The sequence below is a fragment of the Zingiber officinale genome, chromosome 4B (assembly GCF_018446385.1).
Source record: "Zingiber officinale cultivar Zhangliang chromosome 4B, Zo_v1.1, whole genome shotgun sequence".
NCBI classification, from domain to species: Eukaryota; Viridiplantae; Streptophyta; class Magnoliopsida; order Zingiberales; family Zingiberaceae; genus Zingiber; species Zingiber officinale.
Genome location: NC_055993.1, coordinates 4,134,021 through 4,205,351, shown reverse-complemented (window position 1 = coordinate 4,205,351; position 71,331 = coordinate 4,134,021). Strand labels below are relative to the sequence as shown.

Genomic DNA, 71,331 nt, shown 5'->3' with positions numbered 1-71,331 from the left:
TAACGCCAGATCAGGTTACTCCTTTACTCAAATTTCAGAATCAAGCTACCAGATTTTTACAGTTTAAAGAAAAGATAACTTCCATATTCCCTTTTTGGCTCCCCTTATCGTTTACCAGCAACTTTGGAGAGAGCTATGCTCTTCTTTTAAGAAATAATGATTTCGATTCTCATGTGATCATGCCACCAACTTTGGGAGGACAGAGCCTGTTGGTTTGTCTTGTTTTGGTAGAGTAAAAAGTTCGTTTTGTTCGTATCCAAATCTGGGCGTTAGATCATTGAATGCATAATTGGCGGCAGATCAACGTAGTTGCAGTAAATTTTTCGTTGGGTTTACTAGTGGTAAGATGTAATAAGAAGATAATTATAGACCAACTTCTCATTGTTTTACTCCATTTGCTCTGTCGCTGAATATTTGATTTGGATGCGGGAATGATCGGCTTCCTTTCTCCAACAAAGGTAAATTTATTGGAACGTAGCTTCGAGGAGGAGAACAAGTTGGAGCCGGAGCGAAAGAGCGAACTGGCTCGAAAGCTAGGCATGCAACCGAGGCAAGTTGCAGTGTGGTTCCAGAACCGGCGTGCAAGGTGGAAGAACAAGCAACTCGAGCAGGATTTTGATCGGCTCAAGTCCTCATATGAGTCACTCCTTGCTGATCATGCTGCCCTCTTCAAGGACAACGAGGGATTGCGGTTGGAGGTAATTCCCCTCTTTCTCCTCAGATCCATAGAGTCCCTCCCAATTTTGCAAGTTGGACTATGAGTACCTTATTTGTTAATTTGCTACAGCTTTATTTCTAAGTTATTGTTTATAGTGTTTGCCATTTTTCATCAACACTAACTAGGTGAAATATTCTGGGGTGATGAAGACTCTTCGAATCTTCATTTCCTTCTGAAACTCATAGTTTTAAGCATCTTACATTTCCATTAACTTCCATAAATGGTCATCCAAATGACTGTAATACGCTCACATTTCTAAGTCGGCTGTATTTTTGATTCCACTAAGTTAAAATTCACCATCAATGCAATTGGTGTAGGTATATGGAAACAATCTGACACAATATAATAATAATAATGTGAGCAATTTTGATGAACAGTTGTGCACACTGTGAATCCAACTGTTGTTTGATTCCAATACCGAACTAAACTTTCTTGTCAACAGTTGTCCTTTTACTCACATGTCTTGCTGCTGAGTACTGTATAAGGAGATTGGATGAAATGGTACATAAGGTGATTAATGAACTTTTTCATAACCCAACAAGAGTGGTTGTGCAAAGAGAGCTGGAATGTCTCAAAATGGGACAACTAAATTAACCTCTTCTTTAGATAAACGAGCCATTATTTTCACTGCTTGTTCAAGATGTAAATTTATGTAGTCAACTATGTTGCAGGTGAAATCACTGCTTGAAAAGCTAGAAGCAAAGCAGGGTGCTCCTCTGATCGCTAGTCTGAAGTTGGATGGCCAGGTAACATCAACTGCTGATCTAATGTCTCAGAAAATCCCTCAGAAGTTGGAGGATATGCGGAGCCCTGGAAGTGGTGGGAGCACAGTGGTTGAGATGGAGGGTGCAAACCATCTGGTGGAGAGCAGTCGAGAATCTTTTCTTGTGGAGGGCTACCACTGTGAAGGACTGGTTCATGGCGAGATGCATTCTGAGGAGGAGGACTTGAGTGATGAGGGCTGTAGCTACTATCCTGATGGCATGTTCATTGAGCACCACAATCAGGAGTGGCTCTGGAACTGAAGTCCTTGTGGAAATAAGTTGCAGCCTTGGATAGTTGGATACTGCATTCTGCTGCATCTTCCTTTCTAGCTTGTCTAAATGTTTGATAGCGTTGTAGAATATGTACTTATTGTTCGAGTTTGGTGAAACGCATGAGATCATATCTAATGGTTTGAATAAATGCTTAGTGGAGAAAGATTGCCTGTTTGACTTAATTATCCTAGTAAACAAAACAAAGCCCGCATGCTGTTAGATAGCTGATTCAAATTATGATTCCGGCTCCGCTCAAATAATCAGACGATGCAATATCAATCACTCCATAAGAATGTGTTCTCCTTTTCATTACTTGATGGTTTCCTAGTTTAATAATTGTATAACTTCTTTCTTTGTTCATTTAGGTGCCCCAGTACTTGGATCACTCCAGCAGTATCAACTACAGGTAAAAGGTCATACATGTAATATGATAGTCTTCATCTACAAACAACAGATGTTTACATGTGTGAAAAAGTAAAGATGCGTACATTTTTACTTATTTTATTCTGTGTGGAGAACTATTGTCTCATCTCAAGCATGAGCATTAAAATTCCTTTTTAGATCCATTTGTTGCAGGCTGACTCGGGAAGCCATTACCACTCAACTCCCATCTTGCAGCTCTGCTCAAGGAACAGCACATGGGTTTGGTCCCTTACAGCTCAGGTATGGACCACTTTTCCACTGCCTTGCTTTCCTCTTTGATTCTTCCCTTTATTGACGTAGACACTCACCATCATTCACCATGGTTACTTGATCCTCTTCACTTGTAGTTGTGCCATTCCAGGGGTTCCTGGTCAGGAGCCCCAATCTGTGTGTTCAGTGAAACGATGCATGATTTGTTCCCCACATGGCTCTTTGCTGATACGTTGCTGTTAGCTTGTTTATGAATTTTAACAGGAAGGAAGGAGACGGAGACCACCAGTGGTGCCAGTGGAGGTGGGGCTACTGTGGCTGAGACAGTGACTCAGCTTCTAAAGCAAACAAGATGCTTCTGTCCACTCTTCTTGCCGCAATCAACCCATCACTTCTCGTTTCCCCCCCAGGAAGATGCTCGAGGCAGTTGGATCACTGTTCTTACTGGAAAGAAAAACAGTTATTTTTTTTTTCTTTCTGAAACTGAACTCGACCGGTCAGGTTAACCAGTTAATTCAGAACTGAAGATCTATCCAATCTAGTTCAAATGGAAGGAAGGATCTCATCTAAACTATTGACTCTTTTAATTGGTTGTACAAAAATGTAAAAAAGTCTGGTTCTTAAAATTTGCTTCCTCTTCTGTGGTCCATATATAACTGTGGTATTGTTATCTACTCATGTGGTTTTAGATAATTTTACTTGTTCTTACCTTTAATTTGATCTTTCGTTTCTACTAACCAGATTTGATTGTGGTTGTTATTATTATTGTTGTTGTTGTTGTTGTTAAGAAGAGGTTAACTGTGTTTTGTGGGTCAGATCCTTTGTGGCTCAGTTTGACACGACATGGACCATGTTGGTTCAGCTCGACCCCATCAACTTCAATTTGTAGCCCATAGGCTGGTCATAGCATGCATGGTGACCAGTCATGCTCGACTGGTCAGAACACTTGACATCGCATGGATTGAGCTCGACTCATCACTTCGACTAGAACCTCATTTGATTTTATTTTTTAAACTTAAAGTTTATTATTAATATTAAATATAGCTGATAAAATAATATTTTATTTTATCTTTGAAATTATTTATTCTAATAAGTCTTTAAAAACAATGATCTTGACTCTTTATTGCATTGGGCCACATGAATTACCCCAACATAGGTCACCCAAAATGGGCTTTTACCAGTGATATTACAAATGGTAAATTCATTAAGGTTTTTTTTTCTCCATAAATTATCAAATTAGATAATTGAGAACAATCATGAAAATCAACTAGTTACAATAATTAATATGCTTTAGAATCTTTTTTTTGATGTGTTTATTATTATGGTAGCATAAACTATGTTAAAAGAACTACCTCTCTATCCTTGATGTCTATCCCACGTGTGCCAAAAGATGACTCGCTCATCTTCAAATGCAGTTCACAATCAACCCCACAGCAAGGTGATTGATGTCTATCCCACATGATAATCTTGTTGAATCCTAAGTGGTGAGCCATGGTTGTTTTGATTGTTTTGATGTGTTATCAAATAAGAAAAAAATTAGGGCTTGTTATGTCCCTAATGTGTTTACCTAAATGTGCCCAGATGGAGTACAGTGAAGAGTGGAATGTGACACTCGAGGGCCCGGATAGGATAAGGAGCATCAGACACAATGAGTTTTGGTAGAAGATGTAGCGAGTGAGAAAGATAATATAGAAAGGGAGCCGACGGACTCGGTGTATATAAAAAATGATGAAATGTGGAAGAGTACTCTGAAGTGAGAAGGATAACCTGAGGAGTGAGCATCTGAAGAGCCGAAGGAAATTGCTCGAGGAGATAGATCTAGTTGATCGAACTACCGAGAACGATCGACGAAATACAAGGATTAATCGACCGAACCTACAGATCAATCAACTGAACATCACATCAGTAGAGAGAAACGATAATTGAGTGGATAAGAACGTTGGTCACATCAGAAAATGGTCAAGAAGTTGAGTGTAGATTATGTATGTTTTTAAGTATAATGTATTATATATCTTATTATATTTCATGAGCATAATTTATATTCGCACATCCTATTCCTTTGAATTTCATTACCTTTACTCTTTTAGTATGGAGAACTGCTCTTTGCTTATTTTCATTGGTAGGATATGAATTTGGAGTTAAAATGGAGCATTGAACATCAAGCCTCATTATCAATCTGAGCAAACGAAGCACCCACGAAGAAAAAGGATTCAAAAGACCATCAAAATAAATTTAATCAAGGAGTTCGCTTCAGCAATGTCCTATGACACAAACGGGCTCATACAGAAGAAATCAGGAATAAAACAATCCCAAAACACCTTCCAACAGAGCCCACCATGGGCACCATGTTGGGCACGACCCGTGCCCAAATTGGGCATTTTCCCGAACGCGGGTGCCCTTGTCGGGCACCACGGGTTGTGCTCGATTTGGTCTACACTACAGGTCAAAAGTAAAACGACCATAACTTTTAGTTCAATTCGAGTTATGGGTCGAACCACCTATGGAAATGTAAATAATTTTAAGATTCACAACTTTGATTCAGGGCCAACCAGAGAAAACCCGGCCTAAGGCTCAAAAAACTCATTTTGGTGAAGACATATAAACCTGTAGATCTGCATAGCTTAGGAGAGGTATAAAAGAGTGAAGCAAACCCTTGTTTGAGGCATCTTGGACTAGAGGACTTTGTCCTCCTCCTAGGGATAGGGTTTTTTCCTCTAGGGGAAACCCTAGAGCAATTACCTTCTTCCACTTCGACGATCCGTCCACCTCCAGCGCAAGGAACCACTCCGAAGATACCGAGAATCTTCTCCCTAAATATTTCTTATCTCTATTTTCTAATTTGAATTATATAAATACTTTTATTAGTGTCTTTAGTTTGTAATTCTTTTATTATAGAGTAATTCTCTTGATTCTAGGATATAGGAAATAGCCCTTTTGATATGTAAATACTATTCTATTTAATTTATAGAGTTTGCATGTTTATTATTCGATGAAATATGTGTTTATGGTTCGAATCTACTATGTTAACATGATCTCGATGCCAAAAGCACGAGATTTGTATCCCATGAGGTTTGGGGATGAACCAAAAGGAGAACTCGACCCTTTGACTCATAGACAACAGAGACACAGAGAGTCGAATATGAAAGTGCAACCCGGTATGATGCAACGAAACCTAGGTTGTTATAGAGTTTAATAGATCAACCCTAATTCGTTATCATGTAATAGGAAAATGGGTTAATTAGAGGTCGTGAGATCTTGTGACAAGGTCCCCTCTATATGCGATCACTAGTTGCGATCATTCTGAAAGTAGATAATGATTAGAGTTAGTACACCATTATAGTACCAAAAGTTCACATCGAATACCATAGGATGGTCTACCTACATAAATACCCATTGAGATTAGGAAACCAAACATAGATTAGATGTTTACAATCATATGGATGAAACAAAAAAATCCTAAAATCAATTCCCCATTCACTCACTTCTCTGGCTCAGCTCTCTTCTCTGCCTTTCCCTCAAACCTCTCTCAACTCTCCAAACTCTCTCAACTCTCATTCTCTTAAGTTTTCTTGTGACCACGCACACCCGTGATTATCTAGATAACATATTTTGTCATTCCGACTAGTACTTGATTCACAGTCCTTGTGGATTCAATCTTTTATTACTTGACGATATTGTTGTACACTTGCGATTTGGACACATCAATCATTACAGCAAATAATGCTAATTCACCACATCAACAAACAGTCAAGCAAGCGATTGTTGCGTGGATAAAAGCTTATCTGTCATGTTAGAGTTTTAGGTTGACCGAACAACTCAATAGGTCGATCGAACATGCCTTAATGACACTTTGAACAGTGTATATAAATAGACATGAGGAGTTCAGTTGTGAAATACACACACTCAAATTACATCCATGTTTAACTACTTTTCAATTGTACACTCGTGTTCTATTATTGTAAGCGGTTTCTTCGCCTTCGGGATATTTTCGAAGAGGAAAAGATAGTGAATCTTTAATAGTTCTTGGATTAGCAATCGGTTAGTTGTAAACCAAGTAAAAGTACCTAGCCTCATTTTTTTATGTATTTCATTTTGTTTACTTAATGCACGTGTGTTCTTGCTAATCGTAAGCAAGAGAAATTGATATTTTATTTGCAAGGCAATATCCCCTCTAGTGATCTGAACTGCATCTGCTGTACTAATAATTGGTATCAGAGTCAGACAACTCAGAAAATTAACTGTTGATTAACAACTAGATCAGGAGGAATGATTTAATTAAGCATCCATCCATCAAAATTTAAAGGAGAATTCACTGCATAGAAAATAAAAATGAAGATATTTTTCAAAATAGATTTTGATATTATATGTTATATATTAAATTCAGTTTTGAAATGCCCAAGAACGAAGATAAAGAAATTGAGGAATACAAATGAACCAAAAAAGTAGTGAGAGAAGTTCATCGTCAATAGTATGGCTGAGTTTCACTTCTAAGCGTACTACTAGTGCATGAATTCAACCTAATTGGCTCCTATAACTCGGCCAAAGATCTTTAAAAAAAATTCTTGGAACTCCATGAAGGCACCTTAGAGGTAAAGCTAGTAAGATAAGATCTGCTCAGAAATCAACTCAGCAACCTTTAGCTAGAAAACAATGAAAAGGTTGTGCAATTACATACCAAATTGAAAGAGATCTTCATCGATCTTAGCAACCTCAGAGAAATAATCATAAATCGAGACATCCTCATATATGCACTCAATGCTTTTCTACTAACACAAAAATGAGTATCGGTAGTAGACTCCTACTACATTTCAAAAAATCTCAAGGTAAATAGTTTAGAAGATTTCTTTTCTACTAGGAAATTACATGAAACTAGATGTTCAAGTATGAAAGAAACACAAAAGACGAACCACAACATCTCTCTACAAGAAAAGGTGAGCAAGTCAAAGTTGAACACATCCTTGGACGGAGATGAAGAAACCTATCTAGTAAAAAAGAAGAATTGAACACATCCTTGGACGAAGATGAAGAAACCTATCTAGTAAAAAAGATGAAGAATTTTTTTAAATCTAAAAAGTTTGATAAGACACAGGCCTCAAGATTACTAAGAAGAAAGAAGCAAAGGAAAGTAAAGTGTTTTAATTGTGATGAGAAAGGTCACATCAAAAATAATTGTCCCAAGCTCAAGAAAAAGAACAAAAAAAGGAGTAAGGACAAGAAGCTTACACAAGACAAACAGAAGAATATAAAAATAACTTAGGATGACTCTTTAGAAGATTTAGAGTCAGAACAAATAACAGGACTTACAATAATGACAATTCATTAAGAAGAAAATTACTATTCATCAATCATAGAAAGTAATAGGGTAGGGGAGTTTCAATCAATGAATCCGTAAGTGAGATAAACTTCTACCCTTAGATCAACTTTATGATATTATTAAAATGTTTCTACTTTATTGTGTAAATTAAGAACTAAGCACATAGAATTGAAGAAAATTAAAATTGAATTAGAAAATAAGTTAGCTACTTCATAAGAAGATTTTGAAATCTTAAAGATGAGAATGCAAAATTAAGGGAACAAGTAGAAATCCTTAAAGTAGATTTAGAAAATATTCTAATGGTTCGAATTATTTAAACTGGTTGCCAAAGAACAAAAGAACAAAATTTAGTAGACAAGGTTTAGGGTTTGACAAACTAAAACATTATTTAAGAAATCCTAGAGGTCAAATTAGAAAACTACCAAAACTTTTGATATCTGAATAATATTTGATAAATCTATAGTAAGCATAAATTTATTTTAAGTGCTTAGATCAGTGTTGAATATTTAACAAAATTCGAGGATAGTCAACCAAAGAAAAATATATTTTTTTAGGTTGACTCGATATGCTTGAAGAATTTTTTTTTTCAGAACATTCAGTATGCAATTTTTTTTTAAAAAAAATATTTTTTTCAAAGAAAATATGCAAAGGGTACTATCGTTAGGTAAAATTTCAGCATTTTTGGATGTTCTAGTAATTTTTAATAATTATTTAAATAAAATAATTAGAAAAATTAGAAAATTAGGTGAAAATTAATTTTCTATGATAGAAAATACTGTACTTCATATTCTTTAATTATTTTAGATTATTCTGCTAATTGGATAATTTTTATCATATTTTTTCCTTTCAAACCTTAATTTTTGATGTTGCCGAAAGGGATAGAAATGGAAAATTTGAAGTTAAATGTAGGGGAGAATAGGATAGCTCATTATCTAGCCCAATGGTTGAATTTGATTCATTTGATTACTTTATTTTTAAATCCCATTTTTTGCTTATTTTGATAAATATATAAAAGGGAAGATTGTCGAACTCTGAGTGGTGAGCCACGATTATTTTGATGTGTTGTCAAATAAGAAAAAATTATGATCTGTTATGTTTCTAATATGTTTACCTTAAGTATGCTCAAGATCTAATGGAGTACGGTGAAGGGTGGAATGAGACACTCGAGGGATTGGAAAGGATAAGGAGCATCGGACACGACGAACCTTAGTAGAAGACTCAACGAGTGAGAATGATAACACAGGAAGAGAGCCAACGGATTTGGTGCATCTGAGAGATGAGTAGCTGCGGAAGAGTACTCCAGAGCGAAAAAGATGACACGAGTAGTGAGCATCTGAGGAGCCGGAGGAAGCTACGCAAGGAGCTAGATCTAGTCAACCAAATGCAAGGCTTGATCGACCGAACTTACAAATCGGTCAATTGAGCTCCACCTTATTGGTGCAGCAGGTCGACAAGAGAGAAGGGGTGAATTGCTTGAAACAAAAAAAAAATACTCTCCTCGTTCTTTCAACTCTTAAGGTGCAACAATAATAAATAAAAATAAAAGAATAGAATTAAAGAAGAGACTCAGGGATTGACTTGGTTACAACCTAGGTGGTTGTTAATCCAAGGCGGTTGAAAAGCTCAGTCAGAATCTCCTTCTCTGAAGGAGGAAAAGTCTTTTACACACAATGGAAGCTTAAGTAGTTGCTAGGAAATTAGTACAAGAGTTGATGATTAATTTCCTAGCTCCAGGACCCTTTTTATAGGGTCTGGAAACTCTATATTCGGCTTGAGGGCGCCTCCCATAAGCATGGAGGGCGCCTCCAGCGTGACATTTGGATAACGTTTTATCCAAATGCGAAACAGTCACTTTGACTAGGTTGAGGGTGCCCTCAATGCCATGGAGAGCGCCCTCAATGTGGAGGGCGTCCTCAATACTACAGCGTATAAATAGATCCAGCTTCTTTTCACTCCTTTTCTTCTTCCAAAGCTCTGATCGCTTGGGTGATTGCAGCCAATCGAAATAGGGTTCACCCGAACTCAATTTCTGACCTTCTCCTCGAGTAGACTTTCGCTCCGGCTTTTCGTCCCTCGAACGTCACGTACGTTCTTCTTGTCCATCGGTATACTCTTCCGCAGCTCTTTTGTCCCTCGGATGCACCGAGCCCGTCGACTCCTTTCCCATGTTGTCCTTCTCACCAGTTGCATCTTCCGCTCGACTTCCTGCATTCCTAAGCTCTTGCACACTTAGATACAGAGATTAAAATAAAACAGGACCCAACCTAACTTGGTTGATCACATCAAAACAATCACGGGATCCAACAATCTCCCCCTTTTTGTTGTGCACCAACCCAAGTTCAAATTAGGGTAAAACAAACAAGTAATAATTTAAAGAAATTACCATACTAATAATTTAAGCATAAAAATTGTAATAAAAGAAATTGCAACATTTAAATTAAAAATTTTCTAAGCTAAAATAAAAATATTCTCCGAAGTTATAATAATTTTCTCCCCCTAAACTTGTACCTATTTCTCCCCCTTTGATCACATCAAAAAAATCAATGTACAAATTTTTTAAAAATTCTAAATAAAAATTTTCAAGTTACAAATTTTCAAGTTAAACAAAATTTGAAACAATTTCCAAGTTAGAAATTTCCAAAAAGAATTTGAAATGTTTAAATAGTTGACAAGAATTTAAAAGCATTATCTTAATTGCTTATCAGTTTATCAATTAAACATTTAATTCGATAATCGGCTTTCAAGCTGTGGCGAGGCACTAGGCCCTCTTGGTTATTGGATCATCAACCACTTCTAGACAAAGCCTTTTAAGGAATTTAAACATTTTTATTTCTTCTGAAAGCCTTGATTAACAGAAGGTTTAATCTAGATATGATTTTGGAACCCAATAGAGGTTCCTTCCTACTGGGTTAGTTAGATATTTGGGGGGTACATATCTTTTAGGTATTTTTCTAAGTTGTCCTTAATGTTTTCTAATGTACCAGTTTAATTTTCCATAAATCTTAAGTTTTGTCTTTTGAAAATTGTTTGATTTTTGACAACATGTATCTGATTTCAAATTTTCAATTTGTAATTTAAATTTTTCATTCCCTGATTTCAGGTTATCTAATATTTTGTTTAACTCAGCAATCTATTTTTCTGATTTCACTAAATCTCTTGTAAGGACTTTGATAAAACGAAAAGACTGTTTGGGGGTTAGAGTATGTATCTCACGAGAAAATTACATTTTCAGTCCGGTAACTTGCATCTTTTTCAATTTTAGTCCTGTTATGAGTTAATTTACGTTCTTAGTCCTGTAACTTGTAATATTTTCCAATTTTAGTCCTTTTCCTCCAAAATTGAAATTTTTCAACAGAAAATGTCTAGTTTGTGGTTGGAATATAAAAAGCACATGGGTCATAAAAAATCAAAATCCCTAAATTCAATTTACAACTCATCATTTTCCATTGAAAATTTTCAATTTTAGAGGAAAAAGGACTAAAATTGGAAAATATTACAAATTGATGGATTAAAAATGTAAATTGACTCATAACAGGACTAAAATTGAAAAAAGTGTAAGTTATAGGACTAAAAACGTAATTTTCTCCGTACCTCACTTACCTCAATTTCTGATGCTCCCTCATCATCGCAACTTTCTTCTTCTGATCCTCCTCCTTCATCTATGTTCATCTCTGAGCTGGTCTAATCTTCTTCTTGATGGTTAACCATTAGCGCTAGTCCCGAGAAGGCTGCTACCTTGGAATCAAAGGATGAAGAATTATCCCAAGTGATGTTCATGGTCTTGTATTTGGAGGAAGTTGGTTTTTGTGTTTGTCCTTTTCCTTCAATTTTGGGCAGTCATCCTTGATGTGCCCTTCTTCGTTGCAGTTGTAGCATCGGACAGTTCTTTTGTTTCGATGATGCCTTCTTGACTACGATTTAAACTTATTAGACTTAAGAAATTTATTGAACCTTTTTACCAGTAGAGTTGTTTCGCCTTCATCGATGAATGTCTCAAACTCTTGATCTTCCGTCCTTGCCTTTAGGGCAACGTTGAGGTTTGTCTTTTCTATACCTTTTGAATATGTAATTAGAGATTCATAAAGTTCGAAGGTAGAAAATAGATTTTCTAGCGTACTTACCTCAAAGTCTTTAGAGATGTAGTATGCATCTACTAAGAACGCACATTCTGAAGTTCTTAGGAAGGCGTTGAGCGCATACCGGATCGAATCTCGGTTTGTTATCGATTCTCTGAGATTATTTAGTTGAGTTATCAGCTCCTTGATTCGTGCTTGGAGTTGCACTACCTTTTCTCCATTGTTCATCCGGAGATTTGTTAGCTGAGTTTGGAGGATGTCCCGCCTTGCTAACTTCGCTTCTGAAGTACCTTCGTGGAGCTCCAGGAACTTCTTCCAGAGATCTTTGGCGGAGACGTAGCTGCCGATTCGGTTGACCTCCTGTGGTGGAAGGACGCTGAGCAGATGGAATTCTACTTTTCCGTTCGCCACGAAATCGGCTTGCTCTTTCTTCATCCACTGATATTCTTCTTTCTTGGCTCCTTTTTAATCCGTAGGTGATACAAAATCATATTTCATTGTTAATAGAATATCGAAATCTGTTTTAAAAAATACCTCCATTCGGCGTTTCCATGTAGCGAAGTCTCCATCGAATTTTGGGAGGTGAATACTTGCACATGCCATCATCTTGATCTTTGTTGTTTCAGACGACGGTTAGTCCTTCTGAGGCTGTTGAGCTCTAATACCACTTGTTGGTGCAGCGGGCCGACAAGAGAGGAGGGGTGAATTGCCTAAAACAAAAAAAAAAATACCCTCCTCGTTCTTTCAACTCTTAAGGTGCAACAATAATAAATAAAAATAAAAGAATAGAATTAAAGAAGAGACTCATGGATTGACTTCTCGCCATCTGCGTCTTTCGCTCGACTTCCTCCGTTCCTAAGCTCCTACACAGTTAGACACAGGGATTAAAATAAAACAGGACCCAACTTAACTTAGTTGATCACATCAAAATAACCACGGGGTCCAACACACATCAGCAGAGAGAAATGGCCATTGATGAAAGCATCAGCCACGTCAACATGACACATCAGTAAACGATCGTCTACCACGTCAGCAAATGGTTTTTGCTATGTCAGCAAACAGTTGAGAAGTTAGTTATTACAGCGGAAAACACTGATCCACCGCATCAACAAACAGATGAGCAAGCGACCATTGCTTGGATACAAGCTTATCTACCACGTTAGTTTTTTCAATCGACCAAACAGCTCAATTGGTCGATTAAATGTGCCTTAACGACACTTTGAACAGTGTAAAAGAAATTGAGATTTTATTTACTGACATGAACCGCATCTGCTCCACCAACAAATCTATTTATCAAAGGGCGCACTTGAAAATCTGAATTTATCAAAAGGCATATACTACTTTAGTATTTACCAAAGAACGTATTTTTTTAAAAGCATTTCCTATTTTACCCTCATGATAATTTGACTTTTTCTATTATTTTTTTTCTTCATTATATTTCTCTCACTTCTCTCTCTCCTCTGTCGGCAGAATATAGGAATAACATTAGTCAATCTTTAATCTCCTCTGCCGACAGAGGAGAGAGAAAAGTGAGAGAAATATAATGAAGAAAAAAAAACAATAGAAAAAGTCAAATTATCATGAGGATAAAATAGGAAATGCTTTTAAAAAAGTACGTTCTTTGGTAAATACCAAAGTAGTGTACACCTTTTGATAAATTCAGATTTTCAAGTGCGCCCTTGGTAAATTGCCGAATCTATTTTGTTGTTTAAAGATTGAATTGACCGATTTTCACAAAGTGGATCCATTAAATCAGTGATCTGATTCGACTTTTATGACTATGGTTTACTAGACGTATTGGTAAACTGAATCTAGTCTCAAATTAAGTATTTAGATTTAAGTTTTGTCCATTGAGCATTTAGTTGGAACAAGGACTAATCAACTATAATGATTTTTTCCACTGATTGGTCCTGCGTTTCTTCCTCTGCATTCATTTGGCACACCGATTTGGACTGCCATTTGGCACTCATTTGTTAATCATTTTGTCAATCGAATAACAGTAGGATCTTTGATCTTACAGGTAACGTCTGATAGCCACTAAAAAAAGATCTAGCAATAATAATTTAATGCACCATGATTAATTTAGAGCCAACTGAAAATTCAGCCTCACAACTCCCCGCTTTCTCCGCCGGCCCATCCGGCGTACACGCGAATCGTTCATTAGATTTGACGGCGACCAGACATGGAACATGTCCCCGCAATCGCTAGGATGTCTTCACGTGAGAATCTACGTAATGTCGGAAAGTGATTCAATCGCACTCATCTTTCCAGCTTACTCTGCTAATCCGCAGCCTTGTCAATTCAAGATAAATTATTTAAATTGTAGATTTGTAAAAGATAATTTAAAAATAATTTTTAAATTTATGAAAATCAATCAAATTTATGTAATTAGATGAGTTTCATTTTCATTATCATTTTTATTCACTTTACTATCAAATTCATACCTATAATCATGCATTCTCATCATTTAATCAAATGTCACCTTAATGTAATAATCAAGACAAAGAGAAGACGTGTTGTAATCATGTAAATAATGATAAACTCGTTAGCCATAAGAAGTGACTGATCTAGTTCTATAGAATTTTTTCACCGGCCACCAGAATAAATCGGGAAGCGCTCACGGCGGACGGCTAAGAAGCCCAGTATCTTTTAGTTGTGCGCCCCATTTGGAGAAAAAATTCCTGCAAATTTATCATAATTGGGGATCGAAATGTAAGTGTCTGGGTGATAACTTGAATGCCCTGTCACTGCACCATAATCACTGCACCATAGCCCCGAAGGCTTATAATCCTTTAAATAAAAATGATAATCTCAGTTAGCTTCATTGACTATCCCTGGGGTGGCTGACCCCGCATCACGGAAGTTTTCCACTAGCCATCAGGGTAAATCGGGAAGCGCACACGGTAACCAGCCCAGAGACCCAGCATCCTTTTGGTTGCGCCCCTCATTTAGAGGAAAAATTTCAACAAATACGCTATAGTTGGGGATCGAACCGCGGGTACCTAGATGTCCTACCATTGTGGCATAGCCACGAGGACCCTGTAAACAAGAATAATGTTGTAGCAAGTAATTACCCACCTCAAATGTTGTTTACAATCCTTCCTAAACTATCCAAAAGAAGATAAATTATAAGGTTAGTTTATAGTCAACCGTCAAATGATAAAGTGTGAGGAGAATTTTTTAAGACATGCACTCACTTAGTGATATTGTATCTTATGAGCGGATTCAAATGTGACGTGACAGTCAAAGTTAAGGTTAAGTGATGGTCAAAGCCAAGATGAGGTGACACTGTCAACAGGGCTTAGCTCCTTACTTAGCACTAAGGCTTTCAATATGAGAACAACCGCTTTAAGAGTCGGTTGGACTTGAGAGATATAGCGCTCCACTTGTGTTCAAATATCCAATTTATATCCAGTCGGCCCAATTTAACATTCCGTTTGCTCTCTCTGGTGTGCACAGAAAGGATTGTCGAGTTTCATCCTCTTCTCTAGTTTGAAGTCTTCTCTCAATCAAAAGCATAGTCACGCACCCAGCGCGCTATCTCCTCCAGTTTCAAACAGGATCGCTGAGAATTAATTCTTATCACATTATAGTAAATTTATCACCTTCTAACCAACTAGACATCCTGTGGGAACCCTGTAAACAAGAAAACATTATAGTAAAAGATGTTTGCGCTCATCCCATGTGTCACTCATAGTCCATTCCTAGAATATGTAAAAGGAGGTTGATTCTACCTGTGAACGTCAACGTATGATTCACCAATGAGTTGACTCCGTTGTCAACTTAATTGTCAATCACTGAGTAACAATGAGGATGATGAAATTGTTGGAACCCCAAGGTTGTTTTGATGTGATCAACAAGTTAAGATAGGTCCTGTGTGTTTTTAACCTTGCGTCTAAGTGTGCAGGAGCTTAGGAGAACAGGTAGTCGAGCGGAAGACGCAACTAGCGAGAAGGAGGACACGCGGTGCATCTGAGGGACGAAAACTGAGGATGAGTACGCTGGCGGACGAGAAGGAAGCGTGCGGTGGTTCCGAGGGACGAGAAGCCGGAGCGGAAGACTGCTCGGGGAGCAAGAGACGCAGCTAGAGAGAAGGTCGACACGGGGTGCGACCGAGGGACAAAGACTGCGGATGAGTACGTTGGCGAACGAGAAGGAAGCACGCAACGATTCCGAGGGGACGAGAAGCCGGAACGGAAGCCTGCTCGAGAAGACCGGAAGTTGGATTCGGGTGAGCCCTATTCCGGATGGCTAAATCATTTAAGCAAGCGGAGCTGGAGCGGAAGACCCAGACCGAAGCAAGCAACACCGGAGCAGAGGGCCCGGACTAGAAAGTCAACTTGGTTGGCTTAGTGGTTCGGGCGCCCGGATCCATTCCGAGCGCCCGGACCGTCCAAGCGCCCGGAACCATTCCCAGCGCCCGGAGTTGGACTTTATCTAGATCGCGGTCAAACTGCAATCCATGCGTAGGGGATAAAATTTTATCTCCCCAGAGCGCCTAGAACCCTTCGGGGCGCCCCGACCAAGGCTATAAATACAACATTGGTCCAGAAGCTTTCAATTAATTCCAAGCAATTCATTTTCCAACACTTGTACGCTTCAGTTTAGTTAGCTACTCTTTTTTTTTTTTGCGCTTCATCATTGTAAGAGGCTTATCCGCCTGAAGGAGATACTAGTGCGACATCTTCCTTGGATTAACATCCTCCCCGGTTGTAACCAAGTAAAACCCTGTGTGTCTCTTTTTTGTTCTATTTTTATTTGCTTACTTTATTTATGCAAGTGTTTATTTGAAAAGTCGAGAAGGGTTTTCGTTTTATTTTTTTTCAGGCTATTCAACCCCCCTTCTAGTCGGCCGCCGCAATCCAACAAGTGGTATCAGAGTGAGGACGTGTCAGGAGGACTAACTGCCGAACGAAGCACCGAACTAATGGCTAGACCAAGCATTTACACGTCGAAGTTCGAAGGGGAATTCACTAGCTGGAAAAAGCGAATGCAGGTATTTTTTAAGACTGATTTCGATTTAATGTTAATTATGGAATTCGGTTTTACAGCACCGGAAGGTAAGGAGAAATACCACTGGACGAAAAAGGAGCAGGCCGACTACATGACAAACGGTAAAGCAGAGTATCATCTACTAACCATTCTTCCGCCACAAGAAGTCAACCGAATCGGCAACTACGACTCTGCGAAGGAACTTTGGGAGAAGTTCCTTGAGCTGCACGAAGGAACGTCTGAAGCCAAGCTCGTAAAACGAAATTTACTACACAACCAGCTCACCAGCCTACGACTTGGGGAAGACGAGATAGTTGCGCATCTGCACTCAAGAATAAAGGAAATCATCACCGAACTTTCGAATCTCGGAGAGATGGTAAGTAACCGAGATTCGCTAAGGTAGGCACTAAATTCTTTTCCTAGAAATTCAAAATGGGCGTCACTAGTAGATGTCTTTTATATTTCTAAAGATTTAGAAAAAATTACTTTGGAAGAATTATTCTCGACATTTCAAGTGCACGAATCAAGATGTGCAGGTACGAAGGAGCCCAAGAACAACGTCACCCTCAAAGCATCGAGAGATAAACCTGAGTCGGAGTCTTCTCTCGACGACGAGGAAATGGTAAAGATGGCAAGACGATTCAAGAATCTTTGTAAGTCTAGAAAAACTAACCATCCGTAGGGTAGAAAGAAAAGGACCATCTGCTGCTACCACTATGACGAAGAAGGGCGCGTCAAGGACAACTACCCCAAGCTAAAGAACAAGGACAAGTATAAAGGTAAGAAGCATGTTCAAAAATGCAAGGCATTAAAAGCAACGTGGGACGACACGTTGTCCGAATCGGAAGTCGAAGCCTTCTCCGGACTTGCACTAATTACAAGTCATCAAGACGACGACTGCGAGTCAAGCTCTTCCGAAATGAGCATCGAGAGCATCAATGAAGGGGGAGCCACGTCGAAAGATAGCAGCAGTTCAGGGGAAGAAATGAACAATAAGATCGATAAGGTAAATCAGGTACGATCTCTTCCTCCCGATAAACTATTTAAGTTTATTAAATTGTTAACTAAGGATTGCTGTAAATTAGAAAAAGAAATTAAGAATTTAAAAATAATATTAGCTAAATCTTGCCCAATAGAAGAATTCGACAAAATTAAATTAGAAAATGAAAAATTAAAAGTAGAAAATGATAATTTAAAAGTATAAGTAAATAATTTGAAAAACCATGCATGCTCATCTAATACCAATATTAGAAAATTTAACAATTTAAATTGGTATTTTAGATATCATAAGGGACAAATTAGAAATATTTCAAAGAAATATGTTTCTAAGAATTTTTAGTTAATCCAATTGACTAGAACCTATATTGGGTTCCTAAGTCTTGCTTAATCTAAATTTTAATTGGATTTAGCGCTTTCAGTGAGAAAATTAAACAGTGAGTTTCTTTATGAGGCTTTGTCTAAGGAAGTAGTTGTTGCTCCAATAACCAAGAAGACCTAGTGCCTCGCCACGACTTGAAAGCCAAAATATTGAAATAAAATATTTAATTAACTTTCTGATAAAACATTAAGGTTGAAATTTAATAATGCTTTAAAAAGTCTTTTAAATATTTGTTTTACTTAGATTTTTTTTTTTGCGTAAAACTTTTACTTAGAAAAATAAGTTAAAAGTTCTTCTGAAATTAGAAATTTTTGCTTAAATTTTTACTTAGAAAATTTTTTCAAAAATATTGTTCCAAAATTTCCTAAGTCATAATTTTTTGAAAATACTCTTACTTAAAGCTTTACTTAGAAAATTTTCTTACTTAAAGTTTTACTTAGAAATCTTTTAACTTAGAATATTTTTTTTTTCATTGAAAATTATTGCAAAATTTTTCAAAGTTATGAATTTTTTCCCTTAGAGTTTTTCTTTGAACCCCATTTTTTTTATGTGATAAAAGGGGAAGAAGAAAAAGTATAAGTCTAGGGGGAGGTAGACCAAAATTTAAATTTTCTATCTTTTTGTACTTTATTTGCAAAATTAGTTAGTTTACTTTTTATGTCTATTTACCCTAACTTAACATGGGTTGCTCACATCAAAAAGGGGGAGATTGTTGGAACCCCAAGGTTGTTTTGGTGTGATCAACAAGTTAAGGTAGGTCCTGTGTGTTTTTAACCTTGTGTCTATGTGTGCAGGAGCTTAGGAGAACAGGTAATCGAGCGGAAGATGCAGCTAGCGAGAAGAACGACATGCGGTGTGTCCGAGGGATGAAGAATGCGGATGAGTACGCTGGCAGACGAGAAGGAAACATGCGGTGGTTCCGAGGGACGAAAAGCCGGAGCGGAAAACTACTCGAGGATCAAGAGACGCAACTAGCGAGAAGGTCGGCACGGGGTGCGACCGAGGGACGAAGACTGCGGATGAATACGCTGGCGGACGAGAAGGAAGCACGCGACGATTCCGAGGGACGAGAAGCCGGAGCGAAAGCCTGTTCGAGAAGACCGGAAGTTCGGTTCGGATGAGCCCTATTCCGGATGGTTGAAATAACCCAATCAAGCGGAGCCGGAGCGGAAGACCCGGATTGAAGCAAGCGGAGCCGGAGCGGAGGGCCCGGACCAGAAAGTCAACTTGGTTGACATAGTGGTTCGAGCGCCTGGATCCATTCCGGGCACCTGGACCGTCCGGGCGCTCGAACCATTCCGGGCGCCAGGAGTTGGACTTTATCCAGATCGCAGTCAAACCACGATCCGTGCATAGGAGATAAAATTTTATCCTCCCAGGGCGCCTGGAACCCTTCAGGACGCCCTGACCAAGACTATAAATACAATCTTGGTCCAGAAGTTTTCAATCAATACAAGCAATTTATTTTCCAACACTTGTACGCTTCAGTTTAATTAGCTAGTTTCTTTTTGCGCTTTATCGTTGTAAGAGACTTCTTCGCCTGAAGAAGATACTAGTGCAACATCTTGCTTGGATTAATAACTTCTCAGACTGTAACTAAGTAAAACCCTGTGTGTATTTTTCTTTTCTATTTTTATTTGTTTACTTCATTTATACAAGTGTGCCTTCAAAAAGTCGAGAAGGATTTTCGTTTTATTTTTTTTTCAAGCTATTCAACCCCCTTCTAATCGGTCGCCACGATCCAATAGAAATGATGAAGAATCAAATGACGATAAATAAAAAAGAAAAGGATTAAAATAATGACTAGAGATTCCTCTTGGCGCTCAAGTTAAATGAGGAAGAAGATGATTATTAGGCTCTGTCCTATGTCATAAAGAGGCTGAGAAGCCAAAAGGGACAGTAACCCAATAATCAATAGTTGGGAGCTAGAAGACCTGAGAAGTTAAAAGAAACCTGAGAAGTTAAAAGAAAGTAGAAAGATTAAGGAGCCAAGAGACCCTAAACTTTTTTGGTTGGAACAATTGTAATAATTTTCACTAATCTTTACTTATCCGCGTGACACTTATTAACCATTTCTCATATGTAAATCACGGGTTTCGGTTACACAGATCCATATACTCAGATGAAAAATTCTTCAATTAGATTACAAAATTATACGAGATCTGTGTGTTTTTTTTTAAAGAAAATAAAAGTAAAAACAAAAAAAAAGGAAGAAGTTCATGAGTTCAATGGCTCCCTTTCTTCCATCTTCTGATCACCTGCAACAGCATCTCGTTCCATGAATCGATCGGCCCAGGTAAGCACCAGTGCACGCAGTCGTTCTGTACTCTGTCTCTGACCTCGCCGCCGGCGAAGGGATGAGGATGCATGTATGGGCCTGGGTGGCCGTCCGGCCGCAGCAATGCCATCTCCGTGACGTCCAAGGCCTCCATCTTTACCTTCCCTCCTCCTCTGCTATCCGCCGCCGCTGCTGACGCCGCCACCTCCTCCACCGCAATCCTCCTCATCAGTGCGTCCGTGTACCCCATCTCCTTCTCCCCTTCCCTGTACGGCTCCTTCTTCGAGCATGCCCCCGCCTTGTCCCACTCCCCTTCGAAGTGCGCCGGCGAGAAGGTCGTCACCAGCACCAGCTTCTCGCCGGAGCTGTTCTGCCTCCGGCTGACCTCTCCGAGAGCCGTCCGCACCGCCTTGCGGAACACGTCGAAGAAGCCGATCTCGGTGAGGTTGAAGTCGGGGCAGGCGTGGCAGCCGAGCACGACGCCGTGCTCGTGGTAGATCGCCGGGAGGAGGTACCAGTGACCCGCCGAGAACAGCACGACGTCGATCCCCTCCAGATCCGCCGCCCACCGCTCGTCGGCAGTCTCCAGGAACAGAGTGTTGTGCTTCCGCCCCGCCGGCTCGTCCTTCTCCACTCCCTTCACGAGGAAGGGCGACCAGAAGATGGAGACGGTGGCGTTCCGCCTCCGGAACACCCACCGCCGGAACTTGTTCTCCTCGCCGTCGCGGTAGACGAGATCGGGCTCTTCCGCGACGGCGAGGAGGCAGAGGAGCGACTCGAGCTGGTTGCGGGCCATGGAGTCACCGACGAAGGCTAGGTGCTTGCCGGCGATGAGATCGAGGAATGCGGCCGGGTCGAAGGGCGGCAGCGAGCAGCGCCGCGGCTGCCACCGCCAGTGGAGGTAGCCGGCGTCCGGGCGGCCGTGCTCCATGCAATTTTGGCCCTTTTTGATGGTCTTGCACGCGGTCCCGCTGTAGAGCGGGCCGCCGGAGTGTGGAACCCACTGACCGTCGGAGAAGTTGCAGGACGTCCAGCTCGGATGCTGCTCAGCTACCGTTTGTGAGTCAGAGGAAGAAGAAGAGACAGAGACGGAGGTGGAAGCGGTGTCATTTGGTGAAGTAGCGGGGGAAGAGAGGGTGGAGAGATACAAATGCAGGATCGCCAAAGGGAGGAGGATGTAGAGAAGCCACGGAATGAGCTTCTTGATGTGGAAATGGTTGGGTTTCATAGTGGAGTAGTGGTGGTGGTGGTGGTGGTGGTGAGCATCAAGGAAGGAAGAAGAAAAGGGCGAGAGGAAGAGCAGTGTGAAGAAGACTGAGTCACCGACAAATAATTAAATAAATATTTCTAAAGTTTCTCTGCTCCTGCAGAGTACAAGTGTTCGACGCACTCTTCACGCAGGCAGCGTGGGCCTGCATAATTGTTTTCCATCTCCTTTATGGATTCAGTCTCCTGATTTTACATCTAAATAAACAAGCTCTTAGCTTGTCGTCTCTTGCTGTTGCTATGGGAGTAACGGGAGAGTAGTTTGGGTTAGTGCCGCCGAAACGTTCGGATCATGTGGCAGAAAGAGAGGGGTAACGACATATAAATTTAAAAATAATTTTCTCTTATGAGGACACATATTAAAAATAAAATAAACATATATAAAAAAAGTCATGTTGTCAGTTAAGAACGCTGAAAACACAATTATCTTCTCCTCTTCGAGAGTGATCCGGAGATCGAGAAATTTTTTACAATAGTTAAGCATGAAAAGAATAAAAATAAATGAACAGAAATGAATACGAGTGTATTGTTTTTATTCTTTGAGCTTCAGTTTTATTTATAACTTTTGATGCGGTGATAAAGATGGGAAAAGTTATCAACGTGAAGGTCAAAATTAAGATGGTCAAAAAAATCATTCCATCATCAAAGTTGGCAAAGCAGATGACAATGAGTCGATTAGGTATGAAATTAGTACCTACTCAATAACATGAGAGCCCAGGATCAAGGTATCGCTTAGAGGCTCGTCCGACCAGCTCGCTCATCCGGCTAGACGAGAGACAACATCCCATCAGCCGGACGAATAAAGGAAGGAGAATAGATGTGCGCAACTGTGACAACCAAATGAAGGATAGTACGACCGGACCGCCTATCCGGCCGATCAAGGAACGCCCTACTGAGTCGAGTAACCATGGAGAAGAACAACCTTGAGTGACCGGGCGAGGAATCCTAGCCGAGTGGCTCCCCCGTTCGGCCAAATAGAGGGACCCCTTGCTTAGCTCATCATATCCTTCTGGGAGTTAGTGTCACTGACAACATGGTATGGTTTGTCGTCAAATTGTACGGTGGAAGCTTCCACTATCATGACAGAGATTTGCACGTCCTGTTAAGGAAAAATGTGACACTTTTCTAACTTGTCATTTCATAGGAGAATTGGAAAAACGTGCACACGAATTGAGCAACGTGCACACCCACAGAGGTATGCTTTATTTGTATTCACGTTCTTATTGTTGCTATAGTTCTTTATCGTCTTTTTACTATTCCAGTGACTGATTTAAGCGTCGAAGGGTCAATGCCAGAACCCCTTCCCTGACCCGACAATGATGTTCTTGGTTTTCCAGAGTGGAGTCTTCACACTGTCAATCACGGAGTCACATCCAGTTATCTTCATCGCTTTCGGATAGGATCAACCTTCATCTCAATCTAACTGTTGTGTTGACGGTTGTGTTGACCGTTTCCTCTCCTGTCACTTGGACGATGTTGACGTGTCCTTAAGCTTTATCTACTTCGACAATAGCTATAGATAATTCAGTACCCTCTGGTCGACCATATCCTCTCTAGTTGCCTAGAGGCTTGTTGACATGGTTGTTTCGACAATGATCTTAGATGAATCATCAGCTGGCTCCCGGTTACCTATAAATGCTCAACCTTAGACTTGGCAATTTGCTAACTTCTCCTGCTCTCGGTTGCCTGAATGATTCCTGATCACCTGGACATGTAGTTGTCAGAACTTCATCTCGGTCGCTTTACACGGTCTTCTTTCTGGTTTCTCATTCCTTAAATGCATCAAGCCCTTTCGGCTCACTCCCGTACTTCCTTCTCACTCCACCGCGGTATCCTTCCATAGCTCCTCGTACGTCAAATGTAGATAGCTCATCAGCTCCTTTCCCTTGTCATCCTTCTTGCTCACTCGTGTCTCACGCTAAGATTTATTATCTTCGATGTTCCTTAGCCATCATATACGCGTGTATTTTCCCAAGTCCTTGTATACTTAGATATACATATTAAAATACCATAAGAATCTAACTTAAACTTATTTGACAACACATCAAAATATCACTAGTGTTTCAATATTTTTACCCTTTTTGATGTACATTAAACTAAATTTAAATTAGGATAAATGAAAATAAAATAAGCATAATATCAATAATTCTAACATTACAAATAATTCTAGCTCCCTGCATTTATGCCTAATTTTCAAGAAAAAAATAAAAAAAATTCTCCACTTATTTTGAAATTCAGTAAACATATTACAAATTTAAAGAAAATTCTCAAATATTTATCAAGTATAAAATGCAATATTTTCTACTACAGAAAATTGATTTTAATCAAAAATTCTTTTTCATTTTTTTTTAATATCAATAAACATATTTTTCTAAAATAATTTTAGAAAGATTTCTATGTTCCAAAAATGATAAAATTTTACCTACTGATTGAAAACATTATCTATTCTTAAAAAATATTTTGCATAAAATTTGGATAAGAGTATTCAGAGAATAAATTTTTGATTTCATATATGCATATCGTATCAACTCTTTATTAAACAAATTTTGTTAATAGTTAACTGTTCTAAAATCTTTGTACGTAGTCATAACATATTTATGTACCCAAAATAAATTCATGCGATTTATTAAATATTTTTGAGGAATAAAATATCTTGGTATTTTTCTAATTTAGTCTCTAGGGTATCTAAAATTATATTTTGGTCATCCATACTCTAATCCTTTTGGCTAAATTTTATTCTTGGATTCTTTAACATCATATTCAGATTATTTAAACCAATAAAAAGAACTTTAATGAAAATTTATGAGTGTCTACCTTATTTTCTTAATTTTGCATTTTCATCCTTAATCTTTTCAAATTCTTCAATTGAACTAGAGATAGCTAATTTATTTTCTAGTTCTTTAATTCCATGCATTTATTTCTAATCTTGTGTGGCATTTATTTCTATCTTGCTCAAAGAGCTAGATAACATTTTAAAAGCTTCCTATAATTGATATGAGGGAAGATATTTTACCTCACTTATCGTATCAAACATGTAAATTAAGGCTCCCCCTATATTGTTGTTGTCTTCTCTTGATGATGACCTATCCGGCTCTTCTTCTTGGTGAATTTCCATCCGTGCAAGATCATATATGTGCTCATTATCTGAATCCTCTAAAGATGAGGTGTGATTCCATATTGCTTTCAAAATTGTTTCTTTGGATTTTATCTAGTCTTTGCCTTTCTCTTTAGACTTTCTCTTGAGCTTAGGACACTTATCTTTGATGTAACCCTCTTCATCATAATTGAAATATCTTACCTTTCTTTGCTTTTTTTTCTAGCAATTTGGTTGTTTTTCTTCTTTTCTTAAAATATTTCTTCATTTTCCTTACCAAGAATGCTTATTCATCTTCATCCATTGAAGATTCTAAAGATTCTAAATTTGATTTGATTTGCTTTGCATTTTAGACTTATGTTGTAATTCATCTTTTATGTTTCTTTTATATCTGCATATCTAGATTTGTATAAGGGTGTAAACGAGTCAAGCCGCTCACGAGCTATTCGGGTCTTAGTTCGAAAAAAAGTTCGTTCGAGTTCATTCGATTAAGTTAACGAGCCAAGCTCGAGCTCGATTTCGAGCTCGAAAATATTATCGAGCCGAGCTCGAGCTTAATAGTATTTGGTTAGTGAGTTCATGAATATGTTCGTTAAGAGGCTCGCGAACATGTTCGTTAAGAGATTCGCGAACATGTTCGTTAAGAGGCTCGTTTATATATATACAGTGATGTGTAATAAATTATGTGATAAAAAAATTAGGCTCATTTATCCTATTAATCTATTATATAATTATGTTAATATAATATCAATGATGTGTTAATATACTATATACTTCTTTGAAAAAAAACACACAAAAAGAAAATTTAAAAGGCAGTTCTTAAAGTCCAAAGACAAAAATAAATTGTCCCTGATCCAAAGGCTGAGATAGTGCTGATCAAATGAAAAAAAGGCCAAAAGACATCCTTCATTCCTTCTGAGTCTCTCGTAAACCCTATCCCTAGTTCCTTACCCCTTCGTCTCGCCACTTCACTCGCCGTCGCCGCCTACCTCACGAGTTTCATGCGGTGACCTGAGACCGAGAGACTATCTGTCTAGCAACTCCTGATTAGTGATCTCCAAGCTCAAATCCCACCAGTTTGGCTGCCCTTGATCTCCATTCTCTAAGCTTCTGTTTAAGGTTTGATTTTTTTGATTCGTTTCCTTCTATTACGGGTTTAAAGTGGAGTTTGTTTACTTCAAGTAATTCCTTTCTTGTAAACACAAGCCAAAGCTAAGGCAAGATAAGAAAATCCCCCGGTTCATGACTTCTTTTCTACAAGACCCTAAATCCCCAAAATAAAACCCCAAATTATCCTAATTCTAACACACTATTTAGAAAATTCATGATAAATAGGACAGATGAAGAAGAAAGTTCGGATTTGCTTCCTCAGTTCCTCTCTTGTATTTCTCTTCTTTTTTATATGTTTGTGGTTTGCACTTGTAGAATTTTACCTTCCCTTATATTTTCCTACTTTTGTCTTTTGTCTTATACTCTTATTTAATTGATTGTCTGAAATTGTTGATATTTTAAGTGGTTTGTCTAATTTTTTTTATATAGGCAGTAGGATTTTGTATTCATATAAACCATGCAGATTAGACGGTATATTTTGAAATGTCAATTAGTGATGTAGCTATTAGATTGAAATTGTTGGTATCTTGGCTCTATTCACTAATGTTGTAATATTAGTGATGTAGTTGTATTTTAATGTCTAGTGGCCTAAAAAAAAGGAACAATCCAATGTCAACTCCACACTTATCAACTGAAGATTCGGCTGCAAGTCCTATTTTGTTAGAAATTGAACCTTCAGCAAATAATATCAATGAAGCAACTCAAAACAATAATGAGCAGCAACCTGACACCATTGATGAAGAGGATGAAAGTCCTTATGCTCCAAAGAAAAGAAAACGGGCATCCAAAGTGTAGGTTGACTTTGAAGAGGTTACTCTTCCGGATGGAATAATAAAGGCTGAATATATTTATTGTAAACATCGGCTCATAATTAATAAGACTGCTGTTACATCCCATTTTTTGAGGCATCTCAAGGGTTGTATGAGAAAGCAGATTAGTGATAAAGGTAAAAAAAAAATATTAGTGTCACTACAACTATTGTTGAATCAGAAACTACCAATGCTGTCTAGAATTTCAAGTATGATCATGGGAAGATTAGGGAGATTCTTTGTCACATGATCATGTTGGATCGCATTGGCCGGTTAGAAGGGGTTGAATAGCCCTAAAAAAACACAAACACAAAGTACCCTTCTCGGACTTTTAAAATAACACTTGCATATAATTAAAGAAAGAACTAAAAGGTAGAGGCACAGGAATTTTTACTTGGTTACAATCGGAAAGGTTGTTAATCCAAGGAATGAATTGCACTAGTACCTCCTTCAGGCAGAGAAGCCTCTTACAGCAATAATGTACAAGATGAGAAGCTAAACTAGACAAGAAAAGCGCACAAGTGTAGAATTTGCAATTGCTTGTTCTATTTAGCTTCTTGGACCAAGGCTATATTTATAGCCTTGGTCGGGGCACTTGGAAGCGTTTCAGACACCTAGAAGGGGATAAAATTTTATCCCTTTCGCATAGATCGTATTTGACCGCGATCTGGATAAAATTCAGGTCCGGACACCTGGACCAAGAAAGTCAACAATGTTGACTTTTACGGTCCATGCCCTCTGCTCCGGTTCAGCTCGTCTCGCTCCAGGTCTTCCACTCAGGATCCGCTTGCTTGGGTGATCTCGGTCATCTGGAATAAGGCTCATCCGAACCTAATTTTCGGCCTTCTCGAGCAGGCTTCCGCTCTGGCTTCTCGTCCCTCGAAATCGTCGTGTGCTTCCTTCTCGTCCACCAGCATACTCATTCACAGCTGTTCGTCCCTCGGATGCACTGAGCCTGTCGGTTCTCTCCCATGTCGACCTTCTCGCTAGCTGCATCTCTTGCTCCCAGAGCAATCTTCCGCTCCAGTTTCTCGTCCTTCGGAAACATCGCACGCTTCCTTCTCGTATGCCGATGTACTCTTTCACAGCGCATCGTCCCTCAGACGCACCGAGCCCGTCCGTACCATCCTTCTCGCTAGTTGCATCTTCCGCTCGACTTCATGTGCTCCTAAGTTCCTGCACACTTAGACACAGGGTTAAAACATCACAGGACCTAACTTAACTTGTTTGATCACATCAAAATAATCCTGGGGTTCCAACAATCTCCCCTTTTTGATGTGAGCAACCCAAGTTAAGTTAGAGTTAACCAACATAAATTAAAGGTAATAAATTTTGCAAGAAAGTGCAAAAGATAAAAAAAATTGCAAAGCTACCTCCCTCTAGACTTAATATTCCCTTCTCCCTTTGATCACATAAAAAAATGAGATTCCTTAAAACGTCTAAGGTTACATTTTCAAGACAAATAAGAGAATTTAAACTCTGAATTTATCAAGTTAAAATGACTTGAAAAAAATTGTTAATCTTAAATACAAGTTAAAAAAAATGATAATGAAAGCCTTAAGTCAATTTTTGAGATCTTGAAATATTTTTTGAAAAATAGGACATGCATTTTGACAGAAGAAAATACATTTTCAAGATTTAAACAAATTATATAGAGATAAGCCTTCAAAGCAATTGTATAAACTCAAACAGAATTTTTTTTGTAGTAAAAAAAAATTGTGAAAAGAATAGTGCTAGCATACTCTTGAAAACAAGAAAATTTTATGTTATTGTCAATTCTTTTCATTGTGATACTTAAATTTTCATTTTAGTCTATTATAATTTCTCAAATTTAAAGTAGAGAATTTTGAATATATAGAAAATTTTAAACTCTGTATTTGTTTCTCTAACATGTCATTTTCTATTTTAGTTTGTCGAAATCCTTTAATTGACAAACTGTTGCTTGAGTTTCTTTTAACTCACTATTCTTTGTTAATAGCTTTTTAGGTTTTAATTCGCAAAAATCTTTCAAAAACATGATTTCTAATTTGCAAAAATCTTTCGACAATATAATTTCTAAGTCACAAAAATCTTTTGATAATGTTTTAATTGAATTAATCAATTGGTCAGGAGGTGGAGACCATGTCTGACTTACCTTGTCGATTGTTGATTCTTCCCCTGTTGAGTTATTTTCTTCCAAAGACTCTCCCCCTTCATTGATGCTCATATGAGATGAACTTTCTATGTCCTCAGGATGGAATTCGGCTGTTAGGCCTGTCCCGACAATTTTCTCGGTCTCAGACTCTTCTGACAATGGCTTGGTGTTCATCGAGGAGTTGGATTCGACTTCTAATGGTTCTTCGTAGAGCTTCAAGAACTTTTCCCAAAGTTCTTTTGTTCTTTTGTATTTTTCGACTCTGTCGAGATCCTGGGCAGGTAGTACGCTCAAAAGACTGGACTCAACCTTACCATTTGGCATAACATCATTACATTGCTCGTCAGTCCATTGATACTCCTCAAGTTCTTCTCCTTCTTTGCTTTTGGGCACTTCAAAACCATATTTCATTGTTAGTAACATATTAAAATTGGTTTTAAAATAAACCTCCATTCGTCATTTCCAAAAAGTGAACTCCCCCTCGAACGTTGGTGGATAGATGTTAGTTCCGACCATCTTGTTGCTTCGTTTGACGGTTAGTCCTCCTGAAGCATCCTGGCTCTGATATCACTTGTTGGACCGCATTGACCGATTAGAAGGGGGTTGAATAACCCTAAAAAAACATAAACACAAAGTACCCTTCTTGGACTTTTAAAAGAACATTTGCATATAGTTAAAGAAAGAACTAAAAGGTAGAGACACAGGAATTTGTACTTGGTTACAACCGGGGAGGTTGTTAATCCAAGGAATGAATCGTACTAGTATCTCCTTCAAGCGAAGAAGCCTCTTACGGTAATGACGTACAAGAAATAAGAAGCTAAACTAGATAAGAGAAGCACACAAGTGTAGAATTTGCAATTGCTTATTCTATTTAATTTCTTGGACCAAGGCTATATTTATAGTCTTAGTCGGGGCGTCTGGAAGCATTCTGTTGGAACCCCAAAGTTGTTTTAGTGTGATCAACAAGTTAAGTTAGGTCCTATGTGTTTTTAACCTTGTGTCTAAGTGTGCAGGAACTTAGGAGCACAGGTAGTCGAGCGGAAGACGCAACTAGCGAGAAGGACAGCACACGGTGCGTTCGAGAGATGAGGCGCTGCAGAAGAGTACACCGACGGATGAGAAAGAAGTGTGTAGTGGTTCTGAGGAATGAGAAGCCGGAGCGGAAGACTGCTCGAGGAGCAAGAGACGCAGCTATTGAGAAGGTCGGCACGGGGTGCGATCGAGGGACGAAGACTGCGGATGAGTACGCTGGCGGACAAGAAGGAAGCACGCGGTGATTCCGAGGGACGAGAAGCCGGAGTGGAAGCCTGCTCGAGAAGACCGGAAGTTGGGTTCGGGTGAACCCTATTCCGGATGACAGAGATCACCCAAGCGAGCGGAAAACTCGGTCTGAGGCGAACGGAGCCGGAGCAGAAGACCCGGGTTAGAAAAAGTCAATGGGGTTGACTTTCCCTCCAGGGCGCTCGGACCCCTCCGGGGCGCCCAGAGTTGACTGTTTAATCGGATCGAGTTTTTACTTGATCTGAACGTTGGAGGATAAAGTTTATCCCCCCAGGGTGTCCGGAACCCTCAGGATAAAGTTTTTTCTAAAATTCATGCTTAAAATCTTTACTTAGAAAAATTTTCAAAAAAAAAATTGCAAAATTTTTTAAGTCAGAATTTTTTTTACTTAAAAGTTTTTTTTTAACTTAGAACATTTTTTTGCTTAAGTTACAAAATTGGTCTGAAAGTTATAAATTGTTTCGTAATTTTTTTTAAAGTTAGAATTTTTTTTTTCAAAAATTCTCTAACTTAGAGTTTTTTCCAACTTAGAATTTTTTAAGAAAGTTAGAAATTATTTTTAACCCTTAGATTTTTTTTTTATCAAAGGGGGAGAAGAAAAAGTATAAGTCTAGGGGGAGGTAGACAATTTTCTATCTTTTTGCACTTAATTGCAAATTTAGTTATCTATTTTCATGTCTATTTTATCCTAGCTTAACTTGGATTGCTCACATCAAAAAAGGGGAGATTGTTGAAATCCCAAGGTTGTTTTGGTGTGATCAACAAGTTAAGTTAGGTTCTGTGTATTTTTAACCTTGTGTCTAAGTGTGCAGGAACTTAGGAGCACAGGTAGTCGAGTAGAAGACGCAACTAGCGAGAAGGACGGCACGCGGTTCGTCCGAGAGACAAGGCAATGCGGAAGAGTACACCGGCGGACGAGAAGGAGCGTACGGTGGTTCCGAGGGATGAGAAGCTGGAGCGGAACAAGAGACGCAGCTAGCGAGAAGGTCAGCACGGGGTGCGACCAAGGGACGAAGACTGCGGATGAGTACGCTAGCGGACGAGATGGAAGCATTCGGTGATTCCGAGGGACGAGAAGCCGGAGCGGAAGCCTGCTCGAGAAGACCAGAAGTTGGGTTCGGGTGAGCTCTATTCCGGATGACATAGATCACCCAAGCGAGCGGAAGACTCGGTCTGAGGCGAACGGAGCCGGAGCAGAAGACCCGGGCTAGAAAAAGTCAACGGGTTGACTTTTCCCTCTAGGGCGCTCGGAACCCTTCCGGGCGCCCGGAGTTGACTTTTTGATCGGATCGAGTTTTGACTTGATCTGAACGTTGGGGGATAAAGTTTATCCCCCCCAGGGCGCCCGGAACCCTCAGGGCGTTACGACCAAGGCTATAAATCCAAAAGCTTTTTAAAACAATTCAAGCAATTTATTCTTTCTACACTTGTATGCTTTCTCTGTAATTAAGCTTCTGTTTTCTGCGCTTCATCGTTGTAAGAGGCTTCTCTGCCTGAAGGAGTTTTTAGTACGATCATTCTCCTTGGATTAACAACCTCCCCGATTTTAACCAAGTCAACTTCGGTGCCTCGTATCTTCTGTTTTAAGTTATTACTTTTCGATTTTATGCAAGTGTTAGTTTAAGAGTTTGAGAAGGGTTTACGTTTTATTTTCAGGCTATTCAACCCCCCTTCTAGCTGACCACCACGATTCAACATGTTCTAGGCGCCTAGAAGGGGATAAAACTTTATCCCTTTCGCATAGATCGTGTTTGACCATGATCTGGATAAAATCCAGGTTCGGGCACCCGGAAGGGTTCCGGGCGCCCCGAACTGGTCCAGGCGCCCGGACCAAGAAAGTCAACAATGTTGACTTTTTCAGTCCGAACCCTCTGCTCCGGTTTAGCTCGCCTCGGTCCGGGTCTTCTGCTCCGGCTCCGCTTGCTTTGGTGATCTCAGTCATCCAGAATAAGGCTCACCCGAACCCAACTTCTGACCTTCTTGAGCAGACTTCTGCTCCGTCTTCTCATCCTTCGGAATCGTTGCGTGCTTCTTTCTCGTCCGCCAATGTACTCATCCGCAGTTGTTCGCCTCTCGGACGCACCGAGCTCGTCGACTCTCTCCCGTGCCGACCTTCTCGCTAGCTGCATCTCTTGCTCCCCGAGCAATCTTCCACTTTGGCTTCTCGTCCCTCGGAAACACCGCACTCTTCCTTCTCGTCCGCCGGTGTACTCTTCCGCAGCGCCTCGTCCCTCGAATGCACTGAGCCCGTCTGTGCCGTCTTTCTCGCTTGCTGCGTCTTCCGCTCGACTTCTTGTGCTTCTAAGTTCTTGCACACTTAGACACAGGGTTAAAACACCATAGGACCTAACTTAACTTATTTGATCACATCAAAATAACCTTGGGGTTCCAACAAATCATTGCATGAGCTGCCATTCCTTTTCTTTGAATATGAAATGTTCAATTTATTGATGAGGACTGGAACTCCATATTATCAGAAGATTAGTCGTGCTACTATGAAAAAAGATTATACGACTACTTATGAAATTGAGAAGAAAAAAGTTATAGAATCATTAAAAGATGTGAATAGGGTTAGTGTGACTACTGATTTATGGAAGTCAGATCAGAAGGTTTCATATATGGTTGTCACCTATCACTATGTGGACTCTAGTTGGAATTTACAAAAGCGAAATCTAAATTTTTTAGATGTTCCTATTGGAGCAATCCCAATGGTCCGTGCGACCATGTGTTTTGGTGTTTGGGCAAATGGTTTAAGTTAGGTTCACCCTTGTATTTGATATGTGTATTTGAGTTGTGCAGGTTTGCAGGATACACATGTGACCCAGGTTGATGGCTTCGGGTCCGGTGAAGGATGGAGCATCCGAGGGACCGTGGACAAGGCAGCGAGGACAAGGGCCGAGGGAAGCGACTTCGAGGCATACGCGAAGGATGACATTGGGGACGAGCCGCGGGCTTGAATGCATCCGAGGGACGAGAGCCAAAGGAAGTAGGCTTGAAGGTAAAAGGTCAAAGCTGCAAAGGAAGCATCAAGTGAGTCATAAGGGTGAGGGTACGAGTGCACGAGAGATTGTACTCGGAGTAAAATCCTAGTTTTTGGGGTTTTACTACAGCAGTACTGTAGCGTTACTGCAGCAGTACTGTAGCGCCACTGTAGCAGTACTGTAGCAGTCGACTGCATGTTTTAGCAGTTGACTGGTGCAGTCGACTGGGGCAGTCGACTGGCAGCGAAGAGAATGTGTGGAATCGAGTCGTTGGGATGTAACGGTCGAATTTCCACAGAAGGCAGTCGACTGCATGTTTTAGCAGTCGACTGGTAGGCGGGGTTTTCCAACCCGTGGCCTATAAAACCAAAGCTTTGGAGCTTGGTTTGAGTTGACGAAATAGAGGTGGTTAATCTCTATTAGTAGTCTACCTGTGCCCTAGCGTCAGAGGAGCTCTTGTGAGGGTTGTGGTGAGGTTTCTCCACCCACAAGGAGGTTTGAGCTAGCCGGAAGTTTTCCGGGGAGTAATCCACCGAAGGATCGGGATCGTCCACCTTACGGACAGCCGTGGAGTAGGAACCCTAATCTCCGAACCACGTTAAACAACGTGTTAGCTTGGTTTGCATTTCTTATTCTTGTCTTAAGCTTTCTTTGTATTCATATTTGTAGTTAGTATTAGATTTCCGCTGCGCATACTAACAATAGTGTAGAAAGCGAGTATTTGGGGGCGCCATCTATCCAACCCCCCTTCAAGCCGGCCGTCCGATCCCCAACAAGTGGTATCAGAGCGAGGACACTCTCTATTAGACTAACCGCCAAGGAGGCAAAAGATGACTGGCTTGATTGAACCTCCAAAGTTTGAAGGAGGAAGCCTTGGGGACATCACCTATTGGATGATGAAGATGGAGATTTTCTTCAACACGGATTGGGACACCATGATGGTGGTAAAGGAGCCATTCAAAGTCCCAAAGGACAAGAAAGGAAAGAAACTCCGAACACGACATTGGACGGAGGAGCAAACCTCACGATCGGAGGCAAACTCAAAGGTAATAGCAATTTTAATTGATTTATTGCCTCCTAATGTGATAAGTGGTGTAGGTAAATATGAGAACGCCTATGAATTGTGGAGCAAAGTGAAGAAATTACCATGGGAGGAATTTTTGCCTACACAAGAAGAAGAAGAAAAATCCGAAGAAAGTGATGAAGTGGTCCAAGAGGAGAAGAATGACCAATCGGATGTGGAGACCAATTCAACATCAAAAGAAGAAGAGGAAGTAAATTTGGTCACATTTGAGGAAAAGGATGAAGAAAGGTCATCCACAAGTGTGGATGAGGAAGATATAGCATCTACATCCTCAAAGGTTGAAGAAGAATCCAAGACAAGTGAAGAAGAAGAAGAAGAAATCTTGGAAGAAGTCAACCTAGTGAGCACCTCCACCGAAGCAAAGTCAAAAGATCACATCATTTGTTTCGGGTGCAATGAGAAGGGGCACTACAAGAGTAGATGTCCTATGGGTAAGAAAGAGGTATCTCCTAAACTCAATTCAATCTCTTTAGAATCTAATTTGAGTTGTAGGACGAAGAAGGAGAAGAAACACATTAGATGCTTCACGTGTGGAGAACTTGGACACTACCACACAAGATGCCCCAAGAAGAGAGAAATCAAGAAGCTTGCACATTTAAAGAAATGGGAGGAGAAGAAGAGGAGCTCAAGTCAAGGGGGAGCTTCAAGGGTAAGGGAGGTATACCCTAATTTGAAGTGTAATTCAAATTCAAATTCTTATGTTCCCATGCATGTTAGGAAAAATAATGTTAATCATATAAAGCCTATGCAAAATTTTGGTTTCAAATATCATGATAGGAGTAGGGTAATTGTAGATCAAAACCCTAGGAGGCCCATTCATGAAAAATCTAGAAATGGTAGACCTAAGAAGACCCAAGGCATTAATCCCAAGAAGGGGAGACATATGCCTAGAAAGGGTAGGTCTAGGAATGTCCAATTTGGACAAATTAACTCTAGGGTTAGGAACCTAGAGAAGGAGAATCAAGCCTTAAGGGGAAAGCTTGATAAGTTAGAACAATTCCTTAAGAGATTCAATGTTGGATCTAAGGAATTAAATATGGTGTTGGGTAGCCAAAGACCCAACCATGATAGATCGGGCTTGGGATACCGATCTAGTTCCTCCAAGGCTAATGAGAGATCATGTGCTAGGGTGGCAAATGATCATGGCAAGAGAGAGTCCTCCAAAGCTAAGGGAAAGTCTTATGCTAGGGTTGCATATGACTATAGCAAAGAGAAGCCAATAAATGGCAAGGGAAAACCATTTAATGGTAAGGAGAAATTAACCAAGGACAAAGTGTCCAAGGTTAAGAAAGTTAGATTTGTAGGCCAAGTTTCACCGGGGGTGGACCGATGTGGCCTAGCCATTGTGGATGAGTCACCTAGGGAGGTGACTAAGGTTAAGAGCTCTAGGGGGAGCTCAAAGAGTCAATTTGGAACCCATGGCCAATGGATCTCAAGAGGGTTTTACTTGGGAGTCTAGACAAGCCATGGAATGTGCCAAGTGGTTTGGAGACGGACTTGAGTCTCAAACCTAGGGTTTTGGCACAATTAGTTTATGTTTCATGCAAGAAATATGACAATTGGGGTCACATAGCATGATAATTGGTTTTGGATGTATAGATGCCATATAAACCAATGCTAGGGATGCATTGTGGGTTAGTATAGGCAAATGCATCAAGAGGAAGCCAAAACTAGGACTTTAGGTCAAGGTTCAATTGAACTTTTTAGCTAGTTTTGTGTTTTGTGTCAATCTTGGGATTGGTGATAGATATATTTTTCCCAAGTAGATATTGATATAATAGACCTCTCCACAAAATTTGGGGATTTTTGGAGGTCTGTGGAATTTCTGGCGCATTTTTGAAGTTGGCCAGAAAAGGTTGATTTTTTCATGAATAGTGTACCAGTCGACTGGTACAGTTACCAGTCGACTGGTAACACTGTTCACGAGCACAGAATGTCTCCGTAAGCTCGTTTTCATGGGGGCAGTCGACTGGTACTTCTTGCAGTCGACTGATACCAGTCTGAAAGTGTTTTCAGCACTGGATTTTGACCGGGTCAGCTCATATAGATGTATGGGATCCATGGGTGATACATACATGAGTTTAGGGTCATTTGGATGACAAGTTTTCAATAATTGGGATATTGTTGGAGAACTTTTTGGATGTTAGGCAAAGGGGGAGAAGTAAGGTTTAGTTAGGAAAACCTGAAAGTACCTTTGTGTAGGGGGAGCCTTGGGATAGGTCCTTAAAAAGCCTTATGTGGAAAATCCTAGCTCAATGGGAGCTTAGGTGTAGGGGGAGCCTTGGGATAGGTTCTTAAAAAGCCCTGTGCATTGTTTCGGCGGTTGCCAAGTGTGTAACCTTGGCAACGTAAGCCCAATTCGGCGTTGTAAGTCCAAGTGTGTAGCCTTGGCATCGTAAGTCCATTGTATGTATTAGTATGTTTATTTGCTATTTGTTTTCCCTAACTTAAACGTATTGCCAAACACCAAAAATGGGGAGATTGTTGGAGCAATCCCAATGGTCCGTGCGACCATGTGTTTTGGTGTTTGGGCAAAGGGTTTAAGTTAGGTTCACCCTTGTATTTGATATGTGTATTTGAGTTGTGCAGGTTTACAGGATACACATGTGACCCAGGTTGATGGCTTCGGGTCCGGTGAAGGATGGAGCATCCGAGGGACCGTGGACAAGGCAGCGAGGACAAGGGCCGAGGGAAGCGACTTCGAGGCATACGCGAAGGATGACATTGGGGACGAGCCGCGGGCTTGAATGCATCCGAGGGACGAGAGCCAAAGGAAGTAGGCTTGAAGGTAAAAGGTCAAAGCTGCAAAGGAAGCATCAAGTGAGTCATAAGGGTGAGGGTACGAGTGCACGAGAGATTGTACTCAGAGTAAAATACTAGAATTAGGGTTTACTGTAGCAGTACTGTAGCACTACTGTAGCAGTACTGTAGTAGTCGACTGCATGTTTTAGCAGTTGACTGGTGCAGTCGACTGGGGCAGTCGACTGGCAGCGAAGAGAATGTGTGGAATCGAGCCGTTGGGATGTAACGGTCGAATTTTCACAGAAGGCAGTCGACTGCATGTTTTAACAATCGATTGGTAGGCGGGGTTTTCCAACCCGTGGCCTATAAAACCAAAGCTTGGGAGCTTGGTTTGAGTTGACGAAATAGAGGTGGTTAATCTCTATTAGTAGTCTACCTGTGCCCTAGCGTCAAAGGAGCTCTTGTGAGGGTTGTGGTGAGGTTTCTCCACCCACAAGGAGGTTTGAGCTAGCCGGAAGTTTTCCGGGGAGTAATCCACCGAAGGATCGGGATCGTCCACCTTACAGACAGCCGTGGAGTAGGAGCCCTAATCTCCGAACCACGTTAAACAACGTGTTAGCTTGGTTTGCATTTCTTATTCTTGTCTTAAGCTTTTTTTGTATTCATATTTGTAGTTAGTATTAGATTTCCGCTGCGCATACTAACAATAGTGTAGAAAGCGAGTATTTGGGGCGCCGTCTATCCAATCCCCCTTCAAGCCGGCCGTCCGATCCCCAACAGTTCCTCCACCTCATAATGGTGTTTCCATTTGTGATGTGTTAAATAAGTGCTTGGTTGAATGGGGAATTGAGAATAAGTTATGGTCAATTACAGTTGATAATGCTAGCTATAATGATGTAACTATGAGGACGTTGAAGGATAACCTCACCTATAACAATAATCTTCCTCTTGGTGGTAAATTATTTCATGTAAGATGTTGTACACACATCTTGAATCTTTTGGTGCAAGATGGGTTATTTGAGATTCAAGATATTATTTTCAATGTGCGTGAAAGTGTGAAATATATAGCTGTCTCAGAGTCTCGTGTTAATATATTTGGTGAAATTTCAAAGCAATTGAAACTATCTTCGAAGAAACTTGTTTTGGATTGTTGCACAAGGTGGAATGCTACATTTTGTATGTTATCGGCTGCTTTAGAGTTCAAAGATGTTTTCCCTAGATATGCAGCAAGGGATGCAACTTATACTTTTTTGCCAAGTGAGGAGAATTGGAAGAAGGTTAGTGTTGTTTGTTCATTTCTTGAGGAATTTAATGAAATAACTCATCTTATTTCAGGAAGTGAATATCCTACTTCTAACTTGTTCCTTACTAAACTTTACACCATTAAAAAGTTGTTAAATGAAGCAAGTGCAGATGAAGGAAGTTTCATAGTAGAAATGATTAACAAGATGAAGACTAAATTTGATAAATTTTGGGGTGATAGTAACTTATTGATCTCTATAGCAATAGTTTTAGATTCAAGGAACAAGATGAAGTTGATTGAATGGTGTTTCCCGAAGATATATTAAGTTGGTGATGCAATTGAGCACATTTCTATGGTTCGTAAGACCTTACACATGTTGTATAATGAGTACATGTATAATGAGTATGTTGAAGCTCATAAAACTAGTGTTGACAATAGCAATGTTCAAAGTGAAACTCAAAGAGAAAGTTCTATTGGTCGAAGTAATTTAAATGGAAGAGGAAGAGGTAAAGTAAGGGCACAATTTTCTAGTTACATAAAGAATGTTGACAATGTTGAGCAAGTAAAATCTGAATTAGAAGTGTACTTGGATGAAGGGCGTGTTATTTGTGAAGATGAAACTGACTTTGATGCATTGTCATGGTGGAGAATTAACAACTTAAAATTTAGGATCTTATAAAAAATGACTTGTGATGTACTATCAATTCCAATAACTACAGTTGCTTCTGAATTGACTTTTAGTGCCAGTGGTGGGGTAATTGATCCTCATCGTACCTCTTTGGGAACAGATATAGTCCAAATATTGCTCTGTGCATCAGATTGGTTGTGTGCTCATTATCGAATCAAGAAAAAAAAATCAAAGGTACTCATATAAACATCATATTTAATTAGTTTTTGACTTGCTGCTATATTCTACATATTGTTTTGTTCCTATCTAAGTTTTTGATGCTATGTGTTTGTATGGAAAAGGAAAAGCTAGAGATTAAAGAGATTCAATTGACTTAGATGCTGCCATTATTGTCACTCAAGAGGTATTGACAAAGCCTTCATTTATCTTTGATTTTCCTATCTAGTTTGATGTAACACATTGAAAATTTGTTCACTTATCCTTTTAAAATTTTTCTTACCATTCAAATATGTTGTATTTAACTATTTTAACACTATTTGGCAGCAAGAAGATAAAAAGAAGGTTGATTAAAAGCCAGGCCGATTGAGTTAAGAGATGAAACTTCAATTGAACTCTGTTAATTTCTTTACTTATTGATGTAATTTTCATGTAGTGTTAAGAACTATTAAGTGTTAAGGATTTATAATGCATGTGCTGACAGGTTAAGTTGTTTAATTCTATGTTAGTTGGGTTCATGTGGCTATGAATGTGTTGTCAGGTTAAGTTGTTTAATTTTATGTTAGTTGATTCGTGTGGCTATGCATGTGTTGATAGGTTAAGTTGTTTAATTTTATGTTTGTTGGGTTTGTGTGGCTTGCATGTTATGTATTCATTTCTACATGTAGTTTTCAATTACTACAATTGATTTTCATGTATTGTAGGTGATTTTACCGAGCTCGATTATGTGCATAACGAGCTCGAGCTCGAGCGTGATTATGTGCCTAATGAGCTCGAGCCTAACGAGCTCAAGCTCGAGCCTAACGAGCTTGTTTAATGTTAACGAGTCAAGCTCGAACTAAGCTCGTTTAGCTTTTAAATGAACTATATTTTTGAGCCGAGCTTGAGCCGTTCATGAACTCTTTAATTTCATTACGAACCGAACTCGAGCTTAAGAAGTAAAGCCCGAATTAAACTCGAGCCGAGCTCGAGCTTAGGGAATAGTTAAACAAGCCAAACTCAAGCCTCATACTGTTCGGTTCGGCTCGGTTCGATTACACCCCTAAATTTGTATAGTTCCATGGTAGAAAAGAAATCTTCTAAATTATTTACTTCAAGATTCTTAGAAATGTAATAGGAATTTACTTTCGATACTCATTCTTGTATTTCATAGGAAAGCATTGAGTGCATATCTAAGGATGCCTCAATTTGTAATTATCTCTTCAAGATTGTTGAGGTCAATGAGGATCTCTTTCAACTTAGCATGTAATTGCACAACCTTCTCACTCTTTTTCAACTGGAGATTGCTGAGTTGATTTTTTTAGCAAATCTCAATCTTGCCAGTTTTACATATGAGGTGTCTTCATGGAGTTCTAGGAACTTTTCCCAAAGATCCTTGGCAAAGTCATAGGAGACAATTCTATTGAGTTCTTGCACTAGCAATATGCTTAGCAAGTGAAACTCAACTTTACCGTTGCCCATGAACTCTTATCGATACTTTTTGGTCCATCAAAGTTCCCCAATTACTTCTCAGACTTCGTTCTTGTGCACTTTAAAATCAAATTTAATACATAATATAATAACAAAATCTATTTTAAAAAATACCTTCATTTTTCTTTCTGCATGTAGTGAATTAACCCTCAAACTTAGATGGATGGATACTTGATTCGGTCATTACTCCCGATCTAGTTGCTTAGTCGGCAATTAGTCTTTCTGAACTGTCTGATTCTGATACTAATTGTTGGTGTTGCGGAAGAGATTCAGATCGCTAGAGGGGAGGGGTGAATAGCGACCAACAAATTGAAAAATAATCTTTTCTCTTGATAATTAACTAGTAAGGACACACACATTAAAAGTAAAATGAAAGCATAAAAAGGAAAGAGAACATGAGAGATTACTTGATTACAACCCTCGGGTTGTTAGTCCAAGAATGATTAAATCTCAACTATCTTCTCCTTCAAAAATGACACGAAGGCAGAGAAGCCTTTAATAACGGTTATGCACAAAAGCAATAAAATAGAACTAAATGGAAATGTTTTTTGTTGTTCAAGCTTTAGTCCTATTTATAGCCTTCATTTGACTCTGACTATTGTACTAATGTGACATCTCTAGTTGGCCATATCCTCTCTGGTTGCATGGATGATGCTGACGTGTCCTCAAACTTTATCCGCTTCGACAACGACTCTAGATAACTCAGCTCCCTCTGGTCGACCATATCCTCTCTAGTCACTTGGAGGATTGCTGACGTGGCCATTTTGACAACGGCTAGCTCCTAGTTGCCTAGAGTTCCTCCCGTGGCCGGTAAATGGCTAACTTTAGACTTGATCGTTTACTGACTCCTCCTGCTCCCAATCACCTAGGCATGTAGTTGTTCGGACTTTGTCTTGATCGCCTTGCACAGTCTTCCTTTCGGCTTATCGTCCTTCGGATGCACTAAGTCCTTCTGGTTCACTCCCATGCAGGCTCGTTCCATTGGAGTCCTTTTCTGTAGCTTCTTGTACATAGAATGCACAGAGTTTATTGACTCTTTTTCCGTGTCATCCTTCTCACTCACTTACATCTTTTGCCAAGGTTTGTCGTCTCGATGCTCCTTAGTCATGAGTACATGTGTGCTCTCCTAAGTTTTTGTACACTTAGACATACAAATTAATGTTGTACTTATAATCTGCTTCCAGAGATTTACGGGATATTAGCTAAATTTAAATACACTGAATTAAATTTACTTATCTATTGAAATGACCTGAGCTGATAATCTCAAGCTGTCAGCAGTTCCACAATCATAAATCATAGAAATTTATACAAACAAGAAAGGATATTTTTCTCCTTACTAACTTGATCTTCTTGAGCCCGATAATAAACATGTATGAAACATTTCCCGAAGTATGTGTCCGGATATCCCAAAGTCTCGATGGTTAACTCGAGGTCTTCCAATCAAAAAACAATGTCGATAAAGATGTGTAGGTGTGCTTTTAATTACATGGTGGGGATTGCAATTTTACATGAATTTTCCATTTTTTTACTCAATGATGAAACTTTGCTTCTTTTTTTTTTGAGGATCGAGGAATCAAATGATATTTCTGTTCCAATTTCTACCTTTTCTTCTCTCTCTAAATCAAACTTTTTCTTGCCATAATATAATGTTCAGTTCCTATTATTATTTATGATAGAGTTCGAATTCTAGATGTAAAATATAAGAAGGTGGATCCTCATCCTCCCTATCCATCGAAACAAATGAGATTGTTGTTGATGGGCTGGTTTCTATTAATTGCTAAGTGCAGATCGAGCTTCGAGTCCGATCAGCAAAGTCTAAGTGAACTGAAGGGCTGGGCAGGCAAGCAATAGATTGGCAGACCGGGTAGGTCAAGTGGGAAGTTAGCCTTACAGTGGAAGGCAGGGCGGTCTAAAGACAGAGAGGCCGAGCGGACGAGTGCGCATTGCGATCGAGTTGCAGATAGAGCACAGAGTTTGATCGGGCAGAGCAGCCGTCCGATCAGAGAGGTCGACTGAGCAATGTGATTGGGCGAGTAGAAAGGCCAATCGGGCGGATAGAGAGACCGACCGGGATAGCGGTCAAGCAAGCATGTGACCGGTCCGGTAGTGAGGCTGAGTGAAGCAGCCAAGTAGTCGGTCGAGCGACCAAAGAATTTGAAAGAATCACAGTTTCCTTGAAACAAATTCGCCCCACCTCCAGGTTGGTTGTTCTACTTGGGCAAATTTTGCCCCGACCGGTCCAACATTCAATGCGCGCAGGTTGTGCTCGCACACTAGTCAACATGGTATTTGCAAGAATTGTAGTTTCCTTGAAACAAATTCGCCTCACTTTCGGCTTGGTTGTTCCACTTGGATAAATTTTGCCCCGATCGGTCCTATATTCGACGTGCGCAGGTCGTGCTCGCATATAAATTAACATGGTTCAGTGCAATCTGGGTTCTAGGTTTGCACCCCTGTACATCTATGCGTGAGAGAGAATCTCTCCCCATGCATTTATTAATATAATCAATGTATGTGAATCAATATAAATCAACTAATATGTCTTGAAACTTTCAATGTGAAACTAAAGTCTCATTTATAATGGAAGCTCTTTCCTCTTCCGTCTCTTCTCCATTCACATCACTTATATCCAACAGTTAAAACACCATAAGAGCCGAACTTAAATTTATTTAATAACACATCAAAACATCACTAGGGTTCTAAGAGTTTGTTGTTGTAATCTCTAGCTTTTTAATTCCCAATACAATTGCTGATTTTTGTTCTCTATCTCGTTTTTTTTTCCTTCACCTTTTCTCTTCTTTCTGTAAAATCAGTTAACTGACCAATACATCATCTTCCTGAGTAACCACACCTAACAATGGATTTCTCAGACGCAAATGAAGAGGATCACATGCATCACTGAAATTAAAACAATGCAGCCGACGAGTACAACCAGTTGTCTTCTCATTTATGTTTGCGGAATCTTTCATTGTTGCTTCTTAAATAACGAGGGGAACTCATTTGATTAGCTCCGAAACAATGGCCACTCAAACCAATGAGGCCTCATTAAGCTTTCAGTTAGGTTTCTTTCATTTTTGGTGAAATTAGACTGATTTGATCTGCCAAGAGAACAACCTGTAATCAAAGTAAGTCTTCAATTCCTCTTCGGTTCATTTCTACTGGTTTTGCTGGCATCCACAGATCCAGCTCTGCCTGCACTTGAATGCAATAATGGAGCTTCCAGTGCACAAAAGGAAACACTAGTGATGCATCATGAATCATGCTTTCCTCAGTCAGACAAAACCAGAAAAGGAGGTGAGGAAAGGAAAAGACAGATAGGCATTAATGCTCTTGCAGAATATCAAGGCCGCATGGGACCCTCGCAACACAGCCATCAAGGCTTTAAACTTGTGCGATCCATTTGAGCAGAGGAAGAAGCTCAAGTTGGTTCGATAATGACACCTCCATGGAATGTGATCAGAAGGTTCGCCAAAACTTTATCTCCCCTACTATCTGTCCTCTTATGAGACAAGATTGCAATTATGAAATGACCAAGTCCTGAACATGAGAATAGAAGAGCAGATTGAGATCTGAAATGCAAACAAATTCTGAGCTACTACGAGTTTGGAAGATTGCGTGGACAATATGACACTAACACCTGACTGTAATCGACCAACAAGACAACTAAACACCTCATCTGCCTCTAGTTTGAGTATCTTAATCCTGAATTCTGGAGAACTGTGTGAGAGCTCCAGCATTGCACATGGCCCTCTTAATCACCTTTAATGGACTAACAGGAACAATGGCTTGAATTCAATTAGCTCACATAACACTCTCTGACTTTCTCTGATATCACTTCTCCTGATAGAAAAGGAAAATGCACAATGCTCAAGTTGAAGGACCACTTCATATGTACCAACATACCACCACCACTGAATCTGATAAAAATTAGATGGTGGTGGTGGTTGAGGACAGCATAACCTCATGTTTTCGACTTAAATATCTTTTTGTTTTCTTTTCAATAAGTTTGGTTGGTGGTTGTACAAAAAAAGGTTAGTTCCCCAAAGTAACTAGTATATTTCAGATACGAGTGATCCGAACTTTATCTTAGAGTATGTTTGGTCGAATAATGGAGATTAAACAAGTGAAGATTCGCTGGATGCAATAATAATCAAATCCATTGGAATTGTTGGACTAACTAATGAATGAATTCTACTTTAGGTAATGGACTGCAATCACTCATTCCGAGCCAGGATAAGTGCAACCAGGGGCCTGAAAAAGGTGGTCTTTTGGCTCATCATCCACTATATATATCTCGTAATTGAGTTAAGGAGACAGTACAGGAACCATAATACAGTTATCCCACAGTGATTTTGAATCTTACCTCTCTTTCTTTCCATTATAGAAGGTCAACCGCAGCTCAGCTGATTCCATCCCTGTGCAACTAGCTGAGAAGGAAAGAGGGATGGGGAATTGCCAGGCATCCGAGGCAGCCACAGTGTTGATTCAGCACCCGGAAGGGAAGGTGGAGAGGCTCTACTGGCCGACAACGGCAGCCGATGTGATGAAGAGCAACCCGGGCTACTACGTGGCACTTGTCACGCTCTATGTCTCGGAGAAGGAGGACGGCGGCGGCGGCGGCAGCGCAGTCCGGTTCACCCGAGCACGGCTTCTGAAGGCCAAGGACATGCTCCTGCTCGGCCAAGTTTATCGGTTGATCACCTCCGAAGGTTGTGGAATTTTCTGCTTGTAGAATTTACATGGAAACTTGTGATCTTGGGTTGTTCATGAGCTAATGGTGAGATTTTTGATGCTTGGACAGAGGTTACAAACGCTATAAAGCAAAGGAAGTATGAGAAGCTCAAGAAAAGCCAGGCTGAGTTAATCAGAAAGCAGCAACAAGAGGAGAAACTCAGAACAAATGACAAGTTTATTGAGGCAGCTCGAGAGGAACAACAGCAACAGGATTCAGAGAACGCACTTCTGGTACTTATTTCTGTTCTTTTCTGTCAAAAATTGGGTTCTTGTATTGAATTGTTACAGATGGACTTGATTCTTGGCCTAAAGTAGATATGAAGGAATCAGCAATTTGGGTGTTTCCTAACAGCTCTTTGTGCACATGAAATGGTTTGATTGTTCAGGTGGCAAGGCAGGACAGGGATAGGCAAAAGAGCAGCACACAAACGGCGGCGGCGAGAAGCCGGCATTGGCGACCGTCACTGCAGAGCATCTCAGAGACTTGTGGTGTTCTACAGTAGAAAGGCAGCTCTTGACAGAATTTAGAGATAAAATGTTATAGCCAGAGACTGCTCAGAGAGTACTTGTAAAAGTTGTGAGACTCTTGAATTCACAGTCATGGTGTAATAATTGACAAAGTTCAGATATTAAACAAAAAACTACATATATCATCATGATCCAGATTTTTTTCTCCATAATTGGGCAATACCACAGGTTGAGGATGATCTGCATCTTGTTTGTACAGATGATACGATTTGATGCTCCAGCAGGTTTAATATCTCAGCGAATCTGAAATCTGAATTTTCAATGTGCTAAACTCCTCATGGCTCCATCACAACCTTTCTTAGAAGTGAAGAACCAGAAAAAGATTGTAGATCATGTGATTATTTTAATGGAAGCAAATCTGAAGACATGGAATCCGCGAGTTCGATATGGATTTGAGGATCAAATCATGAACCACTTGACAAGTGCCAATTGGTTTTCCTGGTGTAAGCTTCACAAAAGTGCTGAGATCAATGCAAGTTTTTGTGATATGATCTGTACACAAACTGTATGCCTATATTCAGTAATTAAAATATTCTGTTAGGTATAATTATTCAAATTAGATGAGTTTATTTGTAAGTTGAACACGTGAATATGATCCGAACCTTTTAAAGTGATCTAACTTATGTCTAGTAAATTTCGGGTAATTGGATGCGGATCTCATATATGTAAAACCTATAGTCCTGCATCTATTATCATCTATTCGTTGATAATAGATGTTCAGTATATATGGACTTATAGTCCCACATCAATTATTATCGATGGACTGATAATAAATGTTCACTATATATAGGGTTGGTCCCCAAGGGCTTAGGTAAGAATCTTGACATAGTTTCTTGTTCCCCATTGACAAGAAGCTCCCTAAGTCCCTTGGAAGATCTTCCTTTCCGCTGCATCTTCTTCCACAGAGATCAAACCACTATTCAATCAGGTTCCTTGTCTATTATGTTTATGTATTTAATTTCTTATGTCATGTTCTCGATGAAACTAGATCTGCTTGTTCTTGTATTTTCTATATGTGAATTCTTTATAGTTTTTAGAATCCATATGACTTAGGTTTTTACGAGAATCATCAATTGGTATCAGAGCCAAGTTTCTGTTTCATCATTTTCATTGACAATAAAGTTTAAATTATTCATAGATTTATTATTTGTATGCTAGATCAAGTTTTCCTAGTTAATATAAATTTTTAATCATCGAAAATTATATAAAAGAAAACTAGGATAGACTTATTTTTCGAATTTTTCATGTTTCTGAGAAGAATACGAAGAACGCCGAAAAAAACCCGTCACTGTTTAGTCTAATTTTAGATAAAATTATGATAGTTCAATCAATTACTTTGGTCGATCAATTAATTGTCAATTCTAAAATTTTAAACAGAAATAAATAAAATTTAAATAATTAACAGCCTTAAACTCGTCACTATGTTAATTTTTTAAAATCGATTAAGTTTATATTTTTAATCGATTGAGATTGATGTTTTAATCGATTAAATTCCTTATAATCGATTAAAGAAATAGTAAGGTGGCGTTTGATTTATGGGTTTGGGAATGAGGGAATGGATTCATTCCCAAACCTTATGTTTGGTTAATGGGAATGGAATCAAGATTTTGGAATGAAACCCAAAAACTTATGTATGGATGAAACTCACCCCCTCCCTTGGGTTTTGATGGAATAGGAATGTGAATTAAGGGGGCGTTTGGTTCTCTCCTAGGAATCGAAATGGGAATGAGTATCATAATATTATGGAATGGGAATGGGTATGAGCTTGAGTATCATTCTTAAAAATGATGTTTGGTTAGTTAAATATTTTCAATCGGAATGAACCTAATTTCCTTTTTCACCCTTACAGGAAAATAAGAGAAAAAATTAGATGGGAGAGAAAGTTGAATGTGAGAGAAACATATGATGAGAGAAAATGATGAGAGAGAAAGTATGTTGGGAAAAAATGAAGAGAGAGAAAGTATGATGAGAGAAAATGAAAAGAGAGTGCATGATAGGAGAGATTGAGACGAGAAAATGTATGATGAGAGAGAAAGTGTGCTTAGAGAGAAAGAGTGATGGAAAAAATGAAAAAAGAGAAAGTACTATAAGAGAAAATGAAAGAGTGAGGAGAGAGAAAGTACGATGAGAGATAAGTGAGTTGAGAGAGAAAGAGTGATCGGAAAAAATGAAGAGAGAAAAAGTGTGATGAGAGAAAATGAGAGATTAAGGAGAGAGAACGTATGCTGAGAGAGAAAGAGTGATGGAAAAAATGAAGAGAGAGAAAGTATTATGAGAAAAAATGAAAAAATGAGGAGAGAGAAAGTGGATTGAGAGAGAAAGAGTGATGGGAAAAAATGAAGAGAGAAAATGTGATGAGAGAAAATGAGATACTGGGGAGAGAGAAAGTATGATGAGAGAGAAAGTGTGCTGAAAGAGAAAGTGTGATTAGAGAAAATAAAGAGAGAGTGTGTGATGAGAGAGAATGAAGAGAGAGAAAGTGTGATGAGAGAAAATGACGAGAGAGAGTATGCTAAAAGAGAAATTACGATGAGAGAGAAAGTATGATGAAAAACTAAGGAGAAAGTGTAATGGGAGAGAAAGTGTGATGGAAGAGATTGAAGAGAGAGAAAATGAGGAGAGAGTGTGTATGATGAGAGAGAATATAGAGAGAAAATGGTAGAGAATATGTGATGAGAGAGAATGAGGAGAGAAAAAGTATGTTGAGAGAGAAAGTGTGATGATAAAATAAGGAGAGATAAAATATGATGAGAGAGAATAAAGAGAGAGTGTGAAATTAAAAAAAATGAACAAATATACTAAGGGTATTTTTGTCTAAAACTTAATTCACATTCCTATATTCCATCAAAACCCAAGGGAGGGGGTGGGTTTCATCCACACCCAAGTTTTTGGGTTTAATTCCAAAATCTTGATTCCATTTCCATCAACCAAACACAAAGTTTGGGAATGAATCTATTCCCTCATTCCCAAACCCATAAACCAAACGCCACCTAAGTTTTAGACAAAAATACTCTTAATATATTTGTTCAATTTTTTTTTAATTTCACACACTCTTTCCTTGTTTTCTCTCATCATATTTTCTCTCTCCTTATTTTATCATCACGCTTTCTCTCTCAACATACTTTCTCTCTCCTCATTCTCTCTCATCACACATTTTCTACCATTTTTTCTCTATATTCTCTCTCATCATACACTCTCTCTTCTTATTTTCTCTCTCTTCATTCTCTTCCATCATACTTTCTCTCCCATTACACACTTTCTCTTTATTTTTTTATCATACTTTCTCTCTCATTGAACTTTTCCTCTCATCGTACTTTCTCTCTCCTCAATCTCTCTTAGCATACTCTCTCTCCTCATTTTCTCATCGTACTTTTTCTCTCATCACACTCTCTCTCTTTATTTTCTCTAATCACACTTTCTCTCTCAGCACACTTTCTCTCTCTTTATTTTTCTCAGCCCACTTTCTCTCTCATCATACTTTCTCTCTCCTCACTTTTTTTATTTTCTCTCATAATACTTTCTCTCTCTTTATTTTTTTCCATCACTCTTTCTCTCTCAGCATACTTTCTCTCTCATCGTATTTTCTCTCTCCTCACTCTTTCATTTTCTCTCATAATGCGTTCTCTCTCTTCATTTTTTCCCATCACTTTTTTCTCTCAGTACACTTTCTCTCTCATCATACTTTTTCTCTTTTCAATCTCTCCTATCATGCACTCTCTCTTTATTTTTTCTCATCATTCTTTCTCTCTCTTCATTTTTCCCAACATATTTTCTCTCTCATCATTTTCTCTCATCATATGTTTCTCTCACATTCAACTTTCTCTCCCATCTAATTTTTTCTCTTATTTTCCTGTAAGGGTAAAAAAGAAAATTTAGATTCATTCCGATTGAAAATATTTAACTAATCAAACATCATTTTTAAGAATGATACCCAAGCTCATACTCATTCCCATTCCATAATACTATGATACTCATTCTCATTCCGATTCCTATGAGAGAACCAAACGGCCCCTAATTGTTTTATGCGAATTAATTGTGCATGTTTCTGTTTCAGGTTTAAAAAAATTATATTAAATATTTTTTTAATACATAAATAATTAAGAAATTAAATAATATTATTTAATTATAGAACTTAAAAGAAAATTTTAATTTCTTAAAAGAGGGTTCTATATATGGTCATGTAGTTATATATAGTAGACTTTTAAATCGACTGTGATAATTGATTGGATAAAACCAATCGACTCTCATATAGTATCAATCGATTGATAAGTCTAATTTAGGCTTGTTAATGCTGATTAAATAATTTCTGTTCGAATGAAGTTCCTAGAATTTTTCTTGAGTCTACACAACGTGCTACTAAGTTGAATTATTATGTCGGCCTAAAGGAAGTCATCATAGGTAGGTTTAGTACATTTTGTGTTGGTAGACATATATATATGCTAAAAGTAATCGACCCAAAGGAATGTTATTTTTATGCCAGATATATGCATAAGGTAGCTTACAACTATAGAACAAAATATTATTTTGTTCAAATCATGCACAAAATATGTCGGCCCAAAGGAAGACATATTATGTGGTCGATTAAGATTGTTATGAGTTATGAACCAAAATATAACTCATAAAGTATCATATTATGCGCACAATGAGTTGACCCAAAGGAAGACACATTGTGTGGTCAATTAAAGTTTGAGTTATATTAGAGAGTATCACTAAAAAATAATGTGTCGGTCCAAAAGAAAGCACATTATGTTGTACTTGATATCTCATAAAGAGGCTCATTCATATGTATTTAAAATTTTATTTTATTTGCATAATTTTATATTACTTATATGTTCTTGGCTTTAGTAAAATCGTGAGCTTAAATAAATTTCTTTCTTTAATTTCAGTGCAATCTGTAACTGTCAACATTAATAACATCCCAACACTAACTGTTCGAATTTTGCTGAATGAAAAGAATACGTGACCGTAGTCTTAGGCTGCATGAACTTAGACTATGCATTAAGGAATGATCATCCCGCACCTCTGACCAGTGCTAGCACTATAGAGCAGAGGGCTGAATTTCAGCTGTGGGAGAAATCAAATCGTATGTGTTTGAGTATCATGAAGCTTTCCATACTGACACCAATAAAGGACTCAATAACCGAGGGAGAAGATGCTAGGAGTTTCTTGGTTTATTTGTGGGTTTACCAATTATCCCTATTAGGTGGGTTTATTTGTAAGTTGCACACGTGAATACGATCCGAACCCTTTAAAGTGATCTAACTTATGTCTAGTGGGTTTCGGGTAATTGGATGTGGATCTCATATGTGTAGAATCTATAGTCCTGCATCTATTATCATCTATTTGTTGATAATATATGTTCAGTATATATGGACTTATAGTCCCACATATATTATTATCGATGGACTGATAATAGATGTTCACTATATATAGGGTTGGTCTCCAAACTCTTAGGTAAGAATCTTGACATAGTTTCTTGTTCTCCATTGACAAGAAGCTTTACGACGCCGTCATCCCCTAAATCCTTTGGAAGACCTTCCTTTCCGCTGCATCTTCTTCCACAGAGATCAAACTGATGACGCTAAGAGCACCCACATCAGCTACCCTATCCAAAGATTTTACCTTAAATTTTGGATTGGATAGTTAAAAAATCTTTGCATCAGCTACCCTATCCATTCCCTAAATTTAGATTTGATGAATAGTGATTCTCTAAATTTAAGAAATGAAATCACTACTCTAAAAATAAAATAATATTTCTTTTTAATCTCTCTCCTTCCACTCCATCTCTCTCCTTCCACTCATTCCATAAATATAATAATAAAAAAATAGAAGAAAGAGAAGAAAATAATAAAAAATTAAGGATGATAGAAAATTTTAGGATAGTTGATGTAGTGATAGTGAAAAGTGATTATCTAAATTTAATAAAGTAAGCCATTTACCCTAAATTTTAGATATAGTAATAGGAAAATTGATGTAGATGCTCTAAAGATAAGGATATGACTTTTCAATCAGATTCCTTATTTATTATATTTATGTATTTAGTTTCTATGTCATGTTTTTGATAAAACTATATCTTCTTGTTCTTGTATTTTCTATATGTGAATTCTTTATTTTTTAAATCCATTCGGCTTAGGATTTACTAGAATTATCACATTAAACAACAGTTTTACTAAAGAAATTGAAATTCAGGCCAGAAACTCCTTGATTGCATCTGCCCACTTTAGTTGTTCAATCCAATAGCTTGTTTGTTTCCTCTATTTAGTTTCGAGTTGGTTCGAGCTATAACCTCTTTGGATCTTTGATCTGATATCTCATCACAAGATTACACTGAAAGATCTTTATATGAGCCAAGGTCAATCCAATTGATCTGTATATGAAAAATTGTTGAGCCAAACTGTTCACTCATCAAACACTTCAACTAGAAACTCTCAAGAACACAAAAACAGAATTTTAGTAAAACTTCAGAAACCAGAAGGACGCAAACATTCTCTTTGTTAACATCAACTAGACACATGACATCTGATTCTCTTTGCTAACATCAACTTGAACAGCTTCAGCCCCTAATTTATCAGCAGACACCACCTTAATCTCTTCAGGCTTTTCTTCCACCTTGCTGAAACTGCTGAAGTTGCCTTTGGTCATGAACAGCTGGGCATGGTGGTGCTTGCAGTAAAGCCTTCCCTCATGTGCCACGAAGTTAGCTGGGCTGATGGTGCAACCTCCATGGCTACACCTGAAGCAGGGCCTGTGGTATGAGTTCCCATTAACAGCCACCTGAAAAGGCAATGAATGATATCCAAGTTCCGTCGACAATTTCTCATGCATTGTGTTTGAAACATCCAGAGGTAATTGAGAAAAAGAATGAGAAGCACCACTTTTACCTTCTCGATAGGGTACACTGTCTTCTTGCACTCTGAACATTTGTCTTGAGTTCCTAGAAATATACTTGCGTATCTGCTATTAGCACCAACCTATGTCACATGAAGAAACACAACGCTAATAAAGAAGACACGTTATGAATTCAAGTGATTGATAAGCTTCTTCTATGTCAACGCACCATTTGGCCATTAGATCTGTCTGTCTTTGTAGGTTTTGGAGAACCTGCAACAATGGAGATTAACATCAGGATACAAACATGATGTTCTATGGAACAAACTAAACTAAACCTAGACAATATATATACCTTCGAAACTTTTATCCAATCTTCCAGTCATCTTGAAAAGTTGATCATAGTGAGGATTGCAGTAGAGAGCTCCATCGATGGAGCTGTAATTGCTGAACTGGATTAAGAATGGCACAAGTTTCTTTTAGTCTGTATTTAGATGACATACGAAAACAGAGAGGAAACAGAATGGAGGACGAAACAAACAGAGTAAGAAGAAACCCTTTATCAAACTTCTGAAGTAGAGCTCAATCGAAGTAGATGAGGAAATCAGAAACCTTGAGGGTGCCGTTGCAGTGGTGGCAGCGGAAGCAGGCCCGGTGGTAGATTCTGCCGTCGGCGGCGAGCTGGTCCACCAAGTAGACCGTCTTCTGGCAGGCCTGGCACTTCTGCTTCGTCCCCCCGAACGCCATCGACGCCATGAGAGCAGAGGCGATCAAAGAGAGAGGCGGTGAACTATCTTGTCAGAAAAATTCGCCTTTTTTTGAATGGAAATGGTAGTCCAGCTCAGAGGAGACTGGTAAACAAAGAAGAAGTAGCGTAGTTGGTGGCAGAATTAGTTGATGATCGCTGGAGAAGGGCGGAATAAAAGGCTGGATTGGATAGTTTTATTGGCCTTATTCTACGCGTCTCGATCTCATGCCACGCTGAGCTTGCCGATCCGTTCGCTGAGATCGTCGCTGGCAAAATTTTGTTTGTTTCGTGCGTTCTTTCGGCCTGACTTTAGGCGAACGGCGCCGCCGTGGGCCATGCGGTGTCTCGTCGTTCTCGAACCTTCTCTTCGTTTCATAATTAGGACAGTAAAGTAAACGAGAGTCGTTCGTTGGACCATATTCAAGTAAAGTAATTTATTATAGTCAAATTGAATCTAAAAATGAATAGTTAAAATGATGATTGAAGTGTGGCCTATGAACTCTCAATTCAAATTTAACGGTTTGAAACTCTCATATTTTAAAACTTGATTATTAAATTTGATAATATAAATTTATTTATTTTAAAATTTATTTACTTATTTAATATTTTAATAAAAAAATTATTAATTAGAGTAAAAGTGATATCTTACTCCCAAACAGTTTAATATCATCCATCAGATGATAAAATATAGATAATTAAATCATCGGATATTTTGTCCTAGCGAATAAATCCTTTGGATGAGGGAGATAAAACACTCAACAAGATACTTTATACCCGTTAAAATTTACTCCAAGATTTTTTAGAGTAATCACTCATAGATGTACTAATTGTGTCAACATGTGAAAGCTAAAAAAAATTAATGAACATAATTCACAAAATTTATTCACAAACATTATTTTTTTTTTAGTAATTTAGATATTTAACTCTTCGAACTGATTAATTCTATAGATAACAAATTTGATCCCATAAAATTTTTTAATAAATTATCAAGATAAATCCAGAAACATATAAACAATCAGGATAAATCCAAAAATATAGATAATAGGAAAATCCAACAGCTAAACATCTCAAATTTGTAGTTGAGAATTAAACCCTCAATATTTAAGAGACTACGTAAATATTCTATTACTAGGAGACTATATAAATATTCTATCACTGCACCTTAGTCCAAGAATTTTATAAATAAACATAATTTATGAATATTATTCATGAATTTTAACTAAGCTTCTTCGTTCAATCCACGTTGCTATAAAACACTAAAGATATATTTTGGGTGAAAATTAAAAAATAATCCTTTTTATTAGATTTTTTAAAAGTCAAAGTATAAATTAAAAAGTGCCATTTTTATTTATTATTAAAACACCGTTTTATTTTTATTTTAAATTTAATTTATTCTTTTATTATTATACTACAATTATATAGTGATTATTATTTACAATTATTATAATATAATATTAATTAATAATGATTAGGGATGATGTATTTATATTACAATATTTATGATTTATAATTATTATTGTTCCTGTCGGGAAGATGAGAAGACGGACCTATCGGAATGACGTGTCTGGAAGGTTGACCATATCCCCATGATCCGGCTGATGAACTGTCTCCTGTGTTGACCAAGTCGTTTGATATCTTCTGGTCAACAACACCTGCAACAGTGATCGGGTTGGCCCGATCCCTGATACTTGAATACTCGAGGTGGGTCCCGCGAACATATAAGCATCCACATAATAACAGGACAATAAATGCACCAATAAGAAGTACGAGAGCGTACCCTGGGCCCGGGGGGCTCCCTCGGATGGATGGACGAGCTGGTTGCGGTGCTGATCGGGTTGTCGTGGTCGTGAGGAGCAGATAGACATCCACCAGATGAATAACTGGCTCCTGTAGCTCGAAGTCGGACACGATATGGATCCGCGGGGCGACGCACGATCCGACTACAGCCTCGGCTCGTAGGTTGAAGCGCTACAACGACACGAAGGCCGAACACTCCATCAGCTCGCAGGCCGGGATACAATAACGACACGAAGGTCGAATACACTCTCGCCTCACAGGCCGGCATATAGACATAGTACGATACCTGAGCCCTCGGACGACGGTTGCTCGGAGGGTGGCGACGGCTGCCAGGAGGTGTCGGCGGCTGCCGCAGTGGCTGCCAGAGGTGACGACGCTGGACGCCGGAGGCACTGGACGCGGGAGGCGTTGGCTGCCAAAGGCGGCTGTGGCAATGGTCGCCCGAGACGACGGCGCTGGTTGCCGAAGACGACTGCTATAGGAGGCGGCTGTGACAACTGCGGGAGATGACGATGGTGCCCCTCAACGGCGTCGGCGCCGGAGAAAGGAGGAGGAAGCGGCGGTGCCGCATATCTAGTAAGGAAGGAGGAGGTGACACGTCACCTGCTCTAGCCGATCGTGGCCCGGATCGGGGACGAGGAGAAGGGCGAGAAGAGCAGAGAGGCGATGGCGCCGGCGGGCAACATGAGATGAGGAGGGAGGAAACCCTTTTCGCGTTGGTGGTGGCTCAAGGGAACAAACCCAGTCTCCTTCCTCCTGATGACGGAGGCGGAGTGAAGAGGAGGTAGAGGAGAGGAGGAGGGCAACACCAGCAGCTTTGTCCGACACCGACGAAGGGTGTGAGAGGGAGAAGGCGGCGGAAAAAACCTGAAGGCGCCCCCTTTAGCGCTGTGCTACAGTGCCCCTTCTTAACCCCCTGACCGTACTCCTCCCTAATGACTAAAATGCCCCTCCCTCATCCCCTAATTACTCCCATGCTCCTCACTATATCCGGATCAATTATAATATAGTATTAATCAGAAATATTTCAATAGGAAGGGTGTCTTGTATTGAGACTAGATTGTCCACAGGATTATGATATCGAGATAAGATATTCAGGTTGTCATCCAGACATTCAAATTTTTCCTTCAAATGGAAGGCGTAATAAAAAAAAGTTGGACTTCTAAGTTAGCCGCCGCGTGTATTTCCCGATTTATCCTAGTAATAGATGAGAAACTTCTGTGGGACTAAACTGGTCACCCCAGATATAATTAATTAAGTTAGCTGAGATTATCATTTCTTTTTAGACTAGATCCATTCACTTTTTATGGATCAGGGATGATCCATAATATAATTGTGATCAGATTATGGTCACAATTCGATCATAATTAATTAGGATTTCTCTCTGGGTTTACCTTTCCACCCACGTTATATTATGATTGTATCATAGTCGTAATTTGATTATAACTGGTTGAAATCTTTCTCTAGGTTCACCTTTCTACCTATATTATGTTATGGTCGGATCACGGTGATAATTTTATCGTAATTAGTTAGGATCTCTTCTTGGCTTGAATTCATTTTTTCGCCTACATTATAATTTAGATTGAGATAGGTAGTCAGAGACCGGTCCTCTTAGTACTAGCTTCATCAATATAGAAAATAAATAAATATAAATAAATAAGCGTTAGACGTATGTTATAAAATAAACTTCATACCATCAATTTCTTAGGATCGACCGTTAATTATTATATCAAATATCATACGTCTATTATTTAGAGTACCTTTAATAGGATTAAAATTTAGCTTTCTACTTGTTACTTGTCACTTGTTGCAAGGGTGAGTGTTCAAATGATAGAGAAAGAAGTTGGAGTTTTTCGTAAAGTTCCAGGATTCTCTTGATTTCCAACGACCCAGCCGGTCTGGCTCGTTATGGTGCGATTGGACCTCCTAATTAAGACCATCACTTTCTTCTGCGTCTGGCTCTCCGCGTTTCTCCTCTCTCGACTCCCGGCGAAATCGAAGGGCCGATCCATAGATCGAGCTACGGGCTGTGCGCGCCAGAGGCGGAGGAGAAGAGATGGGAGAGGAGGTCAAGGTCTCCGACGCGCTCATTGGTGTGGGACAAGGAAGCGAAGCTGTCGTAGCGATCCCTTGCTCCTCTATCCAGATCGACATTTCGCTACCTCTCGACCGGATGAAGCCTCGCATCGTGTGAGCACTCGGCGTTATCTTTTTGTGGTCTCTTTGCTCGATTTCAGTTTCAAGCTATTTATTTTTTTAAAAAAAATTGTTTACTTGATAATTCTTGTTACCGTGCGTGAATAGAGTGTCGCGTGAGACTTTTCTTAAGATTTTGCTAATATAGTTCTTTATTGCTTCGTTTTTTAATGATCTTGTGAAAATAACAAGCAAGTTTTCTTCTAATGGTTAAGTAACATTTTGTGCTTTTTTTTAGAAATCTATGCAAGGATTTGTTTGCGAAGTGGTCATCTGTTGATGAATCTTGTTTCACAATCGAGACTGTTTCCGGCGGCATCACAAATCTTTGTAAGCTCTTCTGGTTTAACTACGTACATTTCTTCTTATGTTCCTTGTATGCATTGTTTCGCTTCAACTGTTTTATCGAGTGTGTTGCAGTGTGTTGATTGTGAATTAGGTAGAGATTTGAGTGTTTGCAACCTTGTATAAGATCCTATGAGCTTTCACTGGTCTGAAAGTTCTCAAGTCCTTACAATGTTTGCCCATTTACACATTCCAGCATTTAACTGTTTACATCTTCCAATTCATGCAGTGTTGAAGGTCTCTATAAGAGAAAATAGTGGGAACATAAATCTTCTGACTGTTCGGTTGTATGGCCCGGATACAGATTTAGTGATTGATCGCAAACGGGAATTGCAGGTTCGGTTCAAAAACTTGGATTGAAGCAAAGCCAAGTGTAATTGTAAACCAATAACCACTTAAAGAAATAGATAAATAAGTTTTAATCAGCTTATTCTATAACACAAAAAAAATCTCACTATTCATTTAATGATTTAACTCATCATTATGTTATATTTTGAACATAATTCAAGAACACTTTTGTGTGTTCTCATCTTAAGTCATGCAAATAATTTTTTGGAGCATTTACTTACCTTAGCTATTGGTAACTTTAGGCACTACCACATCTCTCAGCTGCAGGATTTGGTGCAAAATTGCTAGGAATATTTGGGAATGGCATGGTTCAATCCTTTCTTGATGCCCGAACACTTTCACCGTCAGGTTAGTATATCATTTAATTCCTCATGTAATGATAGTCTAACAATACAAAATTTAGGCCTTTTGATTTAACTCAACAATTGGTGCTTTAATTCTACTGTCAAACTTTATGACCATTATTTTAAAATTACCACATCTTGTTGATCATATTTGAGAACTTTTCAACTTACTTTCCATCTATAAAGTGTAGGGAGTTAAGTACACTTCATAGATGCTTGTCTTGTCAGTTAAGTACACGTCAAATGCTTAAGGGAGTTAGACTGCTTAAACTATTATGTATGTTACACACTTATCACTATACAACACTCTTGAATCATCCCTATCAATGGAAATTAAAGAAATTGCTGAAGTTTACTAAATAATCTCATCCCTCTTATTTCCCCCTTCCATAGTTTTTGTTTTTTCTTTTTCCATGAAATGTAATGGTTTAGTAAATTTTACGGGTTAAATCCAAGAAAAATACTTTCAAGGGAAAATTGACAAACTATTCATTTCCTTGTCTCTTTTAGTTTTCCAAACAATACTTTGGTATCAATGATTTGTTGTTGTACACATTAGCGGTTCATGCTTTGCATCATATGGGACTTGAATGCTGTACATGAGTACGATTACTTTAATGCATTCATATTTTTGTTCTAAAGAAGTCTTCTAATATTTGTAATTTTCTAGCAACCTGTTTTTGAACTTTGTCAATTGCTTCCAGACATGAGCATCACTGAAATAGCTTCTGAGATAGCTAGGCAACTCCACAAGTTTCATAAGGTGGCAGTACCAGGTTCTACAGAACCACAATTGTGGAATGATCTATTCAGGTTTCTAGATAAAGGTTACTGGTTATTATGTCACGTTTTTTTTTTTTTGTGTGTGTGTTGATAAAAACTGATTGTCATTTTTCTAGAACTTCTATTAACTTATTTCTGCTGAAGAATCTTGTTGATTTCCCTTTTTTCCATCCTGACAAAGAGCATCTGTTGCAGCTGCAGCATTAAAATTTGATGACAGTGGGAAGCAAGCTAGGTATGAATCAATCCCATTCCAAGAAATCCGAGCTGAAATTAGTAAGCTCAAGGTACTATTTGACAAAAATTGTTGTCTTGCTGATTATTTTAGGATTAATTTTTTATCACGAGTTTTTGAGGTTTCAACAAACCTATCACTCATTTTCATTTTTAACAAGTTAATCACATACTTTTAATTTTTTTAACTAGTTAGCACAATTCCTACATAAAATATTGTTGTACTTAATTTTATACTTTTTTTTAAGAATATTACTTGATGCCATAAACTGATTCACATTTTCAGATATTATTTGTGCAAAGGAATAAAACTAAGTAGAATTTGATATAATTTCAGTTTTAGTTGATAAAGTTAATAATAAATGACATATTTGAAATTATAGGATCTGGTGAGGTGTAAAAATGGCATATGATACCATGTGAAAATGATACTCTAAAGAATCAATACAAAATTTAGTTGTGATTTTCTAACTGTAGTAGATTTGTGACAAAATCTAAACTATGTAATGGATTTGTTAGAAATGAGAGTCTAATAGAGCTTCCAAAGTTTGTGATAGATTTAGTAATTAATTTTGTTGTTATTGTGATATAATATTGAACAAAGAGTTTGATTATGTACCTGCAGCCTCTCTGTAACATTTATGATATTGGCTAACATAACTCACAATCTTTCTTCTTGATATCGACTTACATAACTCATAATATCTTGCTTCTTCACGAAACATGCTAACAGGATCTCACTGCCCTTCTAAATGCACCTGTCGTGTTTGCGCACAACGATTTGCTTTCTGGGAATCTGATGATAAATGACAAAGAAGGTGAATATTGCGTAACTATTTTCTCATTTTCATTCACCTGCTTTGATGTTCTAAATTATGCATTTATATTTTCTATGGGAGCCTCATACATGATACATGTACATTTTTGGTGTCGAATGTTCCACACTTTCAGGGAGACTCTACTTCATTGACTTTGAGTATGGGTCATACAGCTATAGAGGCTATGATATTGCGAACCACTTCAATGAGTATGCAGGCTTTGACTGTGATTTCAGCTTGTAGGTTGCTTGCCTTTGTATTCAGTTGTGTTTTCTTTTACCTCTTTGCTGAGATTATCCTGATAGAATATTATGTTAATTTATAACAGGTACCCAGATAAGGAGGCACAGTACGATTTCTTCAGGAGTTACCTACAACCACAAAAACCACATAAGGTAGGTAGAATTTGCTAGAATTGGCAACATACTCGTTGAAAGATAATTTCTATTATTTCTATTAGTGGATATGTTCTTGAAAAATAGTGTCAAGCATGCCTCATTTATTTGGAAACTGTGCAATAAATGACTAGAAGCTTTGACATTTCAATTTTTTTTTACCATATATTATCATGTATTTCTGCATGTTTTCCTTGTCTGGCATGGTGGTCATCTCTGCTTCTGAAATCTGAAATAGGTTTGTAGGCTGTGTTTCTTTACCTTTTTTTGTTGGTCGTAAAATTATTGGTGAGTTTTATTGATTTATAGAATTTCTTCATTAGATTTTGAAGACAAAGATTTAGCAATAACACCCTTGTTCAATTTTCTTTTTCACATTAAATTGTTTATTTTTGCTCTGTATTTCTTACTGGTGAAAAACATTGAAGAAAAAGAACTGAAAATCCAAGCCAGTAACGGGATAACATTGCATTCAAAGTTGTCGCAGAGTTTGCTTAATCACTATCATAGACAGTAAACTAATCTAATATCTTTAATTCAGAATAACTCTACTTATGAATAAGGATCCAGGCGTATCATGATTGCTTTCAGTTTGGATGAGAACTAGACTATCTTTGCTTTGAGCAGCTGAGTCTGACTGAATTGCTTAACTTTTTCTATATGACTATTTGCGCTTACAAATATGTTTTGCTTGCAGGTGCCTGATCATGATCTCGAAGCCCTCTTTGTCGAAACAAATACATTCAGGCTTGCATCCCACATTTACTGGGCTCTGTGGGCTATCATACAGGTACAAACTTTCCAATGCAACAAAACCAAAAAAATTCCTTTGGTCATGATCTATATGAGAGAGCCCTGACTTTATTCCTAAATTTTCAATGTGACAGGCGAAGGTATCCTCAATTGATTTTGATTACCTCTCATACTTCTTTCTTCGCTATAATGAATATAAGAAACAGAGGGAAGCATGCTTCTCCATTGCACAGGATTACCTCTCTAGGTTGAAGTGATCAAATTTTAGAAGGCATTTCCCACAAGGTTGTGCAACAATTCTTTCTCCCTTTACTATAATTTAGTTCTCACGATCATATTCCTTTTACTGCCGGTTTGTACCGATATGTATTTGTAAAACAAAAAGATTAAAGCTTGAGAAACTTGAAAACAATGTCAGAGGTTTAATTATTAGAGAAAATTTTGATGGTGAGTAGAGTGAATGGGGAGCACGAACCAGAGTAGGCATTCTGGATTTCCTGAAACTTCTTTTTGCTTCTTTCTTGCTATGGGTGCTCCCATGTAACTGAATAGTAAAATCCAGAAAACAAGACGAGTAAAAAGCTTTTAGTTTTCTCCTAAAACAAACCGTGTCAGTTTCGATAAGGTTTTATCATCTTTTTCCTGGGAGACGAGAAGAGATTTGAATCCGCAAACGCACCATGACAAGCTTCTTGTACGCCTTCCTGACTTCGGCTTCGGAACACTCCCTACGGAGCCCCCGAAGCCTTGTAGAAATCTCCACTTTTCTCCTCACCCCAACATACCAGGCCACGGTTACCCTGCACTCCGATGAGATCCAACGGCGAGTGCATCATGCCTCACATTTCTACGTGGGGGCAGTTCGTCATATAGCACAAAATGAGACATAGTGTTGCTTCGAAATAGATGAAGGTCGTTCATTAAAAAATTTTCTTATCTTTTTCTAAAATCAAAGTCACAGTGGGAATCATAGAGAGAAAAAATACCGAAGACTATAATTTATTTATTTTTTACTTAGTTCAACAACTACCACTTCAAATCTTGCAATATTTCATCATTTTATAATGGACAATTGAGGTAAATGTCTCTCTTATATATTAGTCACTATTTCAAAGGTTAGTAGCCGTCTGTGATTTATCTTCTCCGTGTTGATCCTATGACAGATTGACGGGAGCGCTGGGGGTGAACGTATTCACCTTTTACCACAATGATGGACAATTTACTAAAGTTTTCCTAAAACTTTGGGAGAGGATGAAATCTCATATATGAGAAAGATAATAATACTTTACTATCCCCTTAAATGTAAATGCAAGTAATAAAAAGATTATACTAATAACGTAGATATAGAAATTATTCATAAGTTGTTGGAGAGCCTCTCGGCTTCGTAATAGCAAAGCTTGTACGATCTGAGCAGCAAGAGAGTAAGGGATCGAGGAGAGAATTGATACATGGCCTCGGATCACAAGGCTTCTTTTATAGTATTCATCTGGTTGATTAGAAATTGATCAGTCCACTGAATCCTAACAATCCACTAAACCTTTATCAGGCAACTAGTCTCGCTTCTTTCATTACTTACTCTGATTCAATATGATCGATCTCGTGAAATTTGGATTTTCCGATGGACTGAACCTTGTTTTGGCCACTGGACCTTAAGGATTTCCTTTACTCTATGATCTAATCATATCTTCTGTACTTTCTATATTTATTCACTCAATTGATCTTCCTGATCATCTTGATTAGTCGACTAAATCTCTATTTCCTTCTTTGTTAGATCTCAATCTTATTTGTTATTTTCTGCCTAGATCGATCGACCAAATCATCATGCTCAGTCGACTGAACCCTTCGGTCAACTCGGGACTTTATTTTTCTATAAAATAATATTAGCACAGTAATAATAATTGATTCAGTGGTGAAGGAGGGGGCACGGTCGTACGATGGTCAACGACACGTGGAAGTCAAAGTCAAGATGGGCAGCCTGATGTTCTTGCCGAGCGAGTAGGTTACCTCGCCGATCGGCCGTGATAGCGCCTAGGTCGGCTCGAAGACAGCCCGATCGCAGGTCGGGTTTCCGATGCTCAGGGGTTCTCGTATGAAAGAGTCGATTCGCCGAGCGGCATGTCCGCTCAGCCGAGCTACCGAACAACTAAGGCTGCATGCCCATCCGAGTATGCGACCGAGCGGCTCACCCGCTCGGCCTAGTAACAAACGAGAGAGAAGAGGACAAAATGGACAGCTGGCGATATCCTTCTCGAGACATGCGCCGCCGACAGACAGCATGGTCGGCGGCCAGACTGGACAGAAGATCGTACGGTGGAAGTTTTCCACTGTCATGTCGGAGATATTCTCGGATGGTTGTGGTATGGCGTCAGACACACTTTTCTGACATGTCCATTTTGAGGTATGCTTTGAGGAGCGTGCACGCCTCGAGAAGCATGCACGCGTCCCCCCGGGATCATATATAAGGACTCCCAGACTTCGACGGAGGTATGCGCGATTCTTCACTGTAGCTACAGTCTCGTTACTCTGCTTCCACTTTATTCTGCTGGTGCCTGACTTGAGCGTCGGAGGGTCGTCGCTGAAAACCCCTTCCCGGCTCGGCTTTATTGCAGGTTCACCGGAGGTCCACATCATCTTAGAGGTCATCTGGAGACAGCAACGAGCGCCACGTCCCCAGCGCCCGTTGACTCGACTCTCGGACAGGATCAATTTGGCGTCGTCTACGTGATCCGGTGGTGAAGGAGGAGGCCCGGTCGTACGATGGTCAACGACACGTGGAAGTCAAAGTCAAGATGGGCATCCCGATGTTCTTGCCAAGCGGGTAGGTTACCTCGCCGATCGGTCGTGATAGCGCCCAGGTCGGCTCGAAGACAGCCCGATCGCAGGTCGGGTTTCCGATGCTCAGGGGTTCTCATATGAAAGAGTCGATTCGCCGAGCGGTATGTCCGCTCGGCCGAGCTACCGAACAACTAAGGCTGCATGCCCGTCCGAGTATGCGACCGAGCGGCTCACCCGCTCGGCCTAGTAACAAATGAGAGAGAAGAGGACAAAATGGACAACTGGCAATATCCTTCTCGAGACATGTGCCGCCGACAGATAGTATGGTCGGCGACCAGACCGGACAGAAGATCGTACTGTGGAAGTTTCCACTATCATGTCGGAGATATGCTCGGATGGTTGTGGTATAGCGTCAGACACACTTTTCTGACACGCGTCATTTTGAGGTATGCTTTGAGGAGCGTGCATACCTCGGGAAGTGTGTACGCGCCCCCCATAATCCTATATAAGGACTCACAGACTTCGACGGAGGTATGCGCGATTCTTCACTGTAACTACAGTCTCGTTACTCTGCTTCCAATTTATTCCGCTGGTGCCTGACTTGAGCGTCGGAGGTGTTGGAACCCCAAGGTGTTTTGATGTGATCAAACAAGTTAAGTTAGGTCATGTTTTGTCTAACCCTTGTATCTAAGTGTACAGGAGCTTAGGAACACAGGAAGTCGAGCGGAAGATGCGACTGTTGGAGTGTATACTGAAAGCCTAAGCTTTGTAAACATTCATTATGAATAAAGAATCACATTTGATCAAATTGTCTACATTTAGTTGTAGTTGTTCAATTAATTTATATTGTAGATAACATAGTATGTGGTGTCACATGCAGAAGATAATGTTATCAGTACCTTGTAAATTATAAACAGTAGCTCGCGACCAAAATGGAAAGGAACAAACCATTAGAAGGTCGTAGTGTAATTAGGTATTAGTTTATCTTGACTATATAATTACACTAGTACACTCAGAGTGTATTGAGTAGGACCATTTGAGGTCGTTTCTTTTATACTGACTTTATAAAGGAACAAAGACCTCAGTTATTATGGAAGTGTGTGCTCTTAATCCTAATATAATAACAAGCACATATATTTGATATTTATTTCTTTAATTTATCAATGGGTGAGATTTAGTTCGATGAATCAATAAACCCGATAAGTTGGGAAATGGTATCACTTATAGTGTGTGTTGTTGATTATAGAAGGAAACTGTGTCCTAGAGATACTAGGTTGATAATGTCCTCAAGAGGAGCTCATAAGGATTGTCATGTTAAACCCTGCAGGTGGACTTAGTCTGACATGATGATAAGGTTGAGTGGTACTACTCTTGGACTAAGATATTAATTAAATGAGTTGTCAGTAACTCACTTAATTAGTGGACATTCGATATCTTAAACACGGGGAGACTAACACACTCATAATAAGAAGGAGCCCAAAAATGTAATTTGGGATTGGTGCGGTAGTTCAATAATAGTTCTATAGTTGAATGAATTATTATTGATAAAATTAAGTTGTGTGTTTGGGGTGAACACGGGATACTTAATTTTATCGGGAGACCAAAACCAATTCTTCCTCTCGGTCCCTATCGTAGCCTCTTATTTATAGAGTACTATACCCACCTATACCCACCTTCTATACCCACCAATAGGGGGCCGGCCAAGCTAGCTTGGGAACCAAGCTAGGGCCGGCCTAGGTATAAATTGGGGTGGCCGGCCCTAGCTTGAACCCAAGCTAGTGGGGGCCGGCCAAATTAAATTAAAAAAGAATTTTAATTTTTATTAGGTGGAAGAAATAATTTTTTAAAGAGAATTAAAATTAAAATATCTCTCTTGTAAAAGATCTATAAAAGATTAAAGAAAGAGATTAGATCTCTTTCCTTATTTGTAGATTGGTGAGATATTTTATTTTCTCTTTAAAATTATCCACATGTTGATAAAATTAAAATTATAGAAATTTCTTTTTATCAACCATGAAGAGATTTTTAAAGAGAAATTTTAATTTTAAAATTTTCGAAAATAAATTAGGAAGTTTTAATTGTTGATTAAAACTTGTCTAATTTATCTCTTTTAATGTGGTCGGTCATTAGAGATTAATTGGGGAAATTTTATTTTATTTTTCTCAATTAAATCATGTCAAGGGAATTAAGGAAATTTTATTGTAATTAAATTTCCTAATTTGCCTAGGCCAAGGAATATAAAAGAAGGGGTGAGGGTGCCTTCATGAGACACAACCTCTATTATTTCTCTCCCTCTTTTATTCCTTGTGGTGGCCGGTCATCCTCTTCCTCTCTCCCTCTTTGTGGTGGCCGAAACTCTCAAAGGCTTGGAGCTCTTGTGGCGGCCGGATACTACTTGGAGAAGAAGAAGAAGAAGAAGGAGAGAAAGCTAGCATCTCTTGGAGCTTGGTTGGTGTTTTGTTCTTCATCCTTGGTTAAGCTTTTTGTGGCCGAACCTAGCTAGGAGGAGAAGAAGGTGGTTGGTGGTTTCTCATATCGGAAGATCGTTGCCCACACAACGTCCGAGGTTAGAAGAGGAATACGGTAGAAGATCAAGAGGTCTTTCTAAAAGGTATAACTAGTAATTTTTCTTTCCACATCATACTAGTTATTTTTGGAAATAATACCAAATATAAGAGGCTTACGATTCTAGAATTTCGAATATGTTTTTCGATGTTGTGTTCTTTTGTTTTTTCTTTTCCTTGTGATTTGATTGTTCTTTTCGGTTAACCTAAGGTTATTTTAGGAAATTAAATATTAGCTTTCTATAAAAGGTTTTGTCTAGTCGATGGCAGTTGCTCCCATATCCAAGAAGGTCATGTGCCTCGCCACGTCAGTACTGGGAACCGATTATGGAAATTAATATTTAATGGAATTAATAACTTAAGGTGATTTGGGTCGAACGTGTTAAGTTCCGCAGGTGATCCAAGTCAAAACCTAAAAGAACAAATAGATTAAGTTTTGGATCAAACGTGTTAAGTTCCGCAGGCGATCCAAAATTTAATTTAAAAGAACACATGATAGCTAGGAAAAGGTTCAGACCTTTGTACAAAATTTTTGTACAGTGGAACCTCTAGGCTTTCCGAGTAGCAACCAACAGCGGCTAGCGAGAAGGACGACACGGGGAGAGAGGCGACGGGCTCAGTGCGTCCGAGGGACAAGGTGACCGCGGAAGAGTACACCGGTGGACGAGAAGAATGTGCACGACGTTCGAGGTGTTGGTGCAACATCCCTCAGGTCAAGGTTGACCTGGTTAACCAAGCTGAGTCTTGGTTTGGGTTTAGATGTTTGACAATAAGATATTGATCGAAGAAGAGTCAAGTAGGTCAAGGTTGACCGGATACTTGACTGGGAAGTCCTAACTGGCAAGTTAGGCAGAAGGAAGTCCTAGTGAGTGAAGCTAGGCAGAAGGAAATCCTAGTGAGTGAAGCTAGGTGAAAGTCCTGGTGAGTGAAGCCAGGTGAAAGTCCTAGTGAGTGAAGCTAGGCAGAAGGAAATCCTAGTGAGTGAAGCTAGGTGAAAGTCCTGGTGAGTGAAGCCAGGTGAAAGTCCTAGTGAGTGAAGCTAGGCAGATGGAAAACCCTAGTGAGTGAAGCTAGGTGAAAGCCCTCGTGAGTGAAGCTCGGCAGATGGAAGTCCTAGTGAGTGAAGCTAGGCAGAGAGGAAATCCTGGTGAGTGAAGCCAGGTGAAAGTCCTAGTGAGTGAAGCTAGGCAGATGGAAAGTCCTAGTGAGTGAAGCTAGGCAGATGGAAAACCCTAGTGAGTGAAGCTAGGTGAAAGTCCTGGTGAGTGAAGCCAGGCAAGGAAGGAAATCCAGATGGATCAAGGATGATCGGACATCTGGTTTTGGTGGAAGTCCAAGTAGGTCAAAGGATTGACTGGATACTTGGCAAGGAAGAAATCCAGATGGATCGAGGATGATCGGACATCCGGTGTTGGGAAGTCCAAGTAGGTCAAAGGATTGACTGGATACTTGGCAAGGAAGGAAGTCCAGATGGGTCAAGGTTGACCAGACATCTGGTGGAAGTCCAAGTAGGTCAATGGAGTGACCGGATACTTGGCACGACGAGTAAAAGTCCAAGTGGGTCAAAGGGATTGACCGGACACTTGGTGGGGAGTCCTGGCAGGTCAAGGGAGTGACCAGATGCGAGGCATGATGTACCAACAGGTTAAGGTTGACCGGATGTTGGTTAGGAGGTTTGGGACTTGGTTTTGGGCAAAACGCCGGATCGATCCGTGATCGATCAGCCGTGGATCGATCGTGGATCGATCCGATTCTTCCAGAAGCTTCGGATCGATCCGTGGATCGATCAGAGGTCCCGATCGATCAGCCGATCGACTCAAGCCGCGAAGACTATCGGATCGATCCATGGATCGATCCAGCGCGCCTCGAGCAGGCGCTCGGATCGATCCGTGGATCGATCCAGCCTCTATCGATTCGAACATTCGAATCGATCGGGATCCGATCGTTGGCGTCGTTAAAGGCGCGAGCGTGGTCTTCGGCAATCTCTTCACGAGCTCTTCTCGATTCATTCCAGCTCCTCCACTCTCTACAAGCACGTGATTGCCAGTTCTTGAAGGTTCTTGGAGGCTTTCCAAGTCAAGAGGCGGATCTATTGCAAGAGGAAGAAGTTAGGGTTAGGGTTTTTACTGCACATCTTGTAAGCTTTTGCTTAACTTGTATTTCCCTTTCTTCTTCTTGTATTGAGAGTGTTGTAGGGCTTCTCCGCCTTTGGTAGTTACCATAAAGGAGTGTTATTCATAGTGGAGGGTGTGTGCGTTGGTGTGGATCCTTGGATTAGTCACCTCTTGTGAGGTGGATACCAAGTAAAATCCTAGTGTTAGCGTGCTTGTGTTTGTTTCTGTATTTTCCGCTGCACATCCAAGAAGCAACAAGCAACGCCAAGCAACGAAGCGCATCGAGCGAACGCGACGAGCTATTCACCCCCCCCTCTAGCTACTTTTGGTCCTAACAAGTGGTATCAGAGCAAGGTTGCTCTTCACCGGAATCATCGCCGGAAGGGTCAAGCATATCAAGAAAAGCTAGAGGGTGAAGAAGTTGGAGCAAATTCTTCAAGTTCAAGATTTTATCAAGCTCAACTTCAAGATGCAATTCCAAGATGGACTTGGATTTGACACAAGGGTGGCTCCACCATACACATCCACAAGCTTCGATTCTTGGAAATCAAGAATCGAAACCTTTCTTATGATGGAGATAGAGCAATGGTTTGCTCTAATGGAAGGCTTCGAAGCTCCAACAAATTCCAAGGGCAAGCTTCTAAAGAAAAGCAGATGGAGCTCGGAGCAAATTCAAAGGGGCGAGGCAAATGACAAAGTGACCAAGCTTTTGGTCAACTTATTGCCTAGCCACATCTTGGCTCAAGTTGGAGAATTCGAAGATGCCAAGGAGCTTTGGAGCAAATTGGCCAAGCTTCATGAAGAGATCCCCTCCACTGTACGAGATCAAGAAGAATCCAGAGAGGGAGACTCTGTGGAGCAAGACCAAGAGGAGGATTCCGAGGTTGAGAGATGCTCAACCTCCGAAGAAGAGGAAATCCAAGAAGCTTCATCCTCAAGGGAATGCAACGAAGGGAACAAGGAGGGAGCATATTCCTTGTTTCATATTCAAGATGATGAAGCCTCCACCTCTAGGATTGAGGGGGAGCAATCCTTGGTGACACCGGATCAAGAAGAAGGAGAAGCCTCTACATCCGGGTCAAGAGAAGAAGAGGAGGAAGAAGCTTCTACCTCCACAAGTCAAGAAAAATCAAATGGAGGAGAATCAAGGTCCGATCAAGAGGAAGCTTCTACCTCCGGATCCAAAGAAAAAGATGCCACCCCTACAAGCAAAGGTATAAATGTTTCAATTAATAATAAAAATCATATTATATGCTTTGAATGTAGGGAACATGGGCACTACAAGAGCAAGTGCCCTAAATTAGCCAAGAAGAAGGGCCAAGTGGCACAAAAGGGCAAGGTGAAGCCCAAGGAGACCATCCCCAACACAAAGAAGAGCAAGGAGCATATTATATGCTTCTCTTGCAATCAAAAGGGGCATTATCGTAGTCAATGCCCCAAGGGGAAGAAGAAGGTCAAGGCTCAAGGAGGCACTAGTCAAGGGGGAGCCTCCAAGGTAAAAAGGAAGGTAACTTTCATTGAGCCTATTCCTTTGCAAAATGGTAAAAAGCATGATAGTTCAAATTTTTATCATTTTAATGCAATTTACCATAAGAATAGAAAGCATGAGGGCTTTAAGGAAAAGCATGTGGCCCTACATGCTAAGACTATCACTCCTAGGGTTAGGAATGTAGGTAAAAGTCTAGACAATAACTCTAAGGATTTTAGATACAAGCCTAGAAACCAAAATGCTCATGGACTTAATGAAAAACCAAATTCTAAGGATTTAATGATAGAAAATCAAGTCTTGAGATCAAGACTTGATAAAATGGAAAAGACCCTAAAAAGGATGGAAAATATCCTAAAAGGGCAGAATGAGCAAAACCTAGGGCTAGGAAAGTCAAAGCCATCAAATAGCCATAGAGGTTTGGGATACAAACCAAAGGCTAAGAAGGATGTGCCTAGTTATCATAGGGTTCCATATAGTTATGGAACAAACCCTAGGTTTAATGGTCAAGTCAAGAATACTAGGGAAGTCATCCCTAAGAGTATTTTTGCAACCAAAGTGACTAAGACTTCTAAGAAGTCTAAGAAAGTCACTAACAAGGTCACAAGGAGGCTATCCCTAGGGTTGACCTAGAAAATGTGACCAAGGCTTCTAAGAAGCCCAACAAGGTCACTAGGAAGGTATCTAGGGAAGTTATCCCTAGTGAGTACCTAGAGCATCCAAGGAGCACCAATAGGTGTTGGGTTCCTAGGAGCATCTTCTCTACCCCATAAATGGGTTAGAGAGTGTCAACTCCAATTAGAAGGGTAGTTAACCCAACTTTGAGGAAATTGACACTCAAGGAGCATTTTCAAGGTTTTTGTTAACCTTTGAAAATGAAATGGAACTATTATTTACTCCTTGAAAGAGTAAAATGTGCCTAGTGGTGAAAATTTGATTTTAATCTTAAAAGGCACATATTGGGAAATTCATAAGAGCTACCAAGTTGGGATTTTGGTATGTTCTTAGAAAATTAAAGGAAATTGAAGCCTTATGTTGAAGTGCTACTCTTGTGGAA

At 39.3% G+C, this 71,331-nt stretch overlaps 5 protein-coding genes across 5 annotated transcripts in view; 3 read left to right on the top strand and 2 right to left on the bottom strand.

Moving 5' to 3' along the window:
* The window catches only part of LOC121974485 (homeobox-leucine zipper protein HOX16-like), a 2,735-nt gene extending 798 nt beyond the window's left edge, over positions 1–1,937 (top strand). The window contains exons 2-4 of the mRNA XM_042525570.1: positions 1–14; positions 459–698; positions 1,390–1,937. The exon at positions 1–14 is cut by the window's left edge and continues 114 nt beyond it. Of these exons, the coding sequence (XP_042381504.1) occupies positions 1–14; positions 459–698; positions 1,390–1,743 (608 nt within the window). The 3' untranslated portion in view covers positions 1,744–1,937. The remainder of the gene's footprint in view (positions 15–458; positions 699–1,389) is intronic.
* An 18,305-nt stretch (positions 1,938–20,242) lies between these two features.
* On the bottom strand, positions 20,243–21,864 carry LOC121974483 (protein ALTERED XYLOGLUCAN 4-like). The gene has a single exon (XM_042525569.1). The coding sequence runs from the start codon at positions 21,652–21,654 to the stop codon at positions 20,374–20,376; it is 1,281 nt and encodes a 426-aa protein (XP_042381503.1). The 5' UTR covers positions 21,655–21,864; the 3' UTR covers positions 20,243–20,373.
* A 22,930-nt stretch (positions 21,865–44,794) lies between these two features.
* LOC121977327 lies at positions 44,795–45,874 on the top strand. Its single transcript, XM_042529909.1, has 3 exons — positions 44,795–45,193; positions 45,286–45,449; positions 45,605–45,874. The coding sequence occupies exons 1-3, from the start codon at positions 44,929–44,931 to the stop codon at positions 45,719–45,721; spliced, it is 546 nt and encodes a 181-aa protein (XP_042385843.1). The 5' UTR covers positions 44,795–44,928; the 3' UTR covers positions 45,722–45,874.
* A 6,194-nt stretch (positions 45,875–52,068) lies between these two features.
* LOC121974482 (LIM domain-containing protein WLIM1-like) lies at positions 52,069–53,532 on the bottom strand. The gene is made up of 5 exons (XM_042525568.1): positions 53,187–53,532; positions 52,930–53,026; positions 52,804–52,847; positions 52,628–52,717; positions 52,069–52,520 (listed from the first exon to the last, which is right to left on the bottom strand). The coding sequence occupies exons 1-5, from the start codon at positions 53,328–53,330 to the stop codon at positions 52,251–52,253; spliced, it is 645 nt and encodes a 214-aa protein (XP_042381502.1). The 5' UTR covers positions 53,331–53,532; the 3' UTR covers positions 52,069–52,250.
* A 3,511-nt stretch (positions 53,533–57,043) lies between these two features.
* Positions 57,044–61,747, top strand: LOC121974481 (probable ethanolamine kinase). The gene is made up of 11 exons (XM_042525567.1): positions 57,044–57,309; positions 57,554–57,645; positions 57,890–57,996; positions 58,251–58,356; positions 59,057–59,179; positions 59,331–59,422; positions 60,103–60,187; positions 60,321–60,426; positions 60,516–60,582; positions 61,280–61,372; positions 61,470–61,747. The coding sequence occupies exons 1-11, from the start codon at positions 57,176–57,178 to the stop codon at positions 61,590–61,592; spliced, it is 1,128 nt and encodes a 375-aa protein (XP_042381501.1). The 5' UTR covers positions 57,044–57,175; the 3' UTR covers positions 61,593–61,747.
* The last annotated feature ends 9,584 nt before the right edge of the window (positions 61,748–71,331 follow it).

Coding starts and splice junctions, on each gene's coding strand:
- LOC121974481 (XM_042525567.1), top strand. CDS start 57,176: ATGGGAGAGGAGGTCAAGGTCTCCGACGCGCTCATTGGTGTGGGACAA. Junction 57,646..57,889: donor CGGCGGCATCACAAATCTTT/GTAAGCTCTTCT, acceptor CAATTCATGCAG/TGTTGAAGGTCTCTATAAGA. Junction 60,583..61,279: donor AACCACAAAAACCACATAAG/GTAGGTAGAATT, acceptor TTTTGCTTGCAG/GTGCCTGATCATGATCTCGA.
- LOC121977327 (XM_042529909.1), top strand. CDS start 44,929: ATGGGGAATTGCCAGGCATCCGAGGCAGCCACAGTGTTGATTCAGCAC. Junction 45,194..45,285: donor TCGGTTGATCACCTCCGAAG/GTTGTGGAATTT, acceptor ATGCTTGGACAG/AGGTTACAAACGCTATAAAG. Junction 45,450..45,604: donor ATTCAGAGAACGCACTTCTG/GTACTTATTTCT, acceptor TTGATTGTTCAG/GTGGCAAGGCAGGACAGGGA.
- LOC121974483 (XM_042525569.1), bottom strand. CDS start 21,654: ATGAAACCCAACCATTTCCACATCAAGAAGCTCATTCCGTGGCTTCTC.
- LOC121974482 (XM_042525568.1), bottom strand. CDS start 53,330: ATGGCGTCGATGGCGTTCGGGGGGACGAAGCAGAAGTGCCAGGCCTGC. Junction 53,027..53,186: donor ACTGCAACGGCACCCTCAAG/GTTTCTGATTTC, acceptor TTCTTAATCCAG/TTCAGCAATTACAGCTCCAT. Junction 52,521..52,627: donor CAGTGTACCCTATCGAGAAG/GTAAAAGTGGTG, acceptor TTGCCTTTTCAG/GTGGCTGTTAATGGGAACTC.